Source organism: Bos indicus x Bos taurus, chromosome 2 (genome assembly GCF_003369695.1).
Source record: "Bos indicus x Bos taurus breed Angus x Brahman F1 hybrid chromosome 2, Bos_hybrid_MaternalHap_v2.0, whole genome shotgun sequence".
In the NCBI taxonomy this organism is placed as follows: Eukaryota; Metazoa; Chordata; class Mammalia; order Artiodactyla; family Bovidae; genus Bos; species Bos indicus x Bos taurus.
In genome coordinates this window covers 58,445,633-58,517,721 of record NC_040077.1, presented here as the reverse complement: position 1 = coordinate 58,517,721, position 72,089 = coordinate 58,445,633, and the positions used below count along the sequence as shown (strand labels likewise).

The 72,089-nt window shown below is 37.9% G+C and overlaps 1 protein-coding gene across 4 annotated transcripts; it reads left to right on the top strand.

Moving 5' to 3' along the window:
- The first annotated feature begins 18,608 nt into the window (after nt 1-18,608).
- SPOPL (speckle type BTB/POZ protein like) lies at nt 18,609-71,597 on the top strand. 4 transcript variants are annotated; one of them, XM_027561726.1, is made up of 12 exons: nt 18,609-18,837; nt 47,670-47,829; nt 50,216-50,347; nt 50,529-50,650; nt 50,923-51,074; nt 52,983-53,110; nt 59,254-59,431; nt 59,512-59,567; nt 60,534-60,656; nt 63,680-63,822; nt 63,912-63,965; nt 67,321-67,465. In XM_027561726.1, the coding sequence occupies exons 3-12, from the start codon at nt 50,270-50,272 to the stop codon at nt 67,463-67,465; spliced, it is 1,179 nt and encodes a 392-aa protein (XP_027417527.1). In that variant the 5' UTR covers nt 18,609-18,837; nt 47,670-47,829; nt 50,216-50,269. The 4 variants fall into 4 exon arrangements, with proteins under 4 accessions (XP_027417527.1, XP_027417525.1, XP_027417526.1 ...); XM_027561723.1 differs by having other exon boundaries at nt 18,612-18,837; nt 50,211-50,347; nt 67,321-71,597; XM_027561724.1 differs by lacking the exon at nt 63,912-63,965 and having other exon boundaries at nt 50,211-50,347; nt 67,321-71,597.
- Nucleotides 71,598-72,089: the final 492 nt, after the last annotated feature.

Below are 72,089 nucleotides of genomic sequence, written 5' to 3'. Positions count from 1 at the left end.
GTCCTTCACTATCTCCCGGAGTTTGCTCAGATTCATGTCCATTGAGTAGGTGATGCTATCTATCTAACCTTCTCATCCTCTGCCACTCCCTTCTCCTTTTGTCTTCAATCTTTCCCAGCATCAGGGTCTTTTCCAATGAGTCAGCTCTTCTCATCATGTGGCCAAAGTATTGGAGCTTCAGCTTCAGTATCAGTCCTTCCAATGAATATTCAGGGTTGATTTCCTTTAGGATTGACTGGTGGTTTGATCTTGTTGTCCAAGGGACTTTCAAGAGTCTTCTCCAGCACCACAATTCGAAAGCATTAATTCCTTGGTGCTCGGCCTTCTTTATGGTTCAACTCTTACATCCATACATGACTACTGGGAAAATGGAGTTCTCATGGCTAGAATACTGGAGTGGATTGCCATTCCCTCCTCCAGTGGACCAAGTTGTGTCAGAACTCTTCACTATGACCTATCCATCTTGGGTTACCCTGGATGGTATGACTCATAGCTTCATTAAGTTATACAAGCCCCTTTGCCATGACAAGGCTGTGATCCATGAAAGGGTCAAATAGCACAGGCGGCTGCGATGGCACACATAGCGCGGCCTAGAGGAGCTACCCCACATCCGAGGTCAGGGGCAGAAGCCGGGAGGACCCTATGCCCAAGGGGCGGTGGCCAAGAGGAGTTAACCCACGTCCGAGGTCAGGGGCAGTGGCCGAGAGTGCGAGACTGCGATGGGGCAGGAATGGCCGAGAGGAGCTCCCCCACGTCTGAGGTCAGGGGCGGCAGCCAAGAGGAGCTACCCCGCATCTGACGTCAGGGGCGGTGGCCGAGACTGCCAGGCTGCGACAGCACAGGAGCAGCCAAGAGGAGCTGCCCCATGTCCGAGGCCAGGGGTGGCGGCCGGGAGGAGCAACCCCACGTCCAAGGAGCAGTGGCTGCGTGGGGGCAGGAGGGCCTAGAGGAGCTATTCCATGTACAAGGTCAGGAAGGGCGGTGGTGAGGAGATACCCCTCGTCCAAGTAAAGGAGCAGTGGCTGCACTTTGCTGGAGCATCTGTGAAGAGATACCCCATGTCCAAGGTAAGAGAAACCCAAGTAAGACGCTAGGTGTTGCAAGAGGGCATCAGAGGGCAGACACACTGAAACCATACTCACAGAAAACTAGTTAATCTAATCACACTAGGACCACAGCCTTGTCTAACTCAATGAAACTAAGCCATGCCCGTGGGGCCACCCAAGACTGGCGGGCCATGGTGGAGAGGTCTGACAGAATGTGGTCCACTGGAGAAGAGAATGGCAAACCACTTCAGTATTCTTGCCTTGAGAACCCCATGAACACTATGAAAAGGCAAAATGATAGGATACTGAAAGAGAAACTCCCCAGGTCAGTAGGTGCCCAATATGCTACTGGAGATCAGTGGAGAAATACCTCCAGAAAGAATGAAGGGATGGAGCCAAAGCAAAAACAATACACAGTTGTGGATGTGACTGGTGATACAGGCAAGGTCTGATGCTATAAAGAACAATATTGCATAGGAACCTGGAATGTTAGGTCCATGAATCAAGGCAAATTGGAAGTGGTCAAACAAGAGATGGCAAGAGTGAATGTCAACATTCTAGGAATCAGCGAACTAAAATGGCCTGGAATGGGTGAATTTAACTCAGATGACCATTATATCTACTACTGTGGGCAGGAATTCCTTAGAAGAAATGGAGTAGCCATCATGGTCAACAAAAGAGTCTGAAATGCAGTACTTGGATGCAATCTCAAAAACGACAAAATGGTCTCTGTTCATTTCCAAGGCAAACCATTGAATATCATAGTAATCCAAGTCTATGCCCCAACCCGTAACGCTGAAGAAGCTGAAGTTAAATGGTTCTATGAAGACCTACAAGACTTTTTAGAACTAACACCCAAAAAAGATGTCCTTTTCATTATAGGGGGCTGGAATGCAAAAGTAGGAAGTCAAAAAACAACTGGAATAACAGGCAAATTTGGCCTTGGAATACGGAATGAAACAGGGCAAAGACTAATAGAGTTTTGCCAAGAAAATGCACTGGTCATAACAAACACCCTCTTCCAACAACACAAGAGAACACTCTATACATGGACATCACCAGATGGTCAACACCGAAATCAGATTGACTGTATTCTTTGCAGCCAAAGATGGAGAAACTCTATACAGTCAGCAAAACAAGACCAGGAGCTGACTGTGGCTCAGATCATGAACTCCTTATTGCCAAATTCAGACCGAAATTGAAGAAAGTAGGGAAAACCACTAGACCATTCAGGTATGACCTAAATCAAATCCCTTATGATTATACAGTGGAAGTGAGAAATAGATTTAAGGGCCTAGATCTGATAGATAGAGTGCCTGATGAACTATGGATGCAGGTTCGTGACATTGTACAGGAGACAGGGATCAAGACCATCCCCATGGAAAAGAAATGCAAAAAAGCAAAATGGCTGTCTGGGGAGGCCTTACAAATAGCTGTGAAAAGAAGAGAAGCGAAAAGCAAAGGAGAAAAGGAAAGATATAAGCATCTGAATGCAGAGTTCCAAAGAATAGCCAGAAGAGAGAAGAAAGCCTTCCCACGTGATCAATGCAAAGAAATAGAGGAAAACAACAGAATGGGAAAGACTAGAGATCTCTTCAAGAAAATCAGAGATACCAAGGGAACATTTCATGCAAAGATGGGCTCAATAAAGGACAGAAATGGTATGGACCTAACAGAAGCAGGAGATATTAAGAAGAGATGGCAAGAATACATAGAAGAACTGTACAAAAAAGATCTTCACAACCCAGATAATCACGATGGTGTGATCACTCACCTAGAGCCAGACATCCTGGAATGTGAAGTCAAATGGGCCTTAGAAAGCATCACTACGAACAAAGCTAGTGGAGGTGATGGAATTCCAGTGGAGCTATTTCAAATCCTGAAAGATGATGCTGTGAAAGTGCTGCACTCAATATGCCAGCAAATTTGGAAAACTCAGAAGTGGCCAAAGGACTGGAAAAAGTCAGTTTTCATTACAATCCCTAAGAAAGGCAATGCCAAAGAATGCTCAAACTACTGCACAATTGCACTCATCTCACACGCTAGTAAAGTAATGCTCAAAATTCTCCAAGCCAGGCTTCAGCAATACATGAACCATGAACTTCCAGATGTTCAAGCTGGTTTTCGAAAAGGCAGAGGAACCAGAGATCAAATTGCCAACATCCGCTGGATCATCGAAAAAGCAAGAGAGTTCCAGAAAAACATCTATTTCTGCTTTATTGACTATGCCAAAGCCTTTGACTGTGTGGATCACAATAAACTGTGGAAAATTCTGAAAGAGATGGGAATACCAGACCACCTGACCTGCCTCTTGAGAAACCTATATGCAGGTCAGGAAGCAACAGTTAGAACTGGACTTGGAACAAAAGACTGGTTCCAAATAGGAAAAGGAGTACGTCAAGGCTGTATATTGTCACCCTGCTTATTTAACTTCTATGCAGAGTACATCAGGAGAAATGCTGGGCTGGAAGAAGCACAGGCTGGAATCAAGATTGTCGGGAGAAATATCAATAACCTCAGATATGCAGATGACACCACCCTTATGGCAGAAAGTGAAGGGGAACTAAAAAGCCTCTTGATGAAAGTGAAAGTGGAGAGTGAAAAAGTTGGCTTAAAGCTCAACATTCAGAAAACGAAGATCATGGCCCATCTAAGATCTGGTCCCATCACTTCATGGGAAATAGATGGGGAAACAGTGGAAACAGTGTCAGACTTTATTCTTTCTGGGCTCCAATATCACTGCAGATGGTGACTGCAGCCATGAAATTAAAAGATGCTTATTCCTTGGAAGAAAAGTTATGACCAACCTAGATAGCATATTGAAAAGCAGAGACATTACTTTGCCAACAAAGGTCCGTCTAGTCAAGGCTATGGTTTTTCCTGTGGTCATGTATGGATGTGAGAGTTGGACTGTGAAGAAGGCTGAGCGCCGAAGAATTGATGCTTTTGAACTGTGGTGTTGGAGAAGACTCTTGAGAGTCCCTTGGACTGCAAGGAGATCCAACCAGTCCATTCTGAAGATCAGCCCTGAGATTTCTTTGGAAGGAATGATGCTTAAGCTGAAACTCCAGTACTTTGGCCACCTCATGCGAAGACTTGACTCATTGGAAAAGACTCTGATGCTGGGAGGGATTGGGGGCAGGAGGAGAAGGGGATGACAGAGGATGAGATGGCTGGATGGCATCACTGACTCGATGGATGTGAGTCTGAGTGAAGTCCGGGAGTTGGTGATGGACAGGGAGGCCTGGTGTGCTGCGATTCATGGGATCGCAGAGTCGGACACGACTGCGCGACTGAATTGAACTGATATATATAATTTTCTGTTAATCCCATCTAGTGTATTTTTCATCTTGGATATTGTACTTTTCATCTCTAGAAATATGACTGAGATCTTTTTTTAAACCTCTGCGTAACTTTTTGAATATGGAAGATGATGGCACCCGACTCCAGTACTTTTTCCTGGAAAATCCCATGGACAGAGGAGCCTGGTAGGCTGCAGTCCATGGGGTCGTGAAGAGTCAGACATGACTGAGCAACTTCACTTTCACTTTTCACTTTCATGCATTGGAGAAGGAAATGGCAATCCACTCCAGAGTTCTTGACTGGAGAATCCCAGGGACTGAGGAGCCTGGTGGGCTGCCATCTATGCGGTAGCACAGAATCCAATACGACTGAAGTGACTTAGCAGCATGGTTACATTAATTGTATTAATGTTCTCTGCTAATAATATTATTTGTATCAATTTGCGTCACTTTTGACTTACTGATTATCCTCCTCATTATGGTTGTATTTTCCTATCTCTCTGCATGCCTGGTAGTCTTTGGCTGCATGCATACTTTGTGGGGTCTTTCTAGGTGACACTAGTGTAAAGAACCCACCTGCCAATGCAGGAGATGTAAGAGACATAGGTTCAATCCCTGGGTCAGGAAGATTCCCTGGAGGAGAGCATGGAAACCCACTCCAGTATTCTTGCCTGGAGAATCCCACAGACAGAGGAGCCTGGCAGGGTACAGTCCACAGGGTCACAAGAGTCAGACACAATTGAAGCAACTTGGCACACATGCACATACTTTCTGGACTTTATTTTGTTGGGTACTGGATGCTTTTGAATTCTCATAGATTTTCTTGAGCTTTGCTCGGGAATGATGATAAGTTATTTGGATACAGTTTGATCCCTTCAGTTTTTGCTTTTACAGCTTGACAGGTTGGGAGCAGTTCTCAGTATAAGGCTAATTATTTCCCACTAATGAGGCAGGACCTTCTTAAATAATCTACCCAGTGCCTTATGAATTATGAGTTTTTCCATCCGGCTCCTAAGAACTGACAATGGCATAGACTCTCATGCTTCCAGATGATTCTTTCCTGGGCCTCATGTAGTTTCCTCATTGGCATATGCTGATCAGGATTCTGCTGAATATTTGATAAGGGTCCCTCTGTAGACTGCCAGTGCTCTCCTGGTAGCTCTGTCCTCTTTGTCACTCATCTCAACTCTGTCTTGATCTCTCTAGACTCCAACCTCCATCTCTTCAATTTAGGGTCCTAATTAGGCTTTATCTCAGTTCTTCTTCCATATGCCATGGCCTGAAAACTTTCTCAAGTGAATACACTGGGGCAACAGTTGGTCTCATCTCTCATGGTTCTTTCTTTCAAGAATCACTGTCATTCATTGCCTGATAGCCAGTGTCTTGAAAACCACTGTTTTATATATTTCGTCTGCTTTGGGTTTGTTTTCATTTTTGTGTGTGTGTTTTGTTTTGGTTACAGGTGGGAGGGTAAACCTAGTCCCTATAATTCCATCTTGGCCATACAGATTTTCTTAAGCAGAGGTAGCAAGGAGGAATCTGAAATAATCCATCATCAACATTTTTCCTCCAATATTTATGATGAGGATGGGAAATCTGGCTAGGCCATTTCTATATATGATAGTTTTTGCTTCTCAGATCTCAAAAAATGGATGAGGCAAACACTGATACTTCAAATGATTCCTTCTCCAGAAAGAAGAGACTTCCACTGGGGAATATATTGACTTATAGTATGGTATGCTAGCCAAAGTTTTGTTCTGGCAGAGTTTGCAGATCCAAATGTGTACACAGGGTAGACAGAAGATGTGAAGCTGTAAGCCAGAAGCAATACGTGATAAACTGGGGCAATGACAGCAAATGTAGAGGTAGGCCTGGCCCAAAGTCATTCAAGTTCAATAGTATGAGAGCAAATAAGAGGACCCAAACTTTCTGGCTCAGCTTAATGGCACTTTCTAGATCATAAACTCCTACTACTTACCTCAATTATAAGACAGTTCTTAACTAAAATACTTTATGAAAAAAATCTGTAAGAGTAATATATAATATTTTTAGCAAATGCAAGTCTGTGTGCCTGATGTACAATGAGGCCAAACAACACCAAAACGTCTGACTTTGGATCAGAGAAAGATTTACTGCAGGGCCATAGCAAGACTGGTGGCTCATGCCTTGCTGTTGCTTAGCCGACTCTCTGTGACCCCATTGACGATAACCCACCAGGTTCCTCTGTCCATGGGATTTCCCAGGCAAGAATAGTGGAGTGGGTTGCCATTTCTTTCTCCAAGGAATCTTCCGGACCCAGGGATCCCTTGTGTCTCCTGCATTAGCAGGCGGATTCTTTACCACTACCACCTGGGGGGGAAGCCAGCTGGAAAGCTCATGCCTTAAAAACCCCAAACTCCCCAAAAGCACTTAGCAAAGCCCTTTTTATAGGAAAGGTGAGGGAGGGGCATGGTTAGTTGTTGCACACTTCTTGGTGTCAGACCCTTTGCCCTTGAGGTCAGGTCATGGCCAAGTAATGAATGATGTTCCTATAAACCTCCACCAAACAAAATATTATTACCTGGTCTGACAAGAGAGTGCAAAGTCCCAAGGCTCAGCTTCACCCTTTGAGGTCCAAATCCTGGCTACAAGGAGGCAGATCTCAGCTGGAGGCGCTTTCAGTACCAGACCCTGCTCAGGTGTCATCACTGAGCAAACCAGGCATCCAGGACTCAGGTTTTTCATTTAAACTGGAGAGGACTATGTGTACAGGATCAATAGGAATGCATGTTGCAGCAAATGCCATTCACGTTCATTTCCAGCTCACAACAACTGTCCTTGTTTGAGAACAGCCCCAACTACAGAGGGGGACCTGAAGTAATGATGTGCAGCATTGTTGCAGCTTAACCCTGACCTCTGGCCGCCTCCCAGGGGTAGACAATATATCTACACTGTACCAATTTTTGAAACTTGAACAGAGAGATTGAAGCTACCTGAAGCTGTTACCTTAATGGAGTGCATGTGTGCAAAGTCATTTCAGTCATATTTGACTCTGTGCGACCCTATGGACTGTAGCCCGCCAGGCTTCTCTGTCCCTGGGGTTCTCCAGGCAACAATACTGGAGTGGGTTGCCATACCCTCCTCCAGGGGATCTTCCCAACCCAGGGATTGAACCAGTGTCTCTTCACATCTCCTGCATTGGCAGGTGCTTTGCCACTAGTGCCACCTTAATAGCATTGTCCACATATTCCAGTTGCTGAGGCCTCCGTGGACTGGGACCCATGGAGACAGCTGCCATCATTAGGCTGCAGAGGTGAGGATGAAGGAGAGGTTCGCTGTTGCCTCGAGGCCTGGGCCTGGCCAGTGGGAGGCCATGGGGAGCGGTCTGGAGCTCTGTGGTACATAGCCCTCAGCCTGACCCTGTGCCCTTAGCTTACTTGCCAGGTCCAGGCTTAGGGCCTACAGGGCCCAGAGGACCCTAGTGAGAAGGTCCTTTCACTGCAATGTATGCTGGGAGCAGCACTGGGAGGCTGACTATTGGCAGAGTAGGACCTCCAACCTCCCACTAAGGTCTCGCAATAACAGGCACTAACAGCTGTGTGCCCACTCCACCCCATTACAATATTAATTATAGTGATATTATTATTCATGTTGATAAGTCTTTTGAAGAGGGTCCATAGGTTCCCAAAGAAGATTAACCAGAACGCGGGGGCGGGGCGGAGGGAGGAAACAAACATAGACGAGGAAATGAATATAATTCTCCTGATGCGGCAACCTTTTTACCAATCTTGGAAACATAAAGCTTAGCAATATATTCATGTTAAGGATCATACATCTCTTCTATCTTCCTCCTGTTTTACAACCTGCTTTGATCAACATTTTCTTAAGCTAGTAAGAAAGCTAACTGTAAGAGTTGAGATGGGAAACTGGCTTTAGGAACTTGTTGACAACATAAGCTAGGAGAGATAGTTTCAGACATCTGGCATCAATATTTTTAAAATAATAATTTCTGGATTTTTCTTTTTTGGCTGTTCCTGGTAGCTTGGGAAGCTTATAGAATCTTAGTTCCCCAACCAGGAATTGAATCCTGGGCCATGGCTATGACAATACCAAGTCCTAACGACTGGACTATCAGGGAACTCCCAATAATTTCTGGATCTTAAACAGCTACAGTTTGTTTCCAGTGTCCTAGAAATCCAATGGTGAAGAAGAATATCATATTAGGAACCAATAATATGAAAAATTTGATTGATTATGATCTAGCAGTCATGCTCATAAAATTCTAACTTTGCTGCTACTCAAGGTAGTCTATATAAGTATGCTATGCTATGCTAAGTCACTTCAGTCGTGTCTGACTCTGTGCGACCCCATAGACAGCAGCCCACCAGGCTTCCCCGTCCCTGGGATTCTCCAGGCACGAACACTGGAATGGGTTGCCATTTCCCTCTCCAATGCATGAAAGTGAAAAGTGAAAGTGAAGTCGCTCAGTAGACCTAGAATATCTGAGTTATGATAGAGATATAGGTTCCTAGTAATATTAGAGGTCCCTTGCCTTAAAGGACATCAAAAGATATCAGCATATGAATAAAGTATTAGTGTGGTTTTTTAATATCTAATAAAAATAACAAAAGGTATTAATTGTATTAAGTAAGTCCACTTAGTTAGGCAGCCCAACCACAGTATTCAGCAGGAAGATGAGTCTCTCCAACATAAATACTTAGTAGAACACACATGACTGCTATGACAGTGATCAGTGACAGGGTTTATGGATCTCTAAAATGTTAGGGTACGTTCCATGACTGAATTGCATTTTTAAAGTCCTTTTCCAAAATCTCTTTGAAAGTTTATTTTTTAACAGCCTAAATTAAGAGGTGACTTTATAAAAAGAATAGCAAAATTAAAATTTTCCTAAAATAAAAATTTAAAAGAGTAAAAATACCTGTTTTCCAAGTAGATTGGGTTAGATCAGTGCTTCTCAACCTCAGGTTTTATGCTTTTTGCTCCACCTTTTCTCTCAGTGCAGTTTGGCAATGTTTAGAAATGTTATGGTTGGCAAAACTGAGGAGGAAGGTGTTACTGGCATCTAGCAGCTAGAGGCAGGAATTCCACCAAACGTTTTACGATGTACAGAGCAGCCTCCTACAACAAGAATTATCCAGTCCCAATCGTCAATAGAACCGAGATTGAGAAATCCAGTGTTACAAGAAGGCCGTGTGATGCTATTAAACTTCAGTATAAATTCCAACTGAGAAATACCTTTGTGCTAACTTTCAAAATTACATTTGTTTTGAGGGAAAAAAGTCTTATTCACCACTTTTAAGTAACTTCTTACATTTTATCATTCATAAAATCCTTTCATTAATCTCATTTGCTCTTCACAGCTCTGATGAAGAAGTCACCTTTTTTCCCTGTTTTACTACCCAGAATGCTGTTGTGCAGAAAGAGCTAAGGTACTGGAGTGAGGTCACACAAGTTCAGCTTCTGGGTGGATAATCTAGTGCCCTGTCTGCCATCCTACAGCTGTCATACTCTTGTTCAGAACACTATAGAAAAGGGGATTTAAAATATTTTAAGGCAGGATATTGTGCATCTATATGGATATGACTCCAGAAGACAGATGTCATGTGCTTTAAGGATAGAGAATGGGAGAAGGACTGGTCTCAGCCTGGGTATTACCAGTCCAATACCATACATACTGGAAAGCAAGTATGGGAGGTAAGGAGCTAAAAGAACAATGACATTAGCCAAGCCAAGTGGAGGAACACAAACAGATCCCTAAGTTAGACCCTGATGCTGGGAAAGAGTGAAGGCAGAAGGAGAAGAGGCGACAGAGGATGAGGTGGTTGGATGGCGTCACCAATTCAATGGACGTGAACTCGGGCCAACTCCAAGAGAGGGTGAGGGACAGGGAAGCCTGGTGTGCTGCAGTTCATAGGGCTGCAAAGAGTCAGACATGCTTTGACCACTTAACAACAACCTCCCAAGTCTTCCCTGGCAGTCTAATGGTTAAGATTGCACACTTCCACTGCAGGGGCACGGGTTCAATCTCTGGTGGGAGAACAAAAGTCCTGAAAGGCGCAAGGTACAGCAAAAAATAAGGTAAAGTAGAATGACTACTTCTCTATGAACATCATTCTTTCCTGTATAAATAAGAAAAGACCCTTACAAAAACATAAAATGGACAAATGTGCTGAGTCTAACCAGAAAAAAATAAACCACACTCATTACTTTCAACAGAGGATTTGGTATATCCATTGCACAAATGATGGAAAAACTGAGAATTCAGGGATAAGCAACCACAAGAAGCCAATACACTTTTAAACAGGCCAGAGGGAGGAGACAGTATTGCCAGGGCTGATTCGGTGGTAGGCTTGTCCAGCAGAGTTGGAGCCTGGGAGATATCACAGTTGCTGCAGGGGAGGGTGCCTAAGGCAGAAAAAGAGGGGAATAATACACCAGCTTCTCCACTCCTTTCTTCCTTCCAGGATCCTGACAATGTCTCCTGTTGAATATCCAGCAGGAAGCCAGTTGACACAGGAGCCTGGGAAATAGTCTGCAAGAGCTGTTTAAGATGTGGAGCAGAGAGGGGAAAGGGCACTGGGTGGATGGGAAGGCAAACAGGTTCAGAATCATAGCATATGCCAAAAGAGGGACACCACGAATTAGTGCATGGCATTAAGTGAATAGTCCAGGACCTAAATCATGTTTTCCTTCAAGTAAAGGAAAATATATCTTAAGCCTACACTGGCTCAAACAAATAAATCAGTAAAATAAAAATTAAACTCAGAAAGTCAATTTGACAAATGAAGCGCAATATCATTTTGTATAAATACCCAGAGTTTTTATGGTTAAGTGATTACAACTGAGAAAAAGAAAAAAGAAAAGAAAGAAAACAGCTTTAATAGGTGTTCAGAAAGGAAGCTGGGCTTTTTCACACCTGTTTTGCACACAGTAGGCTCCACATTCAAAATAGAAGCAAATTCTTGCTGAGCTCTTGACAACATGAAAATAAAAACATGCATCACCTCTCCTCTTAAAATTGTAGACTGCAGCAGAACACAATTTTTAAAAGACTAGCCTAATTTTCTTTCTGGGGAAAAAAAATATTAAGAAAAGGAGACTGAAGAAGCAATACTGGTTCACTCTATGCACTGAATATTCATAATTCAATTTTAATAAATACATTGATATGATAGAGTCACTAGAATAAAATCCAGAAATCCTGGAAAGTAAAAGCCAAACTTCTAATGGCTATTTCAGCTAAGTAACAGTTAGTACTTAGAAGAGATATAATCTGGGGTAACTGTTGGGGACATTTTGGTTTCTTTGGTTTCTTGTATATAAATTCAATCTGCAATAAGGAATAATCAGGAAAACCTGCAGAGAAGTGTAGCAGTAAGGCCATGTGTCACAGAGGCATTAATAGTGCCTCCTTCAGGGAAGGAGATGCTCAAAACACAACACAGAGAAATGTGAGCAGGTACTTAAGTAGAAAAATGCAAAGTGTGATTTCTGGTAGTTATTCTGCTTTGGACACAAGTGGGCTTTGCTGGTCAGTCCTAGCAGACAGGGTAATACTGTACATCCAAACTGCAGTAGGAGACCTGTCTCATACAGTAGGGAGTTGGAGGGGGGTTGAGGGGGGTGGGGGAAGGCAGAGAGATGGATGGAGCTGCACATTTACAAAAGTCCATTCCAAAAACATCGTCACTGTCATACCCACAGGGTCAAGCAAACATATGCCATAGTTGAAAGCTGCAGTCTTGGGGGTGAGAGGGCTTCAAGACAATACCCCAAGGCCTTCAGTGGTGGAAGGAATGCTGTGAAAGGGAATCTATAGGATGATGATGCTGTGCAATCCAGACCAGCCAGCTAACACTGGGAACAGGGCTTCCCTGGTGGCTCAGCAGTAAAGAATCTGCCTGCCAATGCAGGAGAGGCAAGTTGACTCCCTGGGTCAGGAAGAACCCCTGGAGAAGGAAATGGCAACCCATTCCAGTATTCTTGCTGGGAAATCCCATGGACAGAGGAGCCTGGTGGGCTACAGTCCATAGGGTCGCAAAGAGTCAGACATGACTAAACAACAAGAACACATGTGAGCAGCATGGGTAAAAAATGAGTGTCCAAGGCAAGGATCAGAGAAACCCAGTTAATAAAAACTGGGGAAGAGAAAGATTTCAGTGATGATGAGATTGGAGGGAAAAGCCCTGAGATGGAGTCAAGTGTGGAAGGGCTTTCCTTCCCCCTCCCAGTGCCATTTTTTAATCCTTTTAAGGGTTCAGGTTCTCACTACAGGCACAGTGCCCAGGACCCGTAAGTTTTTCCAGGTTTTATCAAATTGTTTTGAGAGCTGGAAAAGAAAATGCCTTGGCTCTAAAATATATAGAGAATTGCAAAATGAAATTATTAAATATTTTGAAAGGAATATTAGATGAATCTCATTTTGCATAACAAAACATCGTATTTTTCATGTAAGATGTGGTTACATCTTTTCATGTTTGGGAAGCGGTCTCTATATCTAGGATTTATATAGCCCTAAAGTTGGCCCTTTTCCAGCCTGGCATAGTTCAAATAGAGAAGGTCAAGGGTGCTAAAACTTCAGCAGGGATGGACAGGCAGGGAGGGGGAGGCAAAAAAACCAAATCACCTAGGCTAGAAATGCAGGGAAGGGGAGGGAGGCTTGCAGGGAGGGTGTTGGGCAGGTACCTTCACAAAGGCTAGGCTTGACTGGGTGCTGGGATGTGCAGGCGCAGTGTCCCCAGATATGGATGGCACTGTCTGGTTTCTAATTTTGGAAATGGCCATACCAGGATTTCCAATCTGGCAAGCACGCTGGCGGCAAAGGGCTCTGAATAGCAGAGAAAACCTTCTGGAGGCAGGCGGCCACTCAGTGTGGTGTAGGGGTATGAATGCAGATTTGGCAACAGCTAGACAGCATGGCGTGGTTTCTAAAGCAGGGAGGCAGCAGAAGGTAAGACAGAACTCAATCCATCTGAGGCCGTAGGGCAGGAAGAAGCAGCAAGTCAAGGAACACTGAGGCCCGGAGATTCCAAGGTTCCTGGGTTCACTAGCATCTGATTGGCCCCTGGGCAGCCCCAGGAGTACCGCTGCAGCTCACCCTATGGGCCCTGGGGGACTTCTAGATTGCTGGTCTGGGAGCAGGGCCCAGTTCTAGATGCGGTCCCCTGTAGAAGGAGTCCTTAGTCTGAGTGAAACTGAAGCCCATCTGAGATCCCGCTGGAGGCAGGGCCCCTTAACATGTCCAGAGAAAATAGCCATGGGGCTGCCATTTCTTGAGTTAGGGTCAGAAGAAAGTGGAGTGATATGCCCCAATTTTGAAGAAGGTTAGAATCTGAGACCCACCCAGTGGGCGTGGCAGAGGCAGATATTTTGAATAAACTCCTCTAACCAGAAACTGCCCTGATAGGCATTAGGGTGTGTCTCTCTGGGAGGGGACCAAAGACCCTGACCTGGAGACATTGTGATGACTGAGCAGAGATAAAAGAGGAGACAGCGGCTGCACCTCTAGAGCCATTGGGGGCTGCTGCAGAGGCTGGTGATCCTGGCTGGAGAGCACAGTGGAGCGTTCCAGGCTTCCCCTGGGACTATCTCCAAGGACCAGAATCAACCGCAACTTCTCAGGTTACCTGGGAAGCTGAGAAGGGGCAAGGTCGGGGCACCAGCAGAGGAGAGAGAGTTTAGCTGGCCACGATGAAGAAGGGAGAGATCATCAGGGACTATTAGATCATGGCAGCAGCGACCGCCTGGATCCTGGCACAGTAAAAATATTTCCAGCAACCGTAAGTGACCTTGGGTGAGAGTTCTCAGGGTGCACCTAGAGTGATGCTCTAGGGGCCTTGGATAATCCTGTAGAAGAGATCATTTTTGTTGTTTTCTCACATTACATTGTGAATAGAGGACTTCCAAGTAGGGTAACCAAGATTTTTCCAAGACAATGTATTGTGTAGGTAGAGGTATTGCTGTCTCATTCATTGAGCATTATGGATCCAGAATCTAGGGATTATTGGTGGTTTAAGAGCCTCAAAATGTTTCAAACTTGGTTAAATTTAATATTCAGTTAAATTTCTAGAAAATGTAACATATGCCAACTAGTAAACTGCTGCAACTCAACTCTTACTCTCCACATGGTGATAAAACAACAAAAATCCTTTCTCCTACAGTAGACAGAGTATGCAAAGACCCAAAGCATTAAATACATGAATGTGTCTGAAACAAAGAAACATCTCAACATATTTGACATATCATAGCTGAGGACATGAAAATAAAAAATGTCAAGGAAGGACTTAAAAGACATAAAAGAACCTGTTCTCAGAGTTCTGGTGCCTATTCTGTTTTCTTGGAGTGATTTTTAAGTGATAAGTGCATCAAACTTGCCCTTTTTGGGGGCATAACTACACAAGAGTTCTAAGTATAATGCTAGAGTTCTTAGGTTTTTAGCTCTTTAAAAAGTGAATATTATAAATGTAAAAGTACTACAAAACTAGGAATTTATATGCAAGATGAAAAGCCAGAGATAAGACAGAAATGGAGACAAAGGGGAAAAAAATGAGATTACATGTAATTGACAGGCTATTCAACAAAGGTTTTAGTGTTTTCCTCCAGATAAAAGGCCTAATATCAACAACAGTGAAAGATAATTACCAAGAGTTTTCCTTTTCTTTCCACCTAAATTCCAAAAACTAAATGTTAAGTGTCTGATCACAAGTGTTAGCTTGTGAAAAGTAAGACCAGAGTGGTTCCCTTGAAAAAAATTTAAGATAGGAGGGAATATGGTTAGCAGAAGCCAGATCACTAGAAGAGAAGCATTTGGTGAACCACATTAGTAGGGTAAGGGTATGAGGCAAAATGTCCAGGGGAGCTCAGAGAGCATGTCACTTAGGATTCATGAAGGATACTGTTTGCTAATAAGCACATCGTTACTTCTGTTTTATCTCTAAACAGAATGTAATATTGGATTTATGAATTCTATAGGTTTTGACAGTTAGAATTGGACAATGATAGTACAAAATGGGGTGCTAGTATGGAAAACACTGGTAAGTCGGTTATGCCATGAAATGGAAAGAACTGTGATGTTTAATTTAGAAAAGAGGCATAAGATGCCACAGTCACTAAAACATCAAAGTGGAGTGCACGGATAGCTTTTCAGACAGAGTCTCATAGGGCTGAGTCAAGAAGATTCAAAATCTGGTCCTCCTCTGTGTGCATTAAGCTCAGAGAAGGAATGGCTCTTCTGATCTGTGCTAACTGCCAACCTGTTATCTGCAATAAGAGTTTCCGAATCAGCCACATCCACTGAGAATCTGACTGGTTTCCTATAGAAAACTGACAGTGAGCAGCAAAATCAGTTATAATCAAGTTTCTTGGCATCTAAAGAGTTGGATGGTAATGACGGCTAACGCCTTAAGCAATGCAAACTTGATACATGACTGGAAGCTCACTATGCTCTACACCAGTGATAAAGCTGTTACTTATTTCTATATTTTTAAAAAGTCACTTATGGCAGCACTAAACTAAAACCTCTTTTAATAATCTAGTTTTCTAATAGGTATCCAACAAGTAGGAAATCAAGAAAGGAAGTTCTTTAGGGGACTGGTAATAAATCTTTAATCTATGATGATCATAGAGTGATCTTTTACTCTGCCAAACTTTTCTTTTTTGTGGGGTGGGCATGCCCCGAGACTTGTGGGAACATAGTTCCCTCCCTCAAGGATGGAACCCGGGCCCTCCACAGTGAGAGCAAGGTGTCCTAACCCCTGGATTATCAGGGAATTCCCAATCACATTTTTATTAGCATTAGTTACAAGCCATATTCAGTTCAGTTCAGTTCAGTCATTCACTCATGTACGACTCTTTGTGACCCCATGGACTGCAGTACGCCAGGCCTCCTTGTCCATCATCAACTCCCAGAGTTTACTCATGTCCATTGAGTCAGTGATGCCATCCAACCATCTCATCCTCTGTCATCCCCTTCTCCTCCTGCCTTCAATATTTCCCAACATCAGGATCTTTTCAAATGAGTCAGTTCTTCACATCAGGTGGCCAAAGTATTGAAGTTTCAGCTTCAACATCAGTCCTTCCAATGAGTATTCAGGACTGATTTTCTTTAGGATCGACTGGTCGGATCTCCTTGTAGCCCAAGGGACTCTCGAGTATTCTCCAACACCACAGTTCAAAAGCATCAATTCTTCAGCACTCAGCTTTCTTTATGGTCCAACTCTTACATCCATACATGACTACTGGAAAAACCATAGCCTTGACTAGATGGACCTTTGTTGGCAAAGTAATGTGTCTGCTTCTTAATATGCTGTCTAGGTTGGTCATAACTTTCCTTCCAAGGAGTAAATATCTTTTAATTTCATGGATGCAGTCACCATCTGCAGTGGTTTTGGAGCCCCCAAAAAATAAAGTCAGCCACTGTTTCCCCATCTATTTGCCATAAAGTGATGGGACTGGATGCCATGATCTTAGTTTTCTGAATGTTGAGCTTTAAGACAACTTTTCCACTCTCCTCTTTCACTTTCATCAAGAAGCTCTTTAGTTCTTCTTCACTTTGTGCCATAAGGGTGGTGTCATCTCTTACAATTTACTGTTATTTTATCAGTGGATAAATTCACCAAATACTGGCAAAAAAGAATGATATATCCTAATACTGCAAAGAGAGCAAGTCTAGGGGAAAGACTATAATAATACCGTGAGAAGCAATTTGACATCCTGTGGGGGCAAGTATATTGAACCACTCCCCAACTAGAATTCAGTCAAGTATCAAGAGCCACCAAGTACCACTCATTTCTTAACTCACAGTTGGAAATTTATTGCAGTTCAATTCCTTGAACATATTACATTTATTAGTGCATAATAATGGTCAATTAAAGACAGTGCATGAGTGATAAGAGGTTGAGACAGCTAAAAGGCCTGGGCAAAAATTACATGTAATTTGTACTGTTTCTGTCACATACCATAAAGTTAAAACACACCCACAATGAGTACAGCAAATAATAGTATCTGGTTTTCTTCATGTTTGGAGAACATGAAATTCTGCACTAATATTTCCTCTCCCTACAGTCCCCAATACATCAATGCTCATTTTCACTTCTGTTTTTTAAAGTGAAGAAGTGAAGTGAAGTCGCTCAGTCGTGTCCGACTCTTTGCGACCCCAGACTGTAGCCTACCAGGCTCCTCTGTCCATGGGATTTTCCAGGCAATAGTACTGGAGAGGATTGCCATTTCCTTCTCCAGGGGATCTTCCAGACCCAGGGATTCTGTTTTTTAACTCTTTGCCTAAGGCAACTTTGAGACCTGATTATGCTGATCTTTTCTCCTTTCTGAAAATCTGGCTAGAGCTGCTTGTATTCCACGCACGTTTTTTGTGTTAAATACATAAATAAGATTACATTCTCTGAACTCCATGAGGCAGTCACCTCATCTCTTAAGACATTTGCTTAGCTATAGCTCTGTTTACCAACGTCCAGTCTCTGGATGCCTCCTGCTCTGCTATGCTTCTCAAGCATCCTTCAGCCGCCCCTGGGCGGACCCCCTCCCTTCCTAAGCCTGATAAGTTACGGCTCATCTCCTCCTATGGAAAAACGCTTCCACCGTGGCACTTCATTTGCCTACCAGACTGTTGTCTTTATCCCTATTAAGAGATTGTATACTCCTGTTTTGTTGTTGCTGTTTTTCCCTTTTGGCCGCACTGAGTGGCTTGCGGGAACTTAGTTCTTCACCAGGGATGGAACCCGCGCCCCCTGCAGTGGAAGCGCAGAGTCTTAACTACTGGACCGCCCGGGAAGTCTCCATACTGCTGTTTTTGTTTTAGGAAGTCATATACTTCTGAGCTCACATTTAGTTCTGAGCGATCGGTACAAATTGTATCTTGGCTTTTCAGCCTGGTACAGCCCTAAGAAAACAGTGCGCAGAAAACAGCAGCCGCCTCTCACACTGACCCTAGGTCAATTAGATAAGCTGTTAGGGGGGACCAGTGAGTTTTTTAGAAAAGTTTTATGCTGCACTGAAGCGGGGGAGTCCCTACCAGGCGAGGCTCGGCCGGGGATGTGGAGCGCGGCAGGCTGAGGGCCAGTGCCCGGCGCAAACGGCGCCGGCTACATTCAAACCACGGCGGCGGATCCGGCCCGGGCCGGAAGTGCTCGGCGCAGAAGGGAGGGAGGGAGGGACTGCCTCGCGAGCCGCCGCCGCCGCGCGCACGCGCGCTCGCGGGCTAGGGCTGGGGCTGGAGTCGCAACTCGGAAGCCGGGGCCCGGACGGGCCCGGAGTGGGGGGGCTGCGTGGGGGCGGGAGCGGCGGAGGCGGCCGCCCCTGGCGGCGGGTTTGTTTATCCCGGGGAAGAAGTTTAGGAGCGGGAGACAGGGGAGAAGGGCGGACTGGGGAGGAGGGATGCGGCTCGGCGGAGGCGGTCGCCACAGGGACTCGCCGCCATCACCTCAGCCGGAGAGGAGCCGCCGCTGGGACTGCCCGCCGCTACCCCTCACGTCCGGGTAGGTGCCCCTCCCCCGCCGCGGTCCCGGCCACAGCGGTGGTCGCTTGCTCCCCGCTCTTCCCTGGGACTCACCTGCACTGGAACCCAGCGGCCTCCTCCCGCATCTCGGCACCCTCCTCTTCCTCGGCCCAGGACCCCCGCTCCTGAGGTGTGCCTCCCGTCCCCCGGACCTCCCTAACCTCTCGAGTGTCTACTTCCCCTGGGAATCATCCCCTCCCCCATTGACTCCCTGCTTCCTTTTATCAGGATCCCCCCGACCTTCCTCCGCAAGCCTTGCCCCTTTGCCTGGCCCAGTCTCCCCCCTTTATAAACTGTAGACCTCCGCGCCCGCCCTTTAATACCTTGTCTGTTTCCCCACCCTGAGTCCTGCCTAGAGCGAGAAACTGCCCTCCACCCCCGCGTTCACGTCCATACCTCCTTATCCGAAAAGTATATACACTTGAAAGTATCTCCATTACCCCGTTTCACGATGAATTCTCAGCTCTCCAGCCGGACCTCTCGGTGCCTCCACCCTGGTGGCCCTGCCCTCAATCTCCCTACCCCCAGATATGCATTGCCCTCTCAGAATTCTCTCTCACCAGGGACATCAGACGGACTCTGCGGGTCAGGGTCCACGACGTCCTGACTTACCATCTTTCTGCTCCCTCTGCCATCATTTCCCCTCACTCTTGAATCTATGCATTTGTGTAACTGAATTACAGAAAGGCAAGGGGATGGGCAGGATTTTCTCCTTCAAAGCAGTAGGTCGAGTAGAAATAGGATTCACCTTCTGCTTATCCCAACTTTTGGCATCTTTCTCTGTGAATAGTGTCTTTCACAGCCAGACTTCTGAAGCTTCTGGTGCTTTGTATTTAAAAGACTACTGGGCCTATATTATTTCATTATAATACTCATCTTCCTAGTTTTTCCATAAAACTGATGAACCTCCTGTTTCTTAGACTGGAAATTTAACTAATAAAAAAGTTCATACTTTGAAGCATTACATCTCTCCTGTCATAATGGGGAAGGTGGAATATTTCGAATTATCATCCTACTATTTTGAGATAAATGGTGTCCAGTGCTTAAGAACTCAGACTCTAACTGAACTGTCAGGATCTAAATCCCTGCCTTTCCATCTACCATATCTGGCCTTGAGCAAGTTATTTAATCTCTTGGTGCCTCATATTCTTACAGTTGTAGAATGTGGATAGGAGTGTACTTCATAAAATGGTGGTGATAATTGCATAACTTAATTCAGGTAAGATACAACAGTGCCTGATAAAAGTTCAATAAGTGTTCTTTATCATCATTTCTTAGCTTGATTTGGCTATTGGTAGGTTAATTTTGAGAGAGGAAGTGGAGGGAAGGAAAGCTGTCTTTTGCTTTTTTTATTTTAACAGCTTTTTTGATGTAGGTATGATTCATATTTTGTTTCTGTATAAAGTAGTTCCTTCTGGTGTGAAGAGTATAGTTTTAGCTCCTTATTTTCAGGTAAGTTACCAGGCTATACGTTGTATCATTTTCAAGTTATCTATTTGGAAATTTAAAATTATCTTTGTTTTGGGAGTAACTGAAATTGTGCAGCATATTTATCATAGGGAAAAATGAGGATTTTACTGAGGAAAATTAAATACTCAAAACTGATAAGATACTTCATACCTGCTTGTCCTTTATGTTGAATTGCTACTAAGGCTAGAGCTTTGGCTTCATTCAGAAGACATTGCTTTTCTCTTGTTGACGGGTTTTATTCACATGACTGTGTCTTAATGTTCCCCAAGTTTTACTCTTTAAAATCCTGACTAATTTTGTCATATTTGCTCGCTTCCTGTGCATTGTTTTCTTGATACTTTTTTCAAACAACTCACTTCTTTGAAAAGTCCAAATAAGTTCTGTTAACTTAATGTTGTTATAAGTAGTAAAAGTTTGGAATCACAATTTGCTGTCCTAATTACACATAAAAACATGTGCATATGGAACTTTCAAATATTTTGCCTATGTATAGCTTAAAATTTTTTTTTTTTTGTATCACCAATGGAATGTTCTTTAAACTTTGGGTGACACTGCCTCTGCTGCTTATGCTATTCCTTGACCTAGAATAACCTTTGCTCTTTCCCCTGCATATCCAAATTCTACCTATCTTCCACCTCTTACTGTTTCCACATAGTTCCTGCCAACATTGGTTTCTATTTCTTGGCTTTCCTACTGTCTGTATTCTGCATTTTTGGCTTTAAATAATATAGACTCCCCCAGTTCAAGAAAAATGAATCTGGTAGAATCATACTTTTAAAGTTCATAGAAACTTTGAAGGGGTGGAATGAAATTAACAATTAGTAGCTACTTTGTGCTAAGCACTATTCCTTTGGTTTTGAAAAGAACCATTCTTTCCAAAAATATTTAATGAGCACCTACATCATGCAGTCCATGGGGTCGCTAAGAGTCGGACACAACTAGGCAACTTCGCTTTCACTTTTCATCTCATGCATTGGAGAAGGAAATGGCAACCCACTCCAGTGTTCTTGCCAGGAGAATCCCAGGGACGGGGGAGCCTGGTAGGCTACCGTCTATGGGGTCACACAGAGTCGGACACAACTGAAGTGACTTAGCATAGCATAGCATAGCATACATCATGCCAGACTTTGGGGAATACAAAAGAGCAGCCCTTTTCAGCAGGGGTTCCAGTAACTATCAGGCCCTATTGCTCTAAAGCATCCGAAGTATGTAATGAATTAAACTGCTCTTCAATGCACCTAGATTGGTGCTAGCTCTGCCCTATGCTGGAGAAAGAACTGAGGAAATAGTCACTTAACTCAGTTTCTGTAGGGTTTAAGTCCTCTGAGAAAAGTTCTATTAGAGAATAATAATACGGACTTTTTTTTTTTTTTTGTAATTTATATCTTAATGTGGCACTGACAGACAATAAGCAAGCAAGAAGATAAAATTATCTTCTAAGAGCGCTAGTAAAATGTTAAAGATAATGATAATCACTAATACTTCTAAAGCACTGGGCCAGCCATTCTTTCAAATGATTTATATATATTAACTTGTTTAAACCTCAACAATCCCCCTTTGAAGAGCCTTAATTATATTTCCATTTCACAAATAAGGAACCTGAGAATCAGATTACTTCCACAAAATCACACAGCCTAAGTAAGCAGTGGAGCCAGGTCATATGGTTGTAGAGTCTATTATCCTTTGTTGCCTCTCAGATCTTCCAGTTCTTCGTTGGTTACTTTAAACAAGATTCTTCACCTTTCTGGAAAAAAAAATTTATTTTGTAAAAATCTCAGCAGTGGGGTTTACCTGTCTTTTGTAATTAATCCTAGGGGTAGTGGGAAGCCATTGGAGAATGTCAAACAGCTGAATAAGTTGCTTAAATTTTTGCTTTAAAACCATCACTTGGCCGCTCTGTTGAGGACGTATTGGAGATAAGCAATAGTAAAAGCAAGGAGACCAGTTAGGCCAGTGCTTCTCAAACTTATCTGCGGTAAAGGATCTGTTTTGTTTTGTTTTACTTTATAGTTTGTGTGGTATTTTGGTAATGTACAATAAAATGGATATTGTGGCAGTGTCTGTCAAATTGCTCTAAAAATTTCTGAGTGCTCTCTGTTGCTGTATTTACCTTGTGTCACACCAGTAACAGAGTTTGTGGATCAGTATGGGTCTACAAATCACACTTTGAGCAGAACTGAATTCAGCTATTTTTGTAATTTAAGCAAAAGGTAATGAAATCTTGGTCCAGACTTGGCAGTGATAAAGTAGCTGAATTCGACAAATATTTGAGAAGTAAAGTTAATAGAATTAGGTGGTGGATTCGATTTGGAGGTCTAAGGAGAGGAGAAGGCTGATTTCCAGGGTTGGTGGTTCTTGTGCCTAATACAGGGGAATACTGGGGAGAGGAGAGCAGTTTTGTGTTAGTTTCTGGTAATAGAGGACATGCTGATTGTAGTTCAGTGGGGAATAATCAGTATATAGCTGTTAATGGATGTCTTAATGTGGAAGGTGGGGGATGAGATTGCCTAAGCAGAAAGTACATAGAGAAGATAAAGGAATGTGGCCCCCTACGACTCTTCAGTATTTAACATTGAGAAGAAGAAATGGAGCAAAGGGGACAGAGAAGATATAGCCAGAGGTTGAAGGAGATTTTCCTTAGCAACACTGAAGCCAAGGCAATAGACCAAAAAAGGAGGGTGTGGCTAATCTATGTTGATTGAAGCTGAGAAATCAATTAAGTTGGAAATTAGAACACAGGGCTTCCCTGGTGGCTCAGTGGTAGAGAATCCACCTACCAATATGGGAGATGCAGGTTTGATCTGTGGGTCAGGAAGATCCCCTGGAGAAGGAAATGGTTAACCCACTTCAGTATGCTTGCCTGGGAAATCCTATGGACACAGGAGCCTGGTGGGCTGCAGTTCATGGGGTCACAAAAGAGTGAGACGTGACCTAATGACTTAAACAACAACAAAGAGTACACATTGTATTTTATGGGCAAAACATTTTATGTCTCGGTTGCCTGTCCGTCCATTAACTATTTGATTATGAATTTTGTTTTTTGTTTTTTGAATTTTGTTCATTTAACTGTCTGCCAAAGCAACAGTTACAGATTTAGGGTAAAATGTTATCTATAACATGAGCCATGTCTTCCTTCCTGAGCTCAGAGCCATGTTTCTGTTTATCACTATCTGGGTGTTCTATAAGCATCTCAAACTCATTCATTCATTCATTTAGAATATATTCAAATAGAATATAGTTTTTAAGTACTATTTATCAAGTATTAACTATTATTAGAGTTTTCGAAATTCACTTAGACCTCAGAGTCTAGGGGCAGTGGACAGTTAAATGTTGTGTAGTGTGATTAGTGCTATCATAGCAGTTTATTCAGGTTGCCTTGTAAGCAGAGAGAAGGTGCCTTAGGGAAAGCTTTCAAAAGAAAGTAGACCATTGGGCAGTACATTTTGGAAGGACAAATGGAGGGATGGAAAGGGCAATGCAGGGGTAGAGGAGTTTATTTTGAAAGCTTGCAAAGGCAAGGGATTGTGGCCGTCACGTATGGGTGGTAGATGAGAGAGTTTGGCCATACCATCCAGAAGTTTGTTTCTTGAACTTGAACATCTTTCTGTTTGCTGTTTTGATTAATATCATCACTACCTATTTAGCCACCAAGCACGGAGATAGCTTCTGAATACTTTCAAAACATAAGGATTTTCTTTGTTATTGTCCTAGGTGGTGTTTTGTTTTTGCTGGTTAGCTTTATATTTTATAACCTATATTTATAGGATCATTAAGTAACTGATAGTATAACTTGAATATTTTGGTTATATTTTAATGGTTTTCTTTTTTGGATGGGAGAAATTTTATACATACAACTTTTTCTCAAATTTAGAGAATTAAAATTAAGGCCTTGGTAAGGATTGCTAGGAGTTTACTCCTATCCATCAGATATATGGTCAGTGATCATACTTTGGGTCTCAGTGGAATAATAGCAGTCCCCTGATACCGTAAATGCTATTTTAGATAGTCTAAATGGTTACATCATAGTAGAACACAGTTTATTTTCAGGGATTCCTTCACAAAGAATGTTGTAATTGGCAAAACCTTAGTTGACAAGAAACAAGTGTATTAGAAAGAGAAATTATGTTAAAATGGGCTTTGTTGTTGTTCAGTCACTAAGTTGAGTCTGCCTCTTTGATTTCAGTTCACTCAGTCGTGTCTGACTCAACCCCATGGACTGCAGCACACCAGGCCTCCCTGTCCCTCACCAATTCCCAGAGTTTACTCAAACTCATGTCCATTGAGTAGGTGATGCCATCCAACCATCTTATCCTCTGTCGTCCTCTTCTCCTGCCTTCAATCTTTCCCAGCATCAGGGTCTTTGCAAGTGTGTCAGTTCTTCACATCAGGTGGCCAAAGTATTGAAATACTGACTCTTTGCAACCCCATGAACTGCAGCATACAAGGCTCCCCTGTCCTCCACTATCTCCCAGAGTTTGCTCAAGTTCATGCCTGTTACATCAACCATCTCATCCTCTGCCGTCCTCTTCTTTTGCCAGCATCAGGGAGCTCTTTTCCAGTGAATATTCAGGATTGGTTTCCTTTAGGATTGACTGGTTTGATCTCCTTGCGGTCCAAGGGACTTGAAAGCGTCTTCTCCAGCAACACAGTTCGAAAGCATCAATTCTTCGACACTCAGCCTTCTTTATGGTTTACCAACACAGTAAATAAAGGTTCTAGAAGACATCTGTTTTAAAAAAAACAGGATAGTCTCTATCAAAAATTTTGCTTCTGATAACCTTTCTTAAGTTTTTGTAGAAACATCATTAGATTATTCTAATCTGCTAAGGTAGTCTTCCTTCCATTTTATATTAAGAAAATTGTAACTTAAAAAAAAGTGCTTTTATTAGTTCCTACTGTCTTTTGCTCCTCTTCTCCCTGGCTTTTAGTTTTTTAAATCTTAATAAATTCTTGTACGACAACTATATATTTTTTGTATATTATGGTTCTTACAGGTACACTTTCCCAAGTCTTTTATTTATATATACATATGTAGAACTCTTCAGATATTCTTCAGACTTACCTACATGTTCTAAATGAGGACAGGATAATTATTAGCATTAAATTCTGAATTATATAACTATGTGAAATAGAACTTTACATACATAAAAAATAGTTTTTTAAAAATTTGATCTACAGATATAAAATAGCATTGCCTCAAACTATGGCTGGGATAGGTTGTTTATACACTTAAAGCATAAGTAATATAGGAATAAAATAATTAAGAATAACAGATACAAAAGAAGAGAGGTTTCACTCTGCTATTAGGTGATGCAGTATCTCAGAGGTTGTAGTGTAACTGAAAAGTAGTATGAGGCTTTTAAAATCTTATTTGAAATTTAATACACCATTAAAGAAGATGCCATTGTTTCCTGTCTGGGTATATTTACAGAACAAATTTTCAGTTTTGTGAAAGTTCATTTCCCTCCTGCCCTATCAAAATTAAGTGATTTTTAAGGTAAAGTGTACAGTTGGGTTTTTTTTTAATTGAATTTTTTAGTTGTAATCTGGATGCAGTTTTGGTGTTTTAGTGGGAAATTACCCTGAAAGGTAGCTTTAACCACTAAGACAAAAGCAGACAAAGAAAAAATTGAACATTATTCATCCTGAAATTATCAAGGCAAATATTGACAGGAATATTTAAATAAATTGAATTTTTAAAAAACATTTGTTTATGGACTACACTAGTTCTTTTTTGCTGTGTGTGGGCTTTCTCTAGTTAAAGCAAGTGGAGCTACTCTTGGTTGCAGTGTGTGGGCTTCTCATTGGTGGCTTTTCTTGGTGTGAAGCACAGGCCCTAGGCACACGGGCTTCGCTCGTTGCAGCACATGGACTCAATAATTTCAGCTTTCCGGCTCGAGAGTTGGGGGCTCAGTAGTTATGGTGCAGGGGCTTAATTGCTCCGCAGCTTGTGGAATCCTCCCAGATCAGGGATCAAACCCATTTCCCTTGTTTTGGCAGGCAGATTCCTATGCACTTTACCACCAGGGAAGTCCTGAATGAATTGAACTTTATTTAAATTTTTTTGGTGGCCACTCTTAGGATCAGTTTAAACCTTTGTTAAGCAGTTAGCTATGCAATATGGCCATTAAGTTTAACATGTCCAGTTTTGTTAGAGTAGTTCAAGTAGGGCATGGGCATACACTGAGCGTATTTGATCAGTTCTGGTTGCATTCAAGGTATATTTTTTAAAAAACTGAAGAAACTTAGGTGAGCATTTTTATCAGTGGCGTTTGAGAACTGGCTTGAATCAAGTGGTACTGGTGAGGTATCTTGATTTATGCTTTCCTGTTGATTTTATTTTCTCAGGTATCTCATTTTGGCTGTTATTTTGGCTGCCAGCTTTTTTCCCACCCAAAATTCTTTATTTCTTCATCAAATTGTATAATGAAACTAGTTATTTTTTCCTAGCAGTATATAACCAGGTTAGTTCAATGTGGGCCTGAGAAAGTGACAACTTACTCCAGTGGAATTTACCTTACGTTTACCTGGAATTTTGTCATAGATCATTTTGGGGAAGAAATACCCTTTTTAAAGCCCCTGTACCAGACCTGTGAGGTAATTTAGATATTTTGTCTTACTTACTTAGCACTAACCCATGAGGGCCACAGCTTTTGAAGTGTACTTGCCAGCAGTTACCAGATGCACTGTTGTTTTATGTGTGCCAGAGAGAGAGCACTGTCAGTTGCAGTTGTAAAATGCTATCAGTTTCAGACATACTAAAATATATGTATATAAAAAGATGGGTATCTTAGAATTTGTGAAATGTGCCGTTAGTGCTATTTCACTTTGTGGTTATCACCCAAGATCATCAACATAACTAGCCTCCCAACATCAAGTGAAGTCAGGATAAATTTAGTTTTACTTTACCTCAGAGATCTCTAGACAGTATAGCATAGAAGTTAAGAGTGCATCCAGTCTGCTTTTTAATAGCTATCTGACTTTAGGTAGGTTACTTAGCGTCTCTGTCTCAGTGTTCTTATCTGTAAAATGGAAAGGATCACCGTACCTACCTTGTAAGAGTTGTTATAAGAACCAAATGAGTTTTATTTACATTTAGAGTAATGCTTTCCACATAAATCACTTTGTGTAAATGTTGGTTAATTAAAAACAGTTAAATAAGATTCTTATTCTTAATCTAAGAATAAGGAGATGCTTAAAAGGAAGGGGGAAAGGATCTAATAGTTCATTATTATTTTGTGCATACAACAGAGATTAAAAGTATTTTACTAATTTGTCTTTGAAAGTCTAATGTATTCGTAAGATTGCAGTCTTGACGATTTTGATACTTAAATTCATAAAAATAATACCACTGTATAAGGATTCAGTGAAATCCGCTTTCCTTTCTGTTATGACATATTTAATCAGAATATTGATGTGCTGTGACAGATGTCTTAAATATAACCTGTTATATACTTGTGATTCCTGTCAACCTCATAAGGAATTCATTCAGAAATGTTTTTAAGAGTTTCAATATTAAAGAACTGTATTTAAGACATCTGGCTTCTGCACTGTGAAATATATGGAGGAAAAGTTTTTATTTTTATATATGAGGCAGTTTTTATTTTAGAAGTTTTAATATGTACGTGATTTTGTTGCTTCACTTTTTTTTTTTTGGCCGTACCAGGTGGCATGTGGGATCCTACTTCCCCGACCAGGGATCAAACCCGTGCTCCCGCCCCCCCAGCATTGGAAGCACAGTTTTAACCTCTGTACTGCCAGAGAAGTTCCTATTGCTTCATATTTTTTTAGGTTTATTTCTTTCTTTTTGGCTGCACTGGGTGTTCCTTCTTGAGCCAGGGCTCGCTCTAGTTGAGGGGGCTACACTCTGTTTGCAGTGTATGGGCTTCTCACTGCAGTGGCTTTTCTTGTTGGGGAGCATAGGCTCTAGGTGCACAGGATTCAGTGGTTGCAGCACGTGGGCTTAGTTGCTCTGTGGCATATGGGATCTTCCTGGGCCTGGGCTTAGTTGCTCTGTGCCATATGGGATCTTCCTGGACCAGGGATCAAATTCATGTCCTGTGCATTGGCAGGTGGGCTCTCAGCCAGTGGACCACCGGAGAAGTTCCTTGTTGCTTCATTTGAGATTTAAAGTCTTGTCATTTACCCTGATGTAAAAATAAGCCCTTCCTTTGAGCTTCTTGGTATTTCCCCTTTTCCCACTTTTGCCTTGTTTTTATTTCTTTTTGTTTTACACTCACATCATTCATTTATTCCATAAATTGACCAACTGTTAAATGCTGGATTCTGTATTTCAGTAATAAATTGGAAATAGCCCTTGACCTGGAAGACTCACTATTTGGGATTTATTACTACTGTTTAGTCATTCAGTGCATAGGCACAGTACTGAAGACTTGATATATCCACTCTTCTTGTTTCAATCCTCATAACTACCCTGCTAGGATAGGTCATTACTTTTCAAATGTTTCCATTAAATAAATGGCAGAGAAGAGTGCCCTTTTAGGTGGTGAAGATCTGAGTGTGGACAAGGTAATGTGGAGAGGGAGAGCTTTGGTGTTAAAATTCTTTTCAGATTAGTGTCTTGTCCTAAAAATGATTTGACTGTTGCATTCTGTTACCTTAATATAGCCTTCTTTGTTTTAATGTAGAAATGGTTTAGATTAGCATGAGGGAGGATTTTTTTTTTCAAGTGTTCTATCCCAGTTTTGGCATGGAGGAGACGTGGCACTGGGAATCAGATTGTGTTATAAATGTTTAGCCATCAAAGTTGCTTATTTATTATATATTGATTTGCTTTTCCAATTTTAGGTAGACTTTTATTGGAATGTAACATACGTTCATGGACATGCATGTAACATCATACAGCAACAACACCCTTGTGTATGGCTTCTTAAATCAATTTTTATGTGATCCATCGGTATAGTGTGGTAGCTTCTTCATTCTCTTTCTATTGTATTCCATCCTGTTGTATGACTGTGTATATATAAATACTGTAATTTATCCCTTCTACTGTTGATGAACATCTTGGTGGTTTCCAGTTTTGAGTCACAATGCCTAATGTCCCTATATTCTTGTACATATCTTTTGCTGCACATGTGCACATAATTGCTGTAGTAGAATTTTTGGATCATATGTGCTTTTGTTCCATTTCAGTTTATATTACCCAGTGTTTCCAAAGTGTCTTTTCAATAGTGAATGAGGGTTCTATTTGTCCCACATACTCTGCAACATTTGCTTGATATTGTTTGATTTATTTAGCTGTTCTGGTGGGTGTAAAGTGGTATGGCTAGTTTTTCAAAATATACGTGATTCCTTTCTTCAGGCATACTCACATACCCCTCCCGTGTGCACACCAAAGGAAAATAGAGACTTGTATAAAACTCATCAAATGATTCTGGTTGCCTTGTCAGTTGGTAAGATGCAGAGTATAAAACAATTGTAAGTATGATTTAAGGAAAATAATGCTGTCATGAAAATTTCAGCTTCACTATATAGTCTACTGACTTTCTGATAAATGGTGCATTTCTGCCTAGCTGTTGCTAAACATGGGAAAGGTTTTAGGATTTTGCAAGCTGGCAAAAAGTTGTGTAGGCCCTTTTATTGAGTTAGTCTGTAGGATTGCCCCAAAGCTCTAATTATGCAATGCTGAAATGCACTTGCTCTTGACTGTCTACCCAGATTGTAGGTTGTGTTCATTCATTTTGTGAGGTTTTGCTGCCCCTTAAATAAAGGAAGTGCTGTCTACACAGCCAAGCTTACTCAATTTTCAGAACTTGAAAGTTGAGCAAATTTTACCAAATGCTCACAGCTTGCTATGTTGTTTTAGACTTAATTTTCTGTTATATGTGAAATCTTTCTTGTGTCACAGAAGACAGTATTGCTACTAGTATTTTTTTTTAAATTATCAGATTGTATAGCAAATACCAAGGATGTGACAAATATTTTTACCTGTGTATCTTTTTGAGGCTTAGGATGTGGTAAGTCTCTTCTCATGCCCCAGTGAATATAGATCATGTTAGAATCATATGTAGGGAAGCACCATTCCTGAATCTTTCAGAAACCATAATTAGTTGTTGATTTCTTCCGTTAAAACACTCATAGAGATTCATAACTGCAGATGAACTCATAGTTTTCCCTTTTTAACATTGTCTTAGGCATTTGTAGAGCTAGTATTTTAATATCTGGTCTTATTTTTTAACTGCTACAAAGTACTGTTCCTGGGTAGTGCAGCTCTTTGATTAATACTGGTGCTCTACATATTCTTGACTAGCTACTGATTTGCTAGTCATAAGAATCTTGAAATTATTAGCTTATCATGAGAAGAGCTGAGATGGCATTCATGTAGTTAAAGTGTTCTCTTGAGGTATAAGAACATCTATTTTGCAAAGCTTTTCCTTGAGAGGTCAGGGCTGGTGGGTAGATGGCAATAGCCTCCTTTTATATACTCTAGGTTGACCATGTGTTACATCATTTCAAAAACACTGAATTAAAACCCAGGGTCTCTTAACACAGTGTTCTTCATGGATCAGCTTCATTTCTTTCTCTTTCAACTTCTTTTCTCTTTGTCTGCCCCCTTCCCCCCCTTTTTTTTTCATCTTTTTTTCCCTCTGTAAACTAAGCAGCTATACGAAATGTTTTCCTTTAAGGAGGATTAAGCCATTTTAATGGTTATAGACATGCAGGGTATAAAGATATAGACAATTTCTTTCCCCTAGATTTTATAATTTAAGAGTTCCTAAAAGTTGTAGTTCCTCATATCTTTCTCAAAGATGATGATTTTTCCTAATTTTGTCTAGGTTAGTACTAGTTTATGTCTTCTGTCCCAGCATCTTGTCTGACTTAACATTTGTAATGTCTAATTTTTAATGAAATATTGTTAACAACTGCTTTAAAATAAGCCTTAGTAGTTTGGTAGAATTTTTATTTCTAGCTGCTGCCATGGTGTGGTCTAGTGATAGGTAAGAGACATGTGTAATAGTGAGGTCTGTCTTAACAGGTGGTAAAATTTTAAGTACTCCTCTCTTTCCCGAACCCATCTCAGATACATTATAACCAGTGACAGTATCAGGGTGGGGCTCTCCATGATTAGAAGTGGGCTTGGACATTAATGATAAGGAGCAATTACCTCCTCTTGGTCTCAGGTGATGGTAAGAGACTTGATGTCTCTGCCTTCATCTCTTTGGGCACCAGCCTGTTGTTCCATGTTCATGCAGCTTACAAGATTCATGAAATTAGAATGATGGCAGCAAGTGGTATCAGTGGAAAATTGTAGGTTATATAAGCTGAAATTGTGGTTGAGTGGTCCTGGAATAGAATGGGTAAGCAGCATTTTTTAGTAGAGCTTTGTGTGATGGTGGAAGGGTTCAATGATCCCCACATTCCATTATTGGTAGCCTTTGGTCACTTGCATCTATTGAGCACTGAAAATGAGTCTAGTACAACTGAGGAGCTGAATTTCTAGTTTAAATATTTTGTTATTTGGTAAGACTTTTTTATTAGCAGTTCTACTTGATCTGCTTTAGCTAGGTATTTGCCTCCCTGACCTTATCTATGTTTCTTCACTGCCTGGCTGATTTAGGTTCTTAATGAATGTTTGCTCACTAAATGCTAGATGAACGTGAAATTGTTCCAGTGTCCTGGAATTCTAGAACAAAGAACATTGCTTCAGTTCAGTTCAGTCTGTTCAGTCGCTCAGTCGTGTCTGACTCTTTGTGACCCCATGAATTGCAGCACGCTAGGCCTCCCTGTCCATCACCAACTCCTGGAGTTCATTCAAACTCACGTCCGTCGAGTCGGTGATGTTATCCAGCCGTCTTATCCTCTGTCATCCCCTTCTCCTCCTGCCCCCAATCCCTCCCAGCATCAGAGTCTTTTCCAATGAGTCAACACTTCGCCTGAGGTGGCCAAAGTACTGGAGTTTCAGCTTTAGCATCATTCCTTCCAAAGAACACCCAGGACTGATCTCCTTAGACACTTTTTAAAAAGTGACTTGAAAACTAATAAAAGTAAACTACTGTGTTTTGTTTTTGGCCATGCCACTTGGTTTACAAAATTTTAGTTCTCCCACTAGGAATTGAGCCCTGGCCATCAGCAGTGAAAGCACGAGTCTTAACCACTGGTTCACCAGGCAGTTGCCATGTTTTTTACTGTAATTAAATGAGAAGGAGGAGAACTTTGAAGAAAAATGACTTATGATTTTTAAAAAATAATACCTTGTGGAGGCTAAAGCTTTAATCAAATGTTTATTCATATTTTCCTAAAATAAAAGAGATGAGGGGAAGAGTAGGAAAAAGGAGAGGGAAGGGAGGAAATACAGCTTTTATTATGGATGAATGTTTTAGGACTCAGATAAATCTGAACAATGCCTAGGGTTAATGTAAGTGGATCAAGAATTGGCAACTAACTGTGCAGAAACTACTGTAAGTATTTTATGGACCTTATCTCTTAACACTCATTATATTCTTTCTGAATGAAAAATTATTCCCTTTCTGAGGATGAGAAAGGTAAGGGCCAGAATGAGAAAGTAACTTGTTCAAGAGTTATAAAATCTAAAAAAGTTTTTTTTTTTTTTTTAATTTGCATTATGTCATGTACAGATCTTTTCCTATGTGTCCATTTTGATGAGTTTTGACAGGTATATTCACCTATGTAACAGCCCAATCAAGATATAGGATCATTTCCATTACTCCAGAAAGTTCTCTTGAAGATTATGCAATTTTTAAGAGACACTTTGGGCATCAGTTTATCTTTGTACAGCTACACCTCCATGTTACTTGCGTTAAAAGGGAGGTGGAAGCTGTTAGAGATAAGCAGTGTGAGAGCAGCAGCATTCATAGCTCAGTAATAGCTGATGAAGAGCCAAATGATAAAGGTTAAAAAAGCAAAAACAACCTCAAAAACATATTAAGGCAAATTTAACTGTTCTTCATAATTCATGAGATTATTACTATTTTGTAAACTAGTTCTATTTTTGAATTTTATATGAGTACTCATACACATTGAACCAATTTATTGAGTGCTTTCTGTGTACCAGGCACTATATTAGGTGTTGTCTATACAGTCTCATTCAATATAGCAGTCATTTGAGATATTACCATTTATTATTCCCAATTTACAAACAAGAAAAATGAGACCCAGAGAACTTACACAGCTGCAGGATTTTTACCCAAGTCTAAAATCAGAAACCAAATTCTTAACCCTGATGGTGTTCTATTATTCTATAATACTAAATGCTACCTGGTACTTTGATTTTTAGGAGGCAACAAATGATATGCTGTCTAGTAAATATGTAATACTTTTCCAGTCAGTCAGTTCAGTCGCTCAGTCGTGTCCAACTCTTTGCAACCCCATGAATCGCAGCACACCAGGCCTCTCTGTCCATCACCAACTCCCAGAGTTCACTCAAATTCACATCCATCGACTCGGTGATGCCATCCAGCCATCTCATCCTCTGTCGTCCCCTTCTCCTCCTGCCCCCAATCCCTCCCAGCATCAGAGTCTTTTCCAGTGAGTCAGCTCTTCGCATGAGGTGGCCAAAGTACTGGAGCTTCAGCTTTAGCATCATTCCCTCCAAAGAACACCCAGGGCTGATCTCCTTCAGAATGGACTGGTTGGATCTCCTTGCAGTCCAAGGGACTCTCAAGAGTCTTGTCCAACACCACAGTTCAGAAGCATCAATTCTTCAGCGCTCAGCTTTCTTCACAGTCCAACTCTCACATCCACATGTGACCACTGGAAAACCATAGCCTTGACTAGACGGACCTTTGTTGGCAAAGTAATGTCTAAAGTAATGTCTTTGCTTTTCATTATGCTATCTAGGTTGGTCATAACTTTTCTTCCAAGGAGCAAGTGTCTTTTAATTTCATGGCTACAGTCACCATCTGCAGTGATTTTGGAGCCCAGAAAAAATAAAGGCTGACACTGTTTCCACTGTTTCCCCATCTATTTGCCATGAAGTGATGGGACCAGATACCATGATCTTCGTTTTCTGAATGTTGAGCTTTAAGCCAACTTTTTCACTCTCCTCTTTCACTTTCATCAAGAGGCTTTTTAGTTCCTCTTCACTTTCTGCCATAAGGGTGGTGTCATCTGCATATCTGAGGTTATTGATATTTCTCCCGGCAATCTTGATTCCAGCTTGTGCTTCTTCCAGCCCAGCGTTTCTCATGATGTACTCTGCATAGAAGTTAAATAAGCAGGGTGACAATATACAGCCTTGACGTACTCCTTTTCCTATTTGGAACCAGTCTGTTGTTCCATGTCCAGTTCTAACTGTTGCTTCCTGACCTGCATATAGTTGACTTCAAATCTAGTCAGTATGTCTTTGCTTAGTATATGCCATCTTATACAATAGGCAGTAGTTATGTAAAGTTGAAAATAGAATCATCTCAAGGAGTTCTTCCTGTTTGATGAATTGAAAAACCATAGTATTTGCAATTAAGAATCCTGGATTCAATTTCTGAGTTACTTTTTTGGGTTTTGTTTGTTTTGTTTTGTTTTGTTTTTTAACTCTGTTATTTTAGATCATATTACTTCTCTTTGTCAGTTTCTCTGTAGAAGTAGCTACTTCATTTAGTTGTTTAAAGGATCGAATGAGATAATATGTGTAAGAATAAAATTCTAAACTATGAAGTAAAATCTTATGGATTACTATACTAATAACTACATTTGATTAATTCTGTATGTGAGGCATTGGTTATGAAAGTTTGGGTAGTAGCTAAGAAATTATTCATTTTGCTGAAGAAAATGGTATGGGAATAAACTTAAGTGTTTGGTTAGTAAATGTTTTACAGAAGTGGCAATTAAGGTGGACAGATTAAAACACTGTTGGTGCTTAAAGAAGAGATATGGTTAACTTATCTATTGTTTGTTCATTGAGATAGCTTCTCTCGAATTTGAGAAAAAAGTGTTGTTATAGTTTATAAATTAGAGCCCTGATAAAGGTTTTACCTGAAGGGACTTGGGAGATCTAGTTCATATTATGTCTTCGTTCCTTGTTTCCTCCACTTGTGCTCACCGTGGAGCACAAGTCAGTGATTGCGGAGGGGCTGAGAGAAATAGACTATAAAGGAACAAATGAATGAGTAAAAACAAAAAAAATAATAGGTTAGTGGTCTTGCAGCTTGCCATACTGAGTTGTCTCCTGACTGCTAGTTTTGCCCTTTTTTGGTTCACCACAGTTTATATATCACTATAATTTAAAATCTTATTTCATGAAGTTTAATGAACATAGTTATAAAGTGCCATGCTAAGCATTTAAATAAGGCTGATTTTTTAAAATCCCAATACTGTCTTTATAAGATTTCTGGAAATAGCCTCATTTTAAAAAGTGAAATTATATGCTTCATATATTTTTAAGGGAATATGGCCGTTAATACAGATCTATCTAGGCTTCTAATTTTCTTATTGTGCCTTGTATCTAAGTTATTTACATAAGTAATAAGAAAACAAATGAGCTTGTAGCAACTAGCATGACATACATATCTAGTTATTTTTAAATGATGATTTTTTTTGAATGATTGCCAAAGATCCAGAGTGTCCTTAATATATAATGCTGCAGGAAAAGCAATCAGGTTTTGAAGTGATTGGTAGTTTATTTTTTCCCCAAGAAGGTCATTGATTTGCCCTGTGAAGAGATCATGTAGTGATACCGAGTACCTCTTGGTCTACAGTGTATGAGTCTTCCTTTATAAGCTTACGATAAAACTGGATCACATTTAGTGATTCTTGCCCTGAATGCTTTGTTTAGCCAAAAGCTCAGTTCTGTGCAAGAGCATATGTGATCTGAAGCCAAAAGGGACTAGGGGTAGAATCCAGATCTCTCAACACAGACTCGAGGGCTTTTTTCCATTTTTACCTTTATTAAGATAAGCTATAGTGTGTCTCTGTCGAGAAATGTTAAATGATTTTTACTTTTACTCCTTTAAAAAAAAATGTTAAAACAACAGAAATGTAGTGATTTTTGTGGGATTACAGTGTGTGCACACAGGGATTCCTCTCTATTTTATTTTTGTTTTTGTTTTTTTAAAGGAGAACTTTAGTGTTGAATGATAAGGCAACAGTAAGCAGAGGTTTTAAATTCCTGTTTGTGTACAAACCTTCCCCAGCAAGTATTAATGACTTTAGGACTTATCAAATAGAGAAAGAGTTGGTCTTAAAAAGTCTATTTTGTCTGTTCTAATTAAGTTTCCATATATGTATAATTAAAATTTCTTCCTTACTATTGGTGTTAGAGGATGTTATAGATTTCAAAAGAGGTGCCATAACACTGAAATAAAACCGTGGGACAACGAAGTTGAAAACTAGCCTAGTCTCTCAGAATAACACCTAGGTAGAATATTGAAGTCTGTGAAGACTGAGTCATAAGTGGAGGACAAATGGATAGCTGCAGCAGTGATGATGAGATGAATGTATTATTGGTATTAATAGCTTTCTAGTCTAATCCTCACACTAGAAATGTGGTCCTCAGTGTGAAATTCCTAGATCAGCACCATCAGCACTACCTGAGACTTGTTAGAAATGTAAATTCTGGGGCCTGACCCAGACCCACTAGACCATTAACCCTGGGATTGGGGCTCAATAATCTGCTTTAACAAGCCTTCCAGGTGATTCTCATGCACAATTAAATTTGAGAATCACTGCCCTAGAGAAATATAAAGCTGTGAGTCTACCATTTGTAATTATGTAAGAGGCTGGAACTACTTATTTGGACCATATCAAGTTACAGATAGTCTGCTTTTGATTTACAGAAACTTCAAATTACCAAATTCTAAAGAAAAGTCACCTTTTATTTTGGGCAGAGAGTTCAGACTGTAAACAATTACTTCACTTAGGCCTCTGTTAATAGGAAAAAGTTAAAGGCCCAGGTAAAGTAGACTATGGGGCTTTCCTGGTAGTTCAGATGGTAAAGAATCTGCCTGCAATGCAGGAGACCTGGGATTTGATCCTTGGGTCGAGAAGATCCCCTGGGGAGAAGGAAATGGCTGCCCACTCCAGTGTTCTTGCCTGGAAAACTCCATAGACAGAGCCTGGCAGGCTACAGTCCATGGGGTCACAAAGAATCAGACATGACTGAGCAACTAACACAACAACAACAAAGTAGACTATAAAAGGAAGTATTTGCTCAACCCCTGTGGTGGGGAAAGGCGGGGAGTAAGGCCCTGTGGAATTTCATCATCGTTAGCTGTAACTCCTGGAGGCCAAAACCCTTCTCCTGCTCTCCCCAGCTCTTTCCTCTTATGTAGGAGTATATATAATCAGGAGGAAAGAAGGGTCTTTCCACCCTTAGCCAGCTTTTTTTTTTTCTCTCTCGAGGTTTCAGAATATTTCCATTGCAGTATCCTTTATCACCCCCTGTTCTTGTTCCCCAAAGACTTTTACCAGTACCTGTGTCTAGGTGTGATGCCACTGAGTCTAATCACTCTCCTTAGAGTCACAGTTGTTTCTGTTTCAAAGAGAAGCCTTTCTCTCTGTGTTATATACACTCTAGTGAACTTTAGTAAACTTGAAATAAACTGGTTTAAGTGAATTATAGCTACAAGATGGCTATTCTCTTTTTGCATCTAGGTTTGACTTAGCTATTCCATTAATTCCTCAGACCATTTAATTCGTCCCTTCCTTATTTTTAAAAAATAGATTCTAGGCCTTGCACTGCAGAAATGAAAAGAAAAACCTTCATGGAGATCATAGTTTAGGTAAATACAAAACTGTGCACCTAAATCTCAGTCATAAAAGACAGTAAATGATGGGGGTACGTGATAAAGGTGGTAGGTATATTTAATGTGAACTGACTATGACAAAATGTGGTCCACTGGAGAAGGGAATGGCAAACCACTTCAGTATTCTTCCTTTGAGAACACCATGAAGAGTATGAAAAGGCAAAAAGATAGGACACTGAAAGATGAACTCCCCGGGTCACTAAGTGCCCAATATGCTACTGAAGATCAGTGGAGAAATAACTCCAGAAAGAATGAAGAGATGGAGCCAAAGCAAAAACAACACCCAGTTGTGGATATGACTAGTAATGGAAGCAAGGTTCCATGCTGTGAAGAGCAGTATTGCACAGGAACCTGGAATGTCAGGTCCATGAATCAAGGCAAATTGGAAGTGGTCAAACAGGAGATGGCAAGAGTGAATGTTGACATTCTAGGAATAAAAGCAAACTAAAATGGACTAGAATGGGTGAATTTAACTCAGATGACCATTATATCTACTACTGTGGGCAGGAATCCCTTAGAAGAAATGGAGTAGCCATTGTAGTCAACAAAAGGGCCTGAAATGCAGTACTTGGATGCAGTCTCAAAAACAACAGAATGATCTCTGTTCATTTCTAAGGCAAACTATTCAATATCACGGTAATCCAAGTCTATGCCCTGACCAATAATGCTGAAGAAGCTGAAGTTGAACGGTTCTGTGAAGACCTACAAGACCCTTTAGAACTAACACCCAAAAAAGATGTCCTTTTCATTATAGGGGACTGGAATGCAAAAGTAGGAAGTCAAGAAACACCTGGAGTAACAGGCAAATTTGGCCTTGGAGTACAGAATGAAGCAGGGCAAAGGCTAATAGAGTTTTGCCAAGAGAATGCACTGGTCATAGCAAACACCCTCTTCCAACAACGCAAGAGAAGACTACACATGTATATCACCAGATTGTCAACACCGAAATCAGATAGATTATACTCTTTGCAGCCAAAGATGGAGAGCTCTATATAGTCAGCAAAAAACAAGACCAGGAGCTGACTGTGGCTGAGATCATGAATTCCTTATTGCCAAATTCAGACATAAATTGAAGGAAGTAGGGAAAACCACTAGACCATTCAGGTATGACCTAAATCAAATCCCTTATGATTATACAGTGGAAGTGAGAAATAGATTTAAGGGACTAGATCTGACAGAGTGCCTGATGAACTATGGATGGAGGTTCATGACATTGTACAGGAGACAGTGATCAAGGCTGTCCCCTAAGAAAAAGAAATGCAAAAAAGCAAAATGGCTGTCCGGGGAGGCCTTACAAATAGCTATGAAAAGAAGAAAAGCCAGAAGCAAAGAAGAAAATGAAAGATATAACCATTTGAATGCAGAGTTCCAAAGAATAGCAAGGAGAGATAAGAAAGCCTTCCGCAGTGATCAAAGCAAAGAAATAGAGGAAAACAATAGAATGAGAAAGACGAGATCTCTTCAAGAAAATTAGAGATACCAAGGGAACATTTCATGCAAAGATGGGCTCAAAAAAGGACGAAAATCGTATGGACCTAACAAGCTGAATATGTTATGAAGAGGTGGCAGGAATACACAGAAGACCTTTACAAAAAAGATCTTCACAACCCAGATAATCACGATGGTGTGATCATTCACCTAGAGCCAGACATCCTGGAATGTGAAGTCAAGTGGCCTAAGAAAGCATCACTATGAACAAAGCTAATGGAGGTGATGGAATTCCAACTGAGCTATTTCAAATCCTGAAAGATGATGCTGTGAAAGTGCTGCACTCAATATGCCAGCAAATTTGGAAAACTCAGCAGTGGCCACAGGACTGGAAAAGGTCAGTTTTCATTCCAATCCCAAAGAAAGGCAATGCCAAAAAATGTTCAAAGTACTGCACAGTTGCACTCATCTCACATGCTAGTAAAGTAATGCTCAAAATTCTCCAAGCTAGGCTTCAGCAATATGTGAAGTGTGAACTTCCAGATGTTCAAGCTGATTTTAGAAAAGGCAGAGGAACCAGAGATCAAATTGCCAACATCTACTGGATCATCGAAAAAGCACAAGCATTCCAGAAAAACATCTATTTCTGCTTTATTGACTATGCCAAAGCTTTTGACTGTGTGGATCACCACAAACGGTGGAAAATTCAGAAAGAGATGGGAATACCAGACCACCTTACCTGCCTCCTGAGAAATCTGTATGCTGTTCAGGAAGCAACAGTTAGAACTGGACATGGAACAACAGACGGGTTCCAAATAGGGAAAGGGATATGTCAAGGCTGTATATTGTCACCCTGCTTAATCATCTTATATGCAGAGTACATCATGTGAAAGGCCAGGCTGGCTGAAGCACAAGCTGAAATCAAGACTGCCAGGAGAAATATCAATAACCTAATATATGCAGATGACACCATCGTTATGGTAGAAAGTGAAGAAGAATCAAAGAGCCTCTTGATTGAAGTGAAAGAGGAGAGTGAAAAAGTTGGCTTAAAGCTCAACATTCAAAAAACTAAGATCATGGCATCTGGCCCCAGCACTTCATGGCAAATAGATGGGGAAACAGTGGCAGACTTTATTTTTTGGGCTCCAGAATCACTACAGATGGTGACTGCATCCATGAAATTAAAAGATGCCTACTCCTTGGAAGAAAAGTTATGACCAACCTAGACAGCATATTAAAAAGCAGAGACGTTACTTTGTCAACCAAGGTCCATCTAGTCAAGGCTATGGTTTTTCTAGTAGTCATGTATGTATGTGAGAGTTGGACCATAAAGAAAGCTGAGTGCTTAAGAATTGATGCTTTTGAACTGTGGTGCTGGAGAAGACGCTTGGAGTCCCTTGGACTGCAGGGAGATCCAGCCAGTCTATCCTAAAGAAAATCAGTCCTGAATATTCATTTGAAGGACTGATGTTGAAGCTGAAACTCCAATAGTTTGGCCACCTGTTGTGAAGAGCTGACTCATTTGTAATGACCCTGATGCTGGGAAATATTGAAGGCGGGAGGAGAAGGGAATGACAGAGGATGAGATGGTTGGATGGCATCACCTACTCAATGGACATGAGTTTGAGTAAACTCCAGGAGTTGGTGATGGACAGCAAGGCCTGGCGTACTGCAGTCCATGGGGTCACAAAGAGTAGGACACGACTGAACTGAACTGACTGGCAAACCAATTTCAGTTTTCTAAATGGGCTGCTGCTGCTAAGTTGCTTCAGTCGTGTCCGACTCTCTGCGACCCCATAGACGACAGCCCACCAGGCTTCCCCGTCCCTGGGATTCTCCAGGCAAGAACACTGGAGTGGGTTGCCGTTCTAAATGGGCATATCATGTTAAATACACCCCCCCCAAGCTTATAATACTTCTTAAAAGTAAATGTCATGATTATATTGAGGTTCATTTTACATTAAGAGTAAAAAGAATAGGAAGCTACCTTCCCACTCCCAGTTCTACTTCCCACTGTTTTTCTATAACTGTAATTTCTCTTACTTTATTTACAGGCCAGTTCTTAAACTTTTAAACCCAGATATTTATAATGTGATAATATAAATATTTACTATAGAACAAAGTTGAATGGCCTCACAGAATGAAATGAAATCCTGTGTACAATGGAAAATTTTCTAAATATCAAATTATAGTGGATTCTTCTAGTTTTTTTTGTTTTTTTTTTTTCAGTTTCTTTCTCTTCCAAGACCTATTCAGTTCTATTGTCTTTTCAGTCCCATGATTTTTTTCTTTAGATTCCTTTTTCATTTGGTTAGCCCTGTGGTCTTCAAAAGAAGCATCCACGTAAAGGGATTTCACAAGATCATTTTAGGGGGTGTCAGAATATATTAATAATTAAATTATTTGATTTTATCTGATTATTTTTAATTCTGTATGCTTTGTACATATGTTAGTATAATAATATGTTAATTTGTAAATAGACATGTGTGCTGAGGGCATATGTTTTTTTTTTTTTACTCATCAAGTCATGTCATACAAAAATGTTTAGAGTTCATTGAGTAATTTTCAAAATAGAACGGCAAACTTCAAGTATTTGCTATCTGAAAATGTGCTTTATTCAGCTTGCAAATGAGGGCTACACTTCATTGCAGTGGCTTCTCTTGTCCCAGAGCACAGGCTCTAGGCACATGCGCTCACTGGTTGTAGTTTGCAAGCCCTAGAGCATAGCCTTAGTAGTTACGGCACACAGGCATTTGCCATGCATCATGTGGAATCCTCTCAGACCAGGGATCAAACCTAATTTCCCTGCTTTGACAGATGGATTCTTAACCACTGGATCACCAGGGAAGCCCTATTTCTGTTACCCCTTGAGGAACACCTGTTAGGTCTCCTTTTGGAATATTGTATCTTTTCTATCTGATCTCCAGCTTCCTAACTTCTCTTATTTCCTATATTCTTTGCATTTTTAGTTTGTCTATTCAAGAATAATTTTTATCAAGAGTAGTTTCCGTCAATTGTAACATTTTATTGTTTATCTTGCCCATTGAATATTTTATCATTTACATTTTTAATTAACAAGAATTATTTTCTGACCATTTTTTCAAAGACACTTATATTATTTCCGTCTCCTAAATTGTCTCCATTTCTACCATTGTTATTTTGTTCTGTTTTACATTTTTGGACTGTTTCCCAAATGTCTGTTGTGATTTTTCTCCTTTAGTTTCTCTGCTAATCTTTTCCTATCTAACTGATTTTTCTGCTAATTTGTCCCTGTTTATCTACCTTGAACTAGTCAAAATTTCTGATATACCAATATCATCCTTATTTTCCAGTCCTGTTATGACTTCATTGTTTTGTTAAAATGTGTTTTCATCTCATTGGAATGTTGGGAAATAAGAGAGACAGCTAAGTGTGCTCACTTCACTGCCTTGAACTGTGCACTGTTTTCAGGGTTCCATTTTGGCTATAGTATGTGATCCAGATGTCTAGAAATTAGAAAGTTGATAAGGCCATTTATCTAGCATATGAGTTTGGAGGACAGTATGAATTACCTTTGCTTTGTCTTTTCATTTCTTTGGTTTTGTGTGTGTGTGTGTGTGTGTGTGTGTGTGTGTGTGTGTTCTGTTAGTAACATGCTGGAAAGATTGTCTTTAAGAATTTAGTATAAGCTTAGGCTTGAATGCAGCCTAGGCAGGCATTGCCAAATTTTAGCGTTATAATCCTGGGCAAATTACGTAAACCTTTTTGTACTCTATTTTACTCGCCCGTAACATTGGCAGAAACAGTGATTACCCTCCTCATAGAGTTATTTTGGGAGTCAAATTAGACAAATACTTAAGCCTGGCATATATCAAGAAAAAGCCTCTACAAAATATTTATTCTTGATATTATTAGATTGCTTTCTATTCAGGAAAAAGTTACACATTTTAGATAGCCCTTTCTACAAAGTGGGCTAATGAAGTGGATTATTATGAAATAAATTTTCACAGTGATTCTCTGTATAATACTGAAAATGCATTTGCAGAGAAAACTTCCTCTGATCCATGAGCTATTCCCTCTTAGTAAGTACCTACTGGAATAATAGTAGGATCTTTACATGATTAGGCTCATAGGGAGCTAATAATTAAACACTCAACTAATTGTATCATTTTTTCTGTGTGTATACTTCTGTAAAGCTATAATAAAAATGTATATTATTCTGGTCTTCTTGACTGTGTTCATAATTCCACTTCCTTCCCCACTCTCAAACTCTTTAAGTTGTCCCAAAACCCAGCTTCTTCTTGTGACTTAAATGAATCCCCTTTATCATTGACTTACCTGTTTTCTAAACTACAAACCTTGATATCACCCATAATTCCTCAAAACCTTATCATTTATACCTCTGCTCTTCTGACTTCTTAAATCTTAAGTTAGTTTTGCCTGTTTAAAGCTTAGAATGGATTTATACAGCATGTTTGACTTTTTTGGCTTAACTTTAGGAGATTCGTGAGATTCATTCAGGCTGCATGTTGTAATAGATCATTCTCATTGCTGTATATTTCACTATATGAATGTACCACAGTTTATCCATTCTATTACTTATGAACATTTGGGTGGTTTTCAGCTTTTGGCAGTCACAAGTGCTTTATTGCTTTGTCTGTATTTATACCTAAGGCCAATCTATAAGTTGTCTTGTACATATATTTTGAAGAACATGTGAGTGTATGCTTTTGACGGTGTACCTAGGAGTGGAATTGATGGGTTTCAAGGTATTTAGTTATTTAGCTTTAATAGATATTGCAGTTTTCCAAAGTAGCCACTAAGTAAAAATAGGACTATTTATGATTTTTTCTTTCACATTGTATGTCAGTTTTAGAAAGTGATGTTCTTCAGGTGATTTTCTCATTTTATTTAAATTATCAACTAAGTTGGTAGTTAAGTTGATGTAACATTTTCATGATATCTTCATTATCTTTTAGAGCATTATTTTTAGTGTTGTAAATTTGGTTCTGTCTCTTCTGATGGTTAGTCTAACTAAAGCTGTCAATGTTACTACTTTTTTCTAAGAGCCAGCTTTTGGCTTTGTATTTTTTTCTCTTGTACATTTTTTTCCAAGTCACTGGTTCCTGTTCATACCTCTGTTATTCCTTCTACAGTCTTTGGGTTTTTACTTATTTTTTTGTAGCTTTTTTAGATAGAACCTTAAGTCATTGATTTTCAGCCTGCCTTTTCTGATATGTGCACAAAAGGTATAAATTTCCTGAGTATTATAGTTACATCTTTAAAAAGTTTGGACATTTCTTATCTTTAATATTCAGTTCAAACTGTTTTTTAATTCTCATTGTGATTTCTTTCTTCACCCATAAATTTAGAAAAGTTTCTTTAATTTTTGGAGATACAGGTATTTTCTGGTTATCTTTGCCTTATTGATTTTTAACTTAATCTCACAGCAATTAAGGTTTATACTTTGAATGATTTCAGTGACCAGTATTTGCAAGATTTTCTTTACCCTGCAGTAATATGGTCAGTTTTGGTAAATATTTCCTACGCTATTGAAAGTAAATTTCATTCTTTTGCTTTTGAGTATTACGTCTTGCTCCTTGCCTCTTGCCTTTTTCCGTTCCTTCCACCCTTCATAAATACATATAAATATATGTATATATGGAAGGGACAGAAAATGTATATACATATACATTCATATATGTATATATGAATACATATATGTATGTTTGCATATTTATATATGTCATTAAGATTGTTCTTTCAGAAGTGAATTAAAGTCTCCCACTGTGATTATTTTTGAATCAATCATACTGCATACAGACAATTTAGAATTGTTTTCATGATTGACCTTTTTTCACGTTTTATTTTCCTCTTTATGTTCCCTAATGCTTCTTGCTTTAAAATCTCTTTTATCTGATCCTAATATAGCTGTACCTGATGTAAGTTATATATTTTCTCTTTCTTTTTAACCTAGATCTTTTTATACACTTATACAGGCATAACTTTTATTGCATTTTACTTTATTGTGTTTCACAGATAATGTGGGGTTTTTTGGTGTTTTTTTTTGGTTTTGTTGTTTTTACAAATTGAAGGTTCATGGCAACCTGGTTTTGACAGATGACTGTTAGCATTTTTAGCAAGAAAATATTTTTAATTAATGTATGGACATTTTTTTTTAACAGAATACTACTGCACACTTAGTAAGCTACAGTATAGTATAAACATAACTTAGATGCACTGGAAAAGAAAAAAGTTCTGTCAGTCACTTGTGTTATTCACTTTAGTGCAGTGGTCTAGAACCCACAATATCTATGAGGGATGCCTATATTGAAGTCTTCTCCAAACAGCAAATACAGTTGACTCCTGAACAAAATGAAGATTAGGGGCACCAACCTCCTAAGCAATTGAAAATTCTCATGTAACTTTATAGTCAGCCCTCCATATGTAGTTCCTTCATATCTATGGTTCTGAATCTGAGGCAAAGCTACTAGACACTGTGGCTAGACTCAGCAAATATTCTTAGGAAAAAAGTATCTGTAGACTTGTCGGCTTGGCTTCAGATTATTCCCTCTTCTCTGGAATCTTGGGACCCTCTGTTCTGGTTGCTTGAGTAGCTCTTAACTCCCTCTAAAGAGATAGTTACTTTATTTTTATCCAGGTTTTTCTGCTACATAGCATAACTTAGTTCTCTTGCAAGCTATTTCGTTATACTCAGAGGTAGAAGACCCCATGATAGCCTCTAAGTACTTTTTGTGTATATTAAATTATCTTGGTTATTACCAGTCTTAACCACCACTGCCTAAATTATCTTCAGCTGTCACCTGTGAAGTTTTCCTTGCTCTGTGTCTGTTCTAGTAATCACATTATGCTAAGTGTTAAGTACTTCACCAACCATTGGGAAATGAGGTACTATAAACTTTTAATAGGTAAAAGAAAGAACCAGTATCTGTAAGATTACAGAATTCATGACAAAGCAATGATTCACATCGGTCTTAGAATAGAACTCTTGCTATTAAAATCTCTGCTATAGTTGTGGTCTTCTATAATTTGTTTGCTTCCTTTAGAACCCAGCTCAGGGACCACATCCTCCTGTCCTGAAGGTGCTCCATTATTACTCTATACCTTCCTCTATCATATTACCATATTGAAAGTAATCGCACATGTACCTGTCTCTCCTACTGTATTATAGTCTTCTCCAAAACAAGGACTGCATGTTATTCATCTTTGTAGTACTTCCAAGTTCAACAACTAATTCCATTAGTCTGGAAGCTTGATAGCTAACACACATAGGAATACTACACAGTTGTTGAAAATGACTCTCTTGAGGGTTTTTAAAAATAATCCTAATAAACTACTTTATTCTCTAATAGTGGCTAATTTAGTCTCCATAGTTATAGAAGAGACTAATTTCATGTGACTTGCTTTGTGATAAGTGCTTTATTGTGGTGGTATGGAACTGAATCCTTAATATCTTGAGCTATGCCTATGTATGCTAGTTAAAGTGAGGTCCTTAAAGGCATATTCTTATCTTTTCCCATAGTTGTTAATACTTGTCTCAAGATAAATTTCTAGGATGAATCTGACCAAAAAAAATTCCCTTGATATTAGCTATAAAATTGTCCTAGAAAAGATTTGCCAGTAACATTTATATGCTTCCCTGTAGTTTTCCTGGCTGTATGAATTAATAGTTTAAAAGAATCTTTGAGTATACTGTAGTGAAAAATGGTATGGGTTTTTTTTTTATACTCTACTGATTACAAATGAATTACAAATTATAAATTCAACTCTCCCTCCCACCCTGCTTTTAGCTATTTTCCTGCAAATTGCTTCTTCATCTTTTCCTGAATTTTTTTTGAAATAATTCTTGGTTGACAACCATCTAATTGGTTCTCATGGACATCAAATAACACATAGGCATTTTTATACTTTTAAAATTAGTAGCTTATTAGTAGTATCATTTCCTTTCCTTTTTTCCAGAAATTTTACCATTAAAAAATGAGAAAGGAGGTTATTAAAATGTTACATATATTCCCACAAGAAATGTATGAGAGTGCCTATCCTTAAACTCTAACCATTTTTTTTTTTTTTGGATTATTACGATAATGCTGGGTTAAAACATGGCTTCTTAATTTAGTTTAATTTATACTACTATAATTATGAGTGAAGTTCTTTTTCTGTGAATTAATTTGTATTCTTTTTTCTTTCTAATTTTTAGGAAATCATTAAATATTAGGGAAATTACCCCCTTTTTGTGCTCTATACATTGCAAATACTTTTGTTGGTTTGTTGATTTCAAGATTGGTCATGGTGGCTTATTAGCTTGCTTCAGAATCACTGGCAAAAGTATTGACTAGGATCTGGCTCTTTTCACATGGGTAAGTCAATAATCATTGCCCTTTTGGTACATTTATTAACTATGAGTTTTCTTAGAAATATCCAACTCATATTTCTGCTCCTGTTTCTACCTTCAGCCCAGTAGACGACAGTGGTAGTTTTACTAGAATGGGGCTAGCCAGGAAAATCAGAGCTTTGCTGCCGGATGAGGTAGACTTGATCTGGGGCCAGGAGGGGGTGGGAAGACCATGGCTTTGGCAACTGAAAGTAGCAAACTTGGTTTGAAAGAAAGGGGACAAACCAGGTCAAAAAAAAAAAGAATGAAAAGCCAAACAGGTATCAGCAGCAACTGCACAATATGGTAGAGATAGATACTGCAGTGAAGTCCTAGCAAGTTACTAAGAAGAAAACAGCCATGCATAGAAAAATAAATCATAATGCAGAGTTGCTACAGTCCAGCTTTAAGCCAAGTATTATGAGATATGCAAAGAAATGGGAAACCATGATACATATTCAGGGAAAAAAGCAGAAGCCAGACATAAAACTACATATTGTACAATTCTGTTTACATGGAATTTCTAGATAACATATAACTATGGGGAGCACATTAGTGGTTCCCTAAATTTGGGGGTGGGAAGGACTTTTGGGGATACTGAAAGTACTCAAACTATATAAATGCACAGCTATATAACTAAACTCACTAAAAATCATTGATCTGTACATTGAAAATGAGGGGATTTTGTGATATGTAAATTATACCACAATAAAACTGTTTAAATGTGGAAGGGGAACCAACATCTTTAAAACAACAGTACTCTTATTAGTGATCTCAGCTCCCTGTTGTGACTGTCAGTCTGCTGTTCTGTTTTCAAACGTAAATAACCAATTGTAGTTTATAAAAGTAATTGAAGACAACTGGAGGTACTTCAATAAGAGAAGTACCTAATTTTTATGTAGAAGTGAATAATTGTTAAAGTGACAGTGTACAATACTCTTAAATTGTGTATTCACTTTTCTTTGAGACACTCTTACTACCTCCAACCATTTATCTCCTCTCTTCTTGCTTCATTAAGGAGCATCTTCACCTTCACTCTTCTTCACGTCTCCTTTAATGGTCGTTGTGACTTACAAGTGCTCCTCATAGAACATTCTGAGTGTTATCATCCTGACTTTCTTGTCTGGCTACTTTGCTGGTTCCCTAGTTTATTGCATTGTGCTCCAAGTATGTGATAACGATAGGAACTCTTCCGTATGTGAGGAACCTACATAAATAACATTTGGGTCAGTATATTAGTATAGACACCATTATTGAAAGGGGAAATAATTTAATCATAAAGGAATAAAAACCTGACATAGTGTACAATCTTTTTGCTACAGCCCCTTTCTCCTTAGAACTCTGTAATAATTAATCCTGTTTCCTATATGTATTTAACAATGAGAAGAAGAATGGGGCCATCTTGATTCTTATTCCTTTAATGGAGCATAATACTTACTCAGAGCAAATATTCTGCATTTTGAATGAAATCCTCCCCTTTTTTCCTTTAGTAGTTTCTTCTTATAGGACTCATATGGTTTTCTTCGCTCATTAATTATTCTTAAATGAAAAAGAGTTCTCCAGACTTGAATCTTTGTACTAGAATGTAATCTTGAAACCATCCATACCCCTGAAAGTACAATGATTATGTATATCTTTTGGATTTTGCTTCTTTCTTGTATAGACTTCTCCAAATTGGAAAGCATCATCTAGTTACTAATGTTCTGGCCAGGTTATGATGATTGTGTGTCCAAATGGATATAGTTCAAGAACAGCTAATTGGGAAGAAATTTTATGATACAGTAGATGTTATCTGGTAGGAAACACCGATGTGGACAGAGTCTTATCAGAGAACCTGTGTGTCTGAGATAGAGGTAGAGTTCTGTGAAATATAATTCTTCAGCATTGCCTGTTAGGTCACATTCTTTGTTTATAGTTGATCAAAGCTTTGGGCTCTGACAGATGAGTAAGTGATATTTGTAGTTTCCAGGGCTGTTCTAACTTTCTAACCCTTTTGATTTTCACATATATGTCAATAGAAAGGTGAAGGAAAGTGAATCAGATATTCATTGCTGTCAGTAAGTTTCCATGTGATTTTTATGTTTATGATCTTGCTGTTACAGTATTTTATTTTTGATTTGTGATTATTTAAGTATGCCTTTGTAAAATAGCTTCTGTAAGTATTAACTTCATTTAGATTCAAGTATTACATGGCATAAAGGCTTATGATTTATTTCTTAAAAAATTATTTTTCATTAATTTAAATGAAATCACATTTCCTCATAATATAATTTGAGAAAGTAATTGTTTTATGACTATTTAAATACTTCTTCCGTCTTGATTCAGTTAAACTTAGTGATTATTAAATGAAACTTCTTTTCTTTGTAGTAAAGTACTCACCTGTGTGGGATATTGCATACATCTTAGAAGACTGCAATAAAGTGGCAATGTCTCGGGAACCCACCCCACCTCTCTCTGGAGATATGTCTATCGGTCCTATAGCAGAAAGCTGGTGTTATACACAGGTACATGCTATTAAAAAATGCCTTACTTTATGCTAGATATTGTATACTATTTTGAGAATATTATGAAGCACTTCAGCATTGTTATTAGAAGTGTTAGGAGATGAGTCATAGGATGTTCAACATGTGACAAGTCAAGAATGTAAAAGTCATCATTGTAAAAGTTGTTTTCTGAATGTTCCAGGTTAAAGTAGTAAAATTTTCCTACATGTGGACCATTAATAACTTCAGTTTTTGTCGAGAAGAAATGGGTGAAGTGTTAAAAAGTTCAACATTCTCATCTAGCCCCAGTGACAAAATGAAATGGTAAGATTTTTGGTTTTTTCAGATATTTGTTTTTGATGTAATCATTAGCACTTTATCGATTCATTGTTAGTTTCTAAATGGATATTTGTCAGATTTTACATTTGATTTATAATAAGTTCCTAGTAGTATAGAGAATTATAAAGAACTGTGAGAATATTGACAGGAAATCTGTTGTATTATTTAGATTATTTAACAGATGATTTCAGTATTGCGTCTCTCTTGAATGTTTAAACTATTATCTTCCTCCATGTGAGCCTATTGTTTTATTTTAGGTGCCTGAGAGTAAATCCAAAGGGATTAGATGATGAAAGTAAAGACTACTTGTCGTTATATTTGCTTTTAGTCAGCTGTCCAAAAAGTGAAGTTCGAGCAAAATTCAAATTTTCCCTTCTGAATGCTAAAAGGGAAGAAACAAAAGCAATGGGTAAGTGATTTCCAAACTGACTGGAAGACGTCTTTATGTAACTGTGTACATGTACTGTGACTTTTGCACTTTTCCCTAGAAAAACTTAGGATTTTTTTTCCTAAAATCTGCTTAACCAAAAACATTTCATTTTGGCTGATAATATTAAATGCCAGGGTAAAATTACAGTTGTTTTACTAAAGTCTTCATAAGACGTGTAAAATTAGTTTTAAATCATATTTAAATTTTTCATGTCCTAAAATGACATTCATTTTTCACTTGTAAAAATAGCTGCTGTTAGGACAAGGTACCTGGTTCAGTGCCTGGCATATATAATAAGCGTTCAGAAAGCATTTCTTTTCTTCCTTGCCATTTTTGCCAGATAATAAAATCTAAAGAACAATGTGAATGGTGTTTCAATGCCCTGATATTTTTTCACTGTAATTTTTTTGAGCAGTGGACTAAACAGTGACTGAAAGGAAACGGTTTTTCTTAGTCTTAGAACCTGTTAAATTCAGTTCAAGCCTCTGAATTATAGCCAGCTGAAAATGTAGCCTGGCACTTCATAGTAAAAGATCATTATAGAAAATGTACAGTGTGTATAGTAGGAAAATATATTGTGCATTAAATTTTAAGTGATTTCTAGAAGGGATTAACAAAATCAAGTAACATCATTACAAAAAAACTCTCCAAAACACATTTTAAATACTATATCTCCTTGCTGAAGTAATACATAGTTTCACATGAATTTTCATAATTCTGACATGTAAGATAAGATAATGTCTTAGTTCAGGCTGCTGTAAGAAAGTAGCATAAGACTGGGTGGCCTATAAGCAACAGACATTTACTTCTTACAAATCTAGAGGCCGAGAATCTAAGGTCAGAGTTCTAGCATGGTCAGATTCTAGTGAAGACTCTACTTACAGACCTGCCCACGTTGCATTGTGTCTTCACATGGTGGAAAGGACTACGGAGCTTGTGGAGTCTCTTATAAGAGCACTAGTCCCATTCATGAGCATCTCTACCCTCACAGTCTCATCTAATCCCAGTCATTGGCCTCTTAATACCATTACACTATGGGTAGGGTTTCAACATAAAACTTTTAATGGTATACATTTAGTCCATAAAATGGAGTATCTCAATTAGATGTATTACTGGTTTTCTACCTTCAATTTGTATAGCAATAGTGAATATAGAAAGGACCTTGTTTATTTCATAATATATAGTTATTAACCTGTTTATATAAGGCATAAGAAACATTTACTTTAGACATTTATTAAATATTTTACCCATCACACTAAAACCATCTTGTGGACCTTGATGAAAATTGTTTTTAGAGGTAATGGGATTATGTTTAAAGACCTAAGCAATGATAGGGGACTTTTTTTTAGCTTTTTTCTCCAGTTAATGGATTTTTCTCTAGTTCCATAAAACTTATATCAGTGGGATGGTTATCCCAGGAAAGCTCATATCACCAGGAATTATCACCAGGAAGGCCCTGGTGATTTAGAGCATCCTTTTTTTAAAGGAAGAAGCAAGAAATTAATATTTCTAATCTTGTTCTGATATTAGATAATGAATACTATGCCTTTGCCAATGTGTTTTGATCCTACTTTATTATTAAATGGCTTAGATTGTTTGAAAGATCTCTTACTTCTCCTTGAGATTTGATCTGGCTTTTCTTCTACTTAGATATCTAGGAATCTGGAAGTGAGCTCATTGATAATAGCCAGAATTCGTGGTAGTACTGTGAAATGATCTGGTTCTATCTAGTGTGACTCTTTTTTACTTATGAAAACACATATGTGTAATTTCTATGATGGATGTATTGGTCAAGTCCTGTTTTTGCACATTCATTTAATTGTTATTATTAGCAGAATGTTTCTTGAATAGTTGTTTTATTTAAACTTATATTGTGTTTTCCACCAGAAAGCCAAAGAGCATATCGATTTGTACAAGGGAAGGACTGGGGTTTTAAAAAATTCATTCGAAGAGATTTTTTGCTTGATGAAGCTAATGGTCTTTTACCAGATGACAAGCTTACATTATTTTGTGAGGTGGGTACATTTTTTTATTCAAGGAACTCAGTGTTTGGTTATATTTAGTAGTAAAGCAAAAACATGCACTAGAACAATATTGATTGCACTTTTTAAATTAACTAACTGGTATAATTGGCAAGGTTTTATATAAATATTCTAAAAGTAAAAGCTAACAAGTTCTTAGAAATCAGTATAGTAGCCAGCCTGAAAAAAGTCCTATCGTTAGCTATAAATTGTTTATACAGTTATACTATCACATACTTCCTCATACAAAGACTCTGGATGTGTATGACTTTATATGAAAATTTCTAAATATCTTCTTCATTCTGAATAATTCTAAATGGCCAGCATTTTTTGTCATATTCAGATTGATGATATTAAATATAGTGGCTTATCAGTTTGAATCCATACTTGCATGGTAGTGAAAGTACCTGAGAAAAGATTGGGAAGCTTTTTGTTCACTTATTCAAACAGATGTTAGCATTATAAATAATGGCATCTCAAAATTTTTAAGCTACACTTTTGTTGTCAAATATATGATATAATCATATGCATGAAATGCCATCTTTTGAAAGTTGCTAGCATTGCCCCTTCCAATAATTTACACTTATGATTTGTCTTAATTTGAGGCTTGAACTAGCTTCTGTCATTGTTATTACATAGCTTTATCTATATGAATTGTTGAAATGATTGGGTAACCTCAACATTAAATATATTTCAGTAGGTTATTTTAGACAGATGAATGTCTTAAAAGCACAATAACTTACTTAACTGCTACTGAATTAGCTTGACGCTTCTTATAGAAAATGTGTAAAATTTCTTGGCAGGATTACAAATTAATTATATGTCATTATGCTGTGTCAGAAGAATAATTGAAATATGGCCCCAGAGACTACATAGTGCAAATGGAATGCATCTTATTTTCACTTAGACAAGTTAAATGAACTATAAGATGAATTTGTTATGAATACTATTATTTGGTTGATAATGCACATAGCACAAGTGTCTTGAGCAGAGCTTATCATTAAATAATTTGATAAAAATACACACTAAAGCATTTGTTGCCAATAGAGAGATATTCTAAGTAGTATTTAAATAATTATAGGGTGTGTTATTTAAGCATTCTTAATATAGAATATTTTCAGAATTTTAGTAGTTATCCTAAATTTCAACATATTAATTTATTTTAATCACATAATCATAGAATTTAAAGGACATTAAAGGCTATGTAATCCAATTAAGGAAAAAAAATCTACCTACTGCAGCTAAAAGTCTTTTTGTGAATTTTAAGAAACTGTTTCTGTTTTTAGAATTGAAATATTGTTTACTAAAGTATGCTTCCCTAAGTATATTTTATTGGAACCTAGACAACTAAAAAATTCAGAATGAAGGCTGAAACTAAGATTTATTTTGATACATGTTTTTGAAGTATATTTTTTATCTACATGCTAAATTTTACATGCTAGTCATCTCCTAAAAATAGAATCCACCAGTGACATACATTTTAAGTTGATCACATTTAGTGTTAGATACTATAATACATACCTTTACTGATAGAGACATTGATACCTTGGGCACTGTATATAACATAGGTGGGCTTTGAACAAACTTTCCTCATGCCCTCCACCGTTTCTTCCATACCTCTCATTGATGCCCTTCCTTCTACAGCATCTCCAGCACTGCTTGCAGAAGAGGAGGAAGCATTGCACTGCCCTACCTAAAGAACTGCCTCCTCCCCCTCCCCTGCAAGTGGTGCTGTAGACAGGTAAGGCAGTTTGGTGCTACCCTTTTGTGCAAGACATAAGTAATCTTGCAAGTCCTGTGAATCAAGTAGCCAGAGCTAGAAGTTTCTGTCAGTGTAAACAGTTCTTTCTGCTGCTGCTTTTCCAAAGTGATGCAGAAAACAGGAATTGAAGAATAAGTAGGAAAAATAGAAAATTGGTTAGATTAATTTATCTTTGGAATCCAACAGATTTTAAATAGTCTCAATCTGTAGATCCATGCTAGTCTGTGGTAAACAGAAGACTCTATATACAGATAGATAATATAGGTAATGAATTTTTCATAAAATTAAAAAAATTCATTTAGAATTTTCTTTCCTCCTATTTTTCTGTTACTAAGTTATCCTTTCTGTTTTAATATACTTTTGGTAATGGATGGGAGTTGTGTTTTATTCTCTAAAAATGACAGAATGGAAAATTGACAACCATATTTCTATCACCCAGTTTCTAAAAAAGGATACCTATATTTGAAAGCCAGAAAGTTTAAGACCCACTATTCAGGAAAATGATATGAAATTGGACTACTTAGAAGTTTCTCATTTTAGAGCCAGTGTGAGGGATGGTTCAATAGTTGATTAGAGCATTAAGATTTGTAGTACTACGCACCTTTGTAAATTCCTAGCTAGTCTTTACAATTTGTTTAGAGAATCGAGAGAATTTTAAAAATAGGAACCAGTAGTCACCTTAATTCCACACTAGAGGAGACCCAGATTTCTAGGACAGTCATAGCTGATTAGAGCCTGCACATGCTCATCTTTAGTCTGAATTATATCCTCAGAGTTGAGCCAAAAGCAGATTTGAAAAAGAGCTGTCAGAGGGGTTTGAGGTATTACTTTGCAGCATTTGTCAGTTTTGATTATTGTGCATTTGTCATTTTATTTTGAAAGAACAACCACTTCAGAAAAGAATCTCAGCCTTTCTTCTGAATTTTTTTTTACTCTTAAGTTCCATTCATAAGAATGTTCATTACCTATATTTGAATATGTACTAGAAAAAGCTAAAATTTTACCAATTTCTTTATTATAGGTATTAGAAAAAATAATCATCACCACTCATTGCATAACAGTTTAAATTAGATCATTAATTTGTGCTCTGTAGTCCCTTGAATACTCTTCAGAGTGTATGAAACGTTAATTCTGTCTTACTTAAAATTTGTGGCTGCTATGATAATTATATGTAGATGTGTATGCCAATAATATTTCTTATGAATTATTATATATAGTCAAATATAACATCAATATGTATGAAATATCTTTTTTTAATCTTTTTTCCTTCTATCACCTGATTTTTGTGAAACTTACACATTAAATATATTGTTTTGAGTTAGGATTATTAAACAATAAATAGAACTTAAGAAATCTTTTCCTAAATTTAAATATGATCACATTCTTATGACTCCACTACATCCTACGTACTTTATGCAAGTAATTGAACTGTTCAATTCACTCCAGCTTTTGCTCACTAGAAGTTACAAGAGCAGTGCTGATATGAACAAGTGAATAGTGTCTTTGTGACCCTTGACTAAACCCTGAATAGTGATACCAGTATTTTTTATTTAAGTATCATTAAGTTATAATGTATGATATAACAGCAATCAGGTAAGAATTACTGAAGATTTTTCCCGTTTTGTAATTTGTAAAATTTTAGAAACAATTTGAATAGTTAAAAGTTAATAGAAGAATTTTTATTGGAGGACTTATTTGTATGCATAATGTCTTAGCTCCTGTACTTGAAAAAACTTCTTGCAAGATTGTTGCAATAAATCCCTTCAGAGCCATAACTGCATTAAAGTATTAATACTGCTGCTGCTGCTAAGTCGCTTCAGTCGAGTCTGACTCGGCTCCGCTGCCCCTGGGATTCTCCAGGCAAGAACACTGGAGTGGGTTGCCATTTCCTTCTCCACCGCGTGAAAGTGAAGTCGCTCAGTCATGTCCGACTCTTAGCAACCCCATGGACTGCAGCCTACCAGGCTCCTCCGTCCATGGGATTTTCTAGGCAAGAGTACTGGAGTGGGGTGCCATTGCCTTCTCCGACTATATAGTGCTGCTGCTGCTAAGTCACTTCAGTCGTGTCCAACTCTGTGCGACCCCATAGATAGCAGCCCACCAGGCTCCGCCGTCCCTGAGATTCTCCAGGCAACAACACTGGAGTGGGTTGCCATTTGCAAAGAATGCTAAAAAAGGGAATCTGGGAATGTAGGTCTAGTCTTCCTCTGATACTGACTAGCAGTGGATTTAGGATGCTTTAGTTATCTTCTCTGGATCTCACTTTTTCAAATTTTTTAATAAAATAAGGTGATTGGATTAGATGATTTTTATGACATGTTTTCAAAAAGATTAGTAAAATCAGGAAAACAAAATGGTTAATGAGAATATCCTCAGAAAATAGTGTTTGTTCATTCGTATGAAATAGATGTTATTACATCTAGGTGAGTAAGGACTAATGAGACTTAATATTCTCAAGCATTTTATATTAGACTATTATTATACTTTCTTAGCATGTTAGTAATTTGGTCCATTTTATCCATTTCTAGTGTACAATTTCTACAGTTTATTTGTCCATATGCATACCAATACTATTAATTAAAGAAAACCTTATGAAATACAGCTTTAAATTAACAGTCATCTATTGCTGCATAACAAACAACCACAAAATTTAGCAGCTTAAAACAGCATTTTTTGTGAAAGATGGTTCATTTACTCTGAAACATTTGCCTTACCAGTTGAGGTAGTATTTTCTTCCACTTATTAAATATAATATGAAATTTCTAGTAATATTAATAGTGTATTCCTTTTCTTAAAGTTTGTGCCAAACTTAGTGGTGTTTTAAGATTTCATTTAAAATATAGTCATCTTTAATGAGAAATAATTTAATCCATATTATGTTGGGCTCCATGTAAAAGCAAAGTTTTAATCATCAGTTCAGTTCAGTCACTCAGTCGTATCCGACTCTTTGCGACCCCATGAATCGCAGCACGCCAGGCCTCCCTGTCCATCACCAGCTCCCGGAGTTCACTCAAACTCATGTCCATCGAGTTGGTGATGCCATCCAGCCATCTCATCCTCTGTCATCCCCTTCTCCTCCTGCCCCCAACCCCTCCCAGCATTAGGGTCTTTTCCAGTGAGTCAACTCTTCACATGAGGTGGCCAAAGTATTGGAGTTTCAGCTTTAGCATCAGTCCTTCCAATGAACACCCAGGACTGATCTCCTTCAGAATGGACTGGTTGGATCTCCTTGAAGTCCAAGGGACTCTCAAGAGTCTTGTCCAACACCACAGTTCAAAAGCATCAGTTCTTCGGCGCTCAGCTTTCTTCACCATCCAACTCTCACATCCATACGTGACTACTGGAAAAACCATCTCAAGAGTCTTGTCCAACACCACAGTTCAAAAGCATCAGTTCTTCGGCGCTCAGCTTTCTTCACCATCCAACTCTCACATCCATACGTGACTACTGGAAAAACCATAGCCTTGACTAGATGGGCCTTTGTTGGCAAACTAATGTCTCTGCTTTTTAATATGCTATCTAGGTTGGTCATAACTTTCCTTCCAAGGAGTAAGCGTCTTTTAATTTCATGGCTGCAGTCACCATCTGCAGTGATTTTGGAGCCCAAAAAAATAAAGTCTGACACTTGTTTCCACTGTTGGTTTTAATCATACCAACGTTTATTTATTGATTATTTCATAGATAAAGGTCTTTGAATCGAACTAAGTTATATTGTTCTGTTTTTTTAATGAAAGATTTCCATGAACATTAATAATTACATTGTTTTATGAGAATCCTTATACTTTAAAATTTAAATCAATATTACTAGATATTTAAATCAGTGTTATTAGCATTGAAACATGTAGGGACAATACTTAAAATGCTGCCCAAATTGCATATTATAGTCTGTAGTTTTAAACAACATTTTAAAATATTCTAAAATGTCATAAGTGTTATGCTGTGTTTATTATATGTTCAATAAACTTTAAATATTGATAGTTCTGTAATGTGAGGAAATAAAAAATTAAATTTCTTTCTCCTCAGAAAAGTATTTTCTCCTATTTGAATTTGGAATTATATTATGACCTTTTTTTGTTGTTGAGAAATAGTTTTTGTGATTACTTTAATAACTGAGCATTCTCAGGAATCAGTAAGCCATTTATTTACATAAAATGTCACTTAAAATGATCTAATTCGTTTCAATTTTTTTTTTCTGTATCATTTCTCTCTTTTAATTTGTGACTTTAAATTCAGTTCCCAAATGTTAGCATTTTTGATACGGAGTACATTGAATTTTCTGCGTGATTTTAATGATAAGTTTAGGTTGAAACTTAGTAGCTTACTACTGATATTAATTTATGAAAGTATTTTTTCTTGCTGTTCTTTTTTTTATTAGGTGAGTGTGGTCCAAGATTCAGTAAATATATCAGGACATACTAATACAAATATGTTAAAGGTACCTGAATGCCGACTAGCAGAAGATTTAGGTAATCTCTGGGAAAACACAAGATTTACAGATTGCAGTTTTTTTGTGAGAGGACAAGAATTTAAAGCTCATAAATCTGTTCTTGCAGGTACTTTGTACTTTTGAGTAACATATTACATTTCTTTCATAAATTTTTGCATTAAATAATGATGCTTAATCTTGTTACAGCTCGATCCCCAGTTTTTAATGCCATGTTTGAACATGAAATGGAAGAAAGTAAAAAGGTAAACCTTGTTTAAAGGGCTCACATCTAATTTATATACATGTAGAATTTTGGAATGTATATTTTACAAATAACAGTACATGTTCTTATTGTTAGGATTTTAGAAAGAAATAAGAGGATGGGGTGAAATGGGTTCTATAGTAGAAAAATAGATTTAGCTTAATGTGGGCTAACATTCCAAATAACAGCTATTGCTATTGTGGCGTGTCACAATAGCAAAATAAGTGAGTATTTGTTATTAAAAAAGGATAGCTATCTGAAAGGACTGTTCTGATCCATACCTATTTGAGAGTTCTCCGGTTAAGGTGTATATTCCTTATTTCCAGACTTTTGAGTTGATTTTGGAATTTGTTTTCTAGAACAGAAACAATTCCTACATTCTTTTTACCACTATAATAAGAATAAGTGTATTATATTTAATAAAGGACATAAATTATGTTATTATTAGTCTACTTGAACTGTAATACTACCCATTTGGTTTTCCCAGATATTTCTCTTTTATCTGCTATTTTGAAATGTAATCAGACTAAAGACCAGAGATTGATTTTTGCTGGTTGTATTACATGTGCGCCAACTGGGCAACTCCTTCCTAAGTTTATTTACGTGGCTCAGCTTTCTCCTCCCTAAAGAACTAGAGGAACAAAAAAAGTTAATAGCCATCTTCCTCTAAGATAGAGGTCAGAAACTGAATAAAGATATATTTAGTTTGACCTTGCACATTTGTTTTTATTTGTATTTGACTTTTTAACTGAGAAACTGGGGTTTCTATTTCTACATGGTAGTGCTTGACTTGGTATACTTCTTCTTAGACCTGCCTGCTTAAGTTTTAAAATATACTTTAATGAATATTTGAGTTGTACATTGCTTAAGTGCAGATTTTGGGCTTTTAAACTATTGTCAGTTTTGCTCTGGTTCATTATCTATGTGCTTTTTTGAAATACAACATTTTTTGTGTTTTCAATACCAGAATCGAGTGGAAATAAATGATGTAGACCCTGAGGTTTTTAAAGAAATGATGAGATTCATTTACACAGGGAAAGCGCCAAACCTTGACAAAATGGCTGACAACTTGTTGGCAGCTGCAGACAAAGTAAGTAATTAGGTCTTAAAGAGCTGAAAAATGTCCTCAAGCTTGACATATCTAGAAAGCTATCATCAAATGAGAACCCTCAATAACTTGAAGTATTGAATTAATTTATACTATTTGAGGATGCCTCTTGAGAGTATTATGAAATAACACAGTGGGATAATATGGAAATGAAAAAATTTTAAATCAGTAAGACATAAAAATATTTTGAGCTGATTTAGAGTATATGGAGCAAATGGAATGTTAACTCAGACACAGTAGTTTTGAGTGTATCTTTACTCTGTTTTATGAGAACACATGCAGTAGTGCAGATAATTTATTGCAATTTAGAGATAGTCTTAAGATACACTGCATGATGTTCATCTATAAAAAAGGAAGAAAATATTGTGTATTTTTTCTAATTTAATCCTGTATTCGTAGATTTATTTTTTAATACAAGGATATAGAGAAAAAAAACATCTTATTTTGTAATGTTCTTTCACAGTGCTAAATTCTTGAAGATAGGGAAACAGTGTAAAAGTGGCAGGAGATTTCAAAGTCAGTAGTTCTGAATCCTGAAAATGCTAAAGCTCATTGGGAGCTTTCTCCAAAAGTACTAATATCCATGCTGCTTCTGTCCATGTATATGTCTGTATGTGTTTGCATGAATATGTATTTATAATGATAATCATACTCATTTTGAAAAATGTTACCATAGGGAGAAACTGGGACAAGTGTATATGGAATCTTATTTCTTATAGCTTATAGCTTTCTTATTTCTTATAGCTTATTCAAATCTGTAACTGTCTCAGAATTTAAATGTATAAATGCCATTATAATGGAATGAAAAATACAAAACACGTAGACATGAGTCTGACAAAAGATGTTCAAGACCTGTATGCTGAATATTACAATATACTGATAATAGAAAATCAGGTACACTTCAGTAAATGGAGAGAAAGTCTTGTTAATGGACAATGCACTTCTCTTTTGATTAGGAGAAGCAGCAAGTCAGTATCAAAATCCTAACCTGCCTTTGCAGGGATGAGGGGTACAAATTGACAAGCTGTTTTAAAATTGTATATGCAAGTGCAGGGACCTAGAATAATCAGATAACTTTGAAAAACACTATTAATAAAATGGAGAACTCATAAAGCTTTAGTATTTAAGACACTGTTGTATTGGTGACAAGATAGACAACTCATTGAAACAGAATAGACAGTACAGAAATAGACTGTCACATGTACGACTCTATAATTTTTGATGAAAGTGCAAGGATAGTTGATTGGAGAAACGATAGTCTTTTCAGTACATGGTGCTGTAGGAATTGGTAGTCTGTACCCAAAAAGATGAACTGTGGTTGAACTCTTGAAAAAAACGAATTCTGTATGTGTACTTCACATCATGTTCAAAAAGTAACACAGAGTAGATTATAAACCTAAAAAAATCTTAAACTTCTAAAAGAAAATACAGGAGAATGTCTTTAAAGTCTTACATTAGGCAGAGACTTCTTGGCTATGACACCAAAAATATATAAAAGGAAAAATTATAACTTGGGCTTCAATGAAATTTAAAACTTCTTCAGAAGACACAGGTGAATAAAAAGACTAGCCACAGACTGGAAGAACATATTTGCAAAGCATAACTGATGAACAACTTTTATCCAGAATATATATGATAAAGGTCTTTCATATTCAGACTACATAAAGAACTCTCAAAACAGTTATAAGTAAACACAGTTATTTCTAAAACTAAAAATATTTGAATAGACACTTCTTAAAATAATGTCCATTCAGTATATCAAAAGATGCTCAACCTCATTAGTGTAGTATAAGTTAAAACCACCATGAGATACATCTATGATTGTTATAACAGCTAAAATTATTAAAAGCATACCAAGTATGGTCAAGGATGTGGACTCTCATATACTGCTTATGAGAGTGTAAAATGATACAACCACTTTGAAAGACCGTTTGGCAATTTTTTTAAAGTTTTACACTTAACCATATTATCCAGTGCATTTATTTATAGGTTTATACTCAAGGGAAAAGACAGCATATGCCTGTTTAATGACATATGAATGTTTGTAGCAGCTTTATTTGTAACGGCTAAAAACTGGAAACACCCAAATGTTCATCAACAGATCAATGGGATACCACTGAGCAGTAAACAGTGTAGAACTATTGATACACAGACAACAGCATGCATGAATCTTAAAATAATTATAATTGCTGGAAGCCAGATAAACACAAGTGCAAATTGTATGATTTCTTTTATAGAAGACTTCAGAAAATGTGAATTCTAGCAGTAGAAAACATATCAGAGGTCTTGCCTGAGGTGGGGTAAGAAAGGATTACAAAGAGGTAGAAGGAAGTTTGGGGGATAATGACTATGTTCACTCTTGATTTAATGATGGTTATGTGGCTGTATAAACTTCAAATATGTGCATTTTATTGTATGCCAGTTATACCTCAATAAAGCTGCCAAGTATGTTCTCTTCACATGTATGTCAAATACAAGTTATGGTTATGAGTATTAAGCTTTATCATTTTTCTTCAGGATTAAGTAGTGACAATATGCTGTGTCCTGACTGGTGTTTAAAATATTAGAAAAGAGAAATATACTCATTAAGAGTATTAAGTAATAAAGGTATTTTTGTTTGTTTGTTTTTTGAGTACTAAGAGGATTTTAAAGAAACTCTGTTTTAAAAATACACTATACCTTGCGCGTGTGCTCAGTCACTCAGTCTACCTTTGGACTTCAGCCCTCCAGGTTGCTCTGTCCACGGGATTCTCCAGTCAAGAATACTGGAGTGGGTTGACAGTTCATCCTCTATCTTGAACTTAGATAGAAATTTTCTTAAGATAGAAATTTCTTAAGAAAAATTAGTCTTTATCTTGAATACAGTAACTCATACTTTCTTTATATTTAAAATAAAAACTTTTAAAGTACCCTCAGTTCGATGTGTAATATGCTTTAAATATCATGTATTTAGAACTTGGCAGTTTTGAATAAATGTTCAATTTTGTGTTTTCCTTTCTGGATAGTATGCACTGGAACGGCTGAAGGTCATGTGTGAAGAAGCTTTGTGTAGTAACCTCTCAGTAGAAAATGTTGCTGATACCCTTGTCCTTGCAGATTTGCACAGTGCAGAACAATTGAAAGCACAAGCCATAGACTTTATTAATAGGTAAGCTGTGCTTGTATTTCAGTGGACATGACACCTTCAACAGTTTTTCACCTGACTTTTTCTTAAGTGTGTTTAAATCTTCAATGCAGGTGCAGTGTACTTCGACAGCTTGGGTGTAAAGATGGGAAAAACTGGAACAGCAAGTAAGATGACATCAGTTTCTGACTTAAAGTTGATCTGCATCCATGAAATTAAGTGTTTGTTGCATAGCCTTTTGTTCATCTACAATAAGTATGAATCCAGATATTAATGACATGAAGCAAACTGCCAGTTTAAAAAAATAATAATTTAACCATGTAGTGGATTCTTGAGGCTATGCTCCCTTGTAGATCAGCTTGTAATGTGAACTGGGATGGACACTGTCTTTTCTTAAGCATATATGTTCACATTAGCATGTGGCTCAGTCCAGGTATTTCAGTGACTACTAGAGACCCTGTGCCTGCCGCTTCAGAAAGCATTTCTAAAAATGTGGGAAATATTTATTTTATCCTATGAGGAAATGTACCCTCCAGGTTTACCTGGAAAGTCTTGACATTTGAGTGCCACTGCTTCTTAGGGCAGCCAGGTACCTTGCATCACATCTGCATTAGGTTAATTACCTAGCCTTCCATAAATGGTAGCAATTTGATCTTTCCCCTGGTAAAACTGGTAAGGAGCAGGGTAGTCGTGACATCTTTCTAAGCCTGAATCTTCAGAATGACATAACCATGAGAATTTATTATTCCCTTTTATTCCCCCTTCTTCACTCATTTTTCGAGTGACTTTTTTACTCTTTGCAGTTACTCAGAATCAAAAGGAGAGTCAGTAGGTTGAAGAATTTGCATCTGCTTTTGATTAGTTTTTACCTATGTACCATTAAACTCTGTTCTTGGAAATTATCAAAAATTGATGTAAGAAATTAAAAAAAGATTGTGTCAAAGACAGGAAAATGAATGTTTGACTTACAATTCCCTTGCTTTCATCTGTTTTGATAGATTTGAAGTTGGTTAACTGAATTCTTAATAGTTCGTGAATTCTGTTTTCTGAAGGTAAAAATGAGTGAATACTTTTACTAGCTAGTCTGTATATTAAAAAAAATCGAATGATAATTTTGTGGTGCTTCATACTTTGCCACATTCAATCTCTGATTTTAGTCTGTTAAAATATTTTACAATGTCAAAAAAATATAAGCTTATTCTGTATCCCATGTAGAAACTATGGTGTACATAGAGACCATCAATAGATACTTGTTGAATTAAATCAATGAAAATATCAGGCATATTAACAATCTGTGTGATTCTAAACAGCGAGTTGAAATTATAAATGTGAAAGTACACTGGTAATTTGATGTCAGGCAAATTTTTTAATTGTTATTAGCTAATGTTTAGTTCAGCAAACTAAACTAAATGCCTAGCATCAGTTTTGTGTCAAGCACTATGCTGAGGTGCTGCATATAGAAACAAGTATGAGGGAAAATCCTTGTTCTTAAGAAATTTATCTAATAACAGAAACACATCCATGCATATTTCATTATAATATGGTAAGTAATGTCATAAAGAAGGGTATGTTCAGGACACAACTAAGGCTGGAGGTTTAGACGTAAAGATGACTGGGCTTTGTCTTAAAATCTGAATAGAAATAAGCAGAACTGAGGAGGAAATAAGAGGCATTGCAGACAGAAAGCATCGCTTGAATCTAAGTATAGATGCATGAAACAATAGTAGATCATTCATTTGACAGATATTTATGAACACAATATATGTTTTTTATGCCTTCCTAGAGTTTATGGTTTAGCAGGAGATATATAGGAACTAAACAAAGTAGTTGAAATAAAGTGTAATAATAGGTAAGGCAGAGCATACCCATCTGAGCACATAGCAAAAGGACCTGACCTAAGTGTCAGAGAAAGTCCTTTTGAAGAATTGTTGTATAAAGACCTGAAGTATTAGTAGAAGTTACCTCGGTGAAGAAGAGGGAAGAGGTGGAAAGGTATGTCCCAGAAAAAAAAAAAAAAGATACAGGCGTGCAACGGTTTGAAGATAAGAAAGAAGAGTATGGGGATGAGGAGTATGAGAAGCTGGGGAAAAAAGTCAAAGATCAGATCATGGAAGGCCATCTAAATAACATTAGGGCTTTTAGACATTATTCAAAGAGGATGGTCATACAGTAAAAGAGTTTAACCTAGAGTAGAATTTTGATCGGGTGTTTGTTTTAGCAGTCTCTCCACATGCTTGAGCGTGGGGAGGTTGAGGTGCTGGTGGTAATTAAGGAGCATGGTTACGTATAGGTAGGCCAGTTAGAAAGGTATTGAAGATAGTCCAGGCAAGAGATGAAGGTAAAAATTTGACTTGATTAGTGATAGTGGGGCTAGAAAGAAATAAAAGGATATAATATTTTGAATGGACAGTCTATAACATTTGGGTATTATTTGGATGGTAGGTAGGTAGAAAGGAGAGAAGACAGGAGACAAGCAAGGATAACTAGATTTATTGCTTGAGTAACTGTGTTAACTCAGAGCATGTTGTACATCCTTTAACAATAAACAGTTCAGTATTGCTGTTGTTGTTATTATTAATATTTTACACAGTGCCAAAGCATGGAATGGGAGGTAGAAAGCTAGGGGGAAGAACTGGGAAACTTTGTTTCTGATTTCTCTTTCTAAAGAACCTGTGTACTGGCATTGGAGAACAACAGAAGAAGACCTTTTTAAGGTGTTTATTACTGAGGTAGCATGGAAGCTGGTTTGAGAAGAGCATGATAGAGTAGAAGACAAATTAGGAGACTGATAATAATTCAAGCATGAGATGTTGTGGGCCTTAACTAGGGATTCAGGATACCTTTGGGAATTCAAATAGGGCTTTAATGGTTGATTGGAAAGGATGGCATCTAGGGTGACTCCCAGGTTTCTGACTTGAATCACTGGGTGATGATGGAAGCATTAGCTTATTGGAAATGAGAGAGGAAGAATTTGGGGCTCAAGAGAGACATGTTGAGTTCTTATCCTCATTCTGAAATTTACGGTTTTCAAGGCATGTCCAAGTAAAGAAAACAGGTGGTTGGGGACAGACCTTGTGGGAGGCCTAGGACTTAGCAAATCACTGTTTATCATTGTTGAGTATGATAGTTAAAATTGTGAAAGTGGCTGAGATAAGATGAACAGTGAATTCTAAAGAAGAATAGAGGGCAAAACTTGGAACTCTAGAGAAAGCCTGTGTGTAAGAGCTGGAGAAAGGAGCTCTTGAAAGAGTGAGTGTAGAAATGGTAACAGTGGGAGTAGAGCTCTGCAGACAAGTGTCATACACTTCAGGAGAGTAGAATTTGCAGAAAAATTGAACAGTTTCAGTTACAACAGAAAATACCAATAAGGTAAAGATGATATTTTAATGAATTCAAGTGGTGTGAATACATAGGGGGACAGAATTTTGAAATCTGTAAATTAAAAAAAAAAAAAAAATGACAGTGTAACAATGCATTTTGAAAAGTACTCCTTAGTAAACATCTCTTACTTTTATTTTTCAGCCAAGCAGCGGACATAATGGAAACATCTGGGTGGAAGTCCATGATTCATTCTCACCCACATTTGGTAGCAGAAGCCTTCCGAGCACTAGCATCTGCACAGTGTCCACAGTTTGGTATTCCACGAAAACGGCTAAAACAGTCTTGAAACCTTCCATGAACTGTAGAAAAATGGAATTGACTTTTACTCCTCCAGGTCCAGAAGGATTCTAATACACAAACCATAAGCGAGAGTTGTTTCTGTTGTTTTGTCCACAGAACAGAAGCTGAAAAAGCATATTGCTTGCATTTCAGGTGGATAATTTATGGTTTATTCTTCAGCTTTAAATTAGACTGATTATACTCTAATTCACTTCAAGGCCTTAAATTATCTTCAGTGACTTCTCTTGTTCATACAATACTTTAATTTTTTTATTGTGCCTTGTCATTGTGACCAAGGCTATGCAGGATTGCACTAGCTCCATAATGCAGTAATATTGATAACTGAAGATAGTAAGTTTCAAAAAGATCTTCCATTAGTTTGAGAAAGGCAGATGAGTTTTGTAGGGTTTGTCCTGTACTAAAAGTTTAAAACTAGGTTTTCCTTTAAAAAAGCACTTGTGTTGGAGATGACTGGTAATGTTTCTAGTCTACGTTCTATAAATACAGGAGAACCTGCTTACCTTCAAGGTAAGTTATGGCAATACACTGCTTCAGTTCTAATTTATTTTTCTTTTCAGGGGGCAAATATGCAATGAATTGGCCCAAATTTTTAGTGAAATTTGTGATGTTTGTATGTTAATTGTCCAGCAAACTAAGAGAAGCATAACAAACCTTTACTTGTGTTTCTTTGTGAATTTATCCAAGTTTACAGTGATTGAGAACTGATTGAGGTTAAGATTTCAATAAGAAGAAAGCATGTTTAGTGCTGAATTAATTTTTTTTTAATTTATAGTGACCTACATTTACATGAAGAATTCTATATGTTAAAAGTAAGGATGACCAAATGTAAATTTAATGACTGGGCCAATTAAGAAGATATATATGCACTTTTAATGTGTAACTTTTATATGCTAAATGGTACTTTTTTTTTTTCTTTCTTTTGAGGGAATTGATGTGGTATTATTAATCGTCTTAACTTTTGAAAGAATTTTTTAAGAAAGATGGAGGCAACTGGGATGTTTGTGATAATAGATAAGAAAGATATTCCCAATTACAGTTACATTGGTTTGACTTTCAGACATTCATTATTGAATTTACTACTGTTTGATCACACTTTAGAGAAGGCACCTGAACAGTAAATGAATCCTAGGCAGTCTACTCTCCTTCTAAAAACAATGAACTGTTATTATGTGAAGACCAAAGGAGAGGACCCTTAGAATATGTCAGGCTACACTCTGAAACCTTTTTTCCTCCCGAGGTTTCTCCTGTCTATCTCAGTAACTGTACCAACATTGTGGATGATAATTGAAATAATGCATAATGTGAACAGGATAAACTGTTTATAAACTGCTTTTCACAGGCCAGTTCTTTATTATAAATGAATTTTAGCTTTAAACACATACATATCTTCAGTTTGTTCACAGCAGAGGTCTGTTCTAGTGCATTGTCATGGCGAAGCAGGAGTGATCAGTGTCAAGCCCTGCATCGGATTTCCTCTAACAGTGGTAGTATGCTTCTTAGGCAAGATTTGTGTTTGACCACAAGGGGAAAAAGTGTGTCACTGGAAAAAAGAATGCATATATTATATATTTACCTATGTAACTATTCTCCAGATTAAAATTTGTATAATTTGTTTATTTAGTTTTTGAAGTTAGGGCAAATGGAAAAAAAATGAAGCTAAAGTTTTAAAATAGATATTATTTTTGTTTTCTATTAGGTATTTACTGAATCCTAATATGCCAAGAATGATTCGTATTTACATTGAACAAACACTGTCAAATAACCATTTGTTATCCACATCAAACTGAAGTTTGAAAAGATGGTATTTTCAGATATCTTCATTTCTTCTTTTGTAGTTTGAGTCTTTGTTGTATTAAGTTAAATTTAATATTGAAAGACTACCTTGGGATAGAAGAAGGATTCTTAGATATGAATGGACTCTGTCCTGTGTAAGAGTATTATAGGGAGTAGAAAACTATGTAAGAGTATTACAAGGAGCAGAAATTCACTTCTTAGCTAAACCATAAGATTGAGCCTTTTAAATTTACAGTGTGCAGCTTAAAAAAAAAAACACATACATACACACTTTAAGGATTTGAGATTTTGCCAGGGTCTTAGAAGAAAAAAATTCCTCTCTCAGGCCCTAGAATTTTGTTGTCACATATTAAAAAAAAAAAATACTGGTGTATCCATTTATATCAAATGCACACAGATGCATTGTGAATTAATTCACTGCTTGAATCTACATTTCTAACCATAGTGACTTCAGTGGTAACATCTATAATGTACATTTCAGCTTACCCTTACTTTTGTGTTTATTGCAAATCTGAAGGGTTTTATTATAAAGATTTTTTTTTAGTTTGGTAACACATTTTGTACCAAAAATGTCAAACACTGTGCTGTAAGGATATCCACGTTTGTAGAAATGTCCACTTTTCAGATAATTTAATGCCTACCAATTATATTAACAGAATCACATGGTAGTTGATTTATTTTTTTATTTATTATGTATATTTTTGGTATTGTGGGTTCTTGAGGCATTGTAAAACTGTTAATGTATTCTGAAATGAGTGTTCTAATAGCCTTTAAAAAAAAAAAACAACTATACACATGGTTTTCAGTAGACACAGATTTTGTTCCAAGCAGTGTTGCCTTTTGAACTAAAGCCTGCTCCTGTTTCCCTTTTGTCACCTAAACAGCTCTTTCTTAGAAAAGTAGTTACTGGTCTTAACGTTACATATTATAAAAGTAACCATTGGAGAACTGTTAGATTGAGATACAGAAACACTATATTTGTGCCTTTTTCATTTTTTAATTTTAGTGTGTATCGGTATTTGGAGCACAAATATGAAGGTGCCATCACATATGGCCTGCCATTGTTACCTCCTTGAATACTCATGTGTCATTGTCTTGAAATAGTAATTGGAGATCCTTGCATGTATTATGTGGTCATTAGGCATGTGTGTGTGCGTGTGTATGTGTGTCTATGTATATTTGCTTGGATTTGTGTGTGGTATGTTCAAAAGTGAATTTCTGAAAATAGGACTCAGTTAAATGTTGAAAGTTTAGGTTAGTTGAAATGTATTCCATTTAAATGTGCTTTATTTGGGGGGACAATTGAGGAAATTATAATTCTCAAAAATGTGACCAATTTACTGCATGATGAAATGTGAAAACAGTGCCTTTTTAGGACATCAGTTTTGAAATTGAGTTTAAAAATATAATGAAGATCTCTTAAAAATTTGTCATGAACATTAATGTTTTATTTTTAAACTAAATTTAAGTTAGAGCTTAAATTGCCAGACATGTAATTAACTAATTTATTTACCCATTTAAGTTTTGTGCATAAATTCAAAATCTAAGCAGAATCTTTGTATGCTTCCTAGTGTTAACTAAAATAGAACACTAGGGACTTCAGTAAGTTGTTTTGTTTAAGTCCAACTCAGCAAGCTTTTCTCAAAGCCAAGTCTGCTTGAAGAGATGAATTATTCTGAGTTGGATGTTCATGCTCTTTGATGGGTAAAATGAAAATATTCAGTGTATTCTTGGAAAACAAGGTGGGTGGGTGGGTTTTAGTGTTTTCAGATTATAAAGACAGCACTTTCAGCACACATAAGAGTATTTTGCAAACCTCTTTTATACAGATTATGAGCTCTACTTTGTTTAAGTGTTAAAATGGAATGATGTAAATTTTAGGTGCAGTTGAACAAATATTGAGTGCCTACCATGCGAGATTTCCTCTTCACTAAGAATGAAATCACCACACCGTGTCTTCTGTTTGCAGTATGTGGACTTTACGTTTGAAAAAGAATTCTTATATTTAAATCTTTTTTTGTTGTTAGAGTTTATCATTGTATACTGTAACCCAGTTAATTTTTGCCTTCAGTTTTTTAGAATGAAAATATAACTTGAGTCCCATTTTTGAAAATAAAAGTCTGCTGAAATTATTTAAAAATTAGTTCTGGGGGGAATTGATTTTCAAGATTCAAATGTATAAAGACACATTGAACTTTTCAGCCTCATTTTTAATCAAGCTGATGTCAATGATGAGATACATACTTTTTGTATCTTGTTGCTGAAAATATTTTTTGCATTTCAGCACGTTGAGTTAAAATAAAGTTGTTACTACTTATTCAGAATTATTTGGTTTATTTTGTGTTTATTTGAAAAGTATGAATGATTCTTTTTCAGATTACTGTGATGTTTTACAAGAAGAGCTATGTATTTGATGTGGTAACCTTTAGAATTATGCATAGTAATTGTCTTTTCTACATAGGGAAGCTAGTGTTTTTTTGGAACCTACTAAAGACCTGTTCCTGGGGATATTGCATATGTGTGTATTTGCTTCCCTCGTGGCTCAGATGGTAAAGAATCTGCCTTCAATGCAGGAGACCAGGTTCAGTGCCTGGGTAGGGAAGATCCCCTGGAGAAAGGAATGGCAACCCACTCCAGTATTCTTGCCTCGAGAATTCCATGGACAGAAGAGCTTGGTGGGCTACAGTCCATGGGGTCACAAAGAGTCAGACACGACTGAGCGACTTTCACTTTTCACCACCTTTCTTGAGTGACTTAATGCTCATATTATGTAATTTAATGTAGCACTTAAATATTTCCTTTCCCTGGTCCTCCTA

What these genes read in the sequence shown, in the direction of transcription:
- SPOPL (XM_027561723.1), top strand. An exon ending in AAATGGAAGAAAGTAAAAAG is followed by an intron (nt 59,568 to 60,533) that starts GTAAACCTTGTT and finishes TTTCAATACCAG; the next exon opens with AATCGAGTGGAAATAAATGA. An exon ending in TGTTGGCAGCTGCAGACAAA is followed by an intron (nt 60,657 to 63,679) that starts GTAAGTAATTAG and finishes CTTTCTGGATAG; the next exon opens with TATGCACTGGAACGGCTGAA.